Below are 69,778 nucleotides of genomic sequence, written 5' to 3' on the forward strand. Positions count from 1 at the left end.
TGCAGAGTAAATCACAGGGTTTCCTGGGGACAGGGACATGGGCTGCAGAGAGAGAATGAATGAGAATGGGGCAGAGCTGGGCTGGTGTAACTGGGGGAAGGAACCAGCTTTGAGCAGGAGGGGGAGGATGTGGGTGGGGTGGAGCAGAGAGAGTGCAGGTCTGGTTTGCAGGAGTGGAGCAGCTCAGATATGAGTAAATAGGCAGCCCCCACCCCCATGGTTCACAGAGAATAGTGGGAGTGCTTAGGTAATGAGTTCTGAGTCCCACCCCTTAATGCACGACAGGAAGTCAGCCATTCTGTATGATGCCGGAGTATGATTCAGAATGTGATGGCCTCCCTTAGCCCAGAAGCTGCAGGGACAGGCTTGGTGTGCTCCTTGACTCTCACAAACCCTGGATTTTCCTCTCCACAGATACGCTGACCTGTAACAAGGGAATCATGGTGAAATTGGGCAGTAACTTTTCTAAGGCACCAATTGAGTGGAAAACATTTGGGACCATTGAATCTGCACCTAACGAGATATGTCAGGAGACAGTCCTGCTCATAGATGTAGGTGCGTGAGCTCAGCTGGAGGCTACACTTCTACACGGGACCAGGCCCAGCCCTGCACTGGATCCTATGCCCTACAGTTCTGCCCAGCTCCCCACAAGCCTAGGGACTCCTGTCTCTGTGCCTTGTTCAGCTGAGCTGTGATGAGGGTTACAAGGAAGATCTATGCTGATTACAGGGAGACCCTGGACTTGAACCCTTGTACCACATGAACTGGGTGGGTGCTGGGTGCCTGCAGTGCCAGCATGGGGCTGTGGGTGGAGACAGCCAACTTCATCTGCAGCAACACAGGGAGTTCAAGAGCAGCCTGGATCAGAGGAGACTCAGAGCCCAGAGGAGAGAGGGAAAAGGGAGGTGGGGAGGAGAGAGAAGCAGAGCCCAGGGAGCCAAGTGTGGGGTGAAGGGCAGAGTGTAGAGAGAAACCCAGCAGGGGAGAGGAGATGCTGACCAGACTGAGGCTGCAGCATGGTGCAGGGGCTCAGGGGAGACAGTGAGGAGGGGCCTGGTAACAGGATCTGCAAGAGGCAGAGCAGGGCGAGCCAGGTTTGGGCTTCAGTCTGTGGCAGACTCAGATCATGATCTGTCCTGCTGTCATTGAGGATTTTACTGTCCCTATGTGGGAGCATCAAAGGACCCAAATCGGGGCTATGCTATTCTATGCTGTGCTGTTCTGTTCTGTGCTGTGCTGTGCTGTGCTGTGCTGTGCTGCTATGCTGTGCTGTGCTGTGCTGTGCTGTTCTATGCTGTGCTATGCTGTGCTGTGCTGTGCTGTGCTGTGCTGTGCTATGCTATGCTATGCTGTTCTATGCTATGCTTTGCTATGCTGTTCTATGCTATGCTGTGCTATGCTGTTCTATGCTATGCTGTGCTGTGCTGTGTTATGCTATGCTATGCTATGCTGTGCTGTGCTGTGCTATGCTGTTCTATGCTATGCTATGCTATGCTGTTCTATGCTATGCTATGCTATGCTATGCTATGCTGTTCTATGCTATGCTGTGCTGTGCTATGCTATGCTATCCTATGCTATGCTATGCTATGCTATGCTATGCTATGCTATGCTATGCTATGCTATGCTATGCTGTTCTATTCTTTTGCAACTCTCCCCTTTCTAGCCTGGCATTCTCTCTTGTATTCCCTTAGGTGAAAAATCTCTCATATTGGCTAGCAAAAGCCACAGCAACCCTGGGGACATCCAGAGCAAAAATACCCAGGTGTTTTCTTCTGGACCTGGACTAGTGGCTGCTTCTTATGCCCACTTCTGTGACACTGAACTGTGTAACAATGCTGAGAGCACCAGTGTCCTAATTGACTCCCTATCAGTTAAAGGTATGTGACTGTGGGACCCAGCCCTTGAAGCGACAGTCTGTGGCTGCAGCTGAGAGCTTGCTCTACAGCTCCCACTTCTCTCTCCTCAGCCCCCTTTAAGCTGGGAACCACCAAGTGTCCTGTCTGCTTGCAGTTTCAGGGTCCCTGCTCCCAGCACATCACCTTTGTCTTCTGCCCAGTGGACACACACTGCTATATCAGTGATATGACTGTAGAAGGAGGTCAGTTAGGAAAGCTGTATGCCCAGGGCCATGGCTTCAGGGACTCAGGAGAAGGGATGGGTGCTGCTGCCTCCTGGGTCTGAGGGAGGGATTCAGGACTTGGACTGAGATTCCTTGGTCCTCAGGAGGAGGGCGGGAGCCTGAACTCCTGGGCAGGTTGGTTGTTGTTGTTGTTGTTGTTGTTGTTGTTGTTGTCGTCTTTGTGTTGTTTTTCAAGCTGACTGAAGTATCCCTCTCCACCCCCTGCCCCTTACTGGATCTTCATATTGTAGGTGGGCTCAAAGCCACCTTTAGTGTTGATGGATGCCTGGTCACCTCTTCCAAAACACTATTGAGAAACCAAACATCAGTTGGGATCTTCTCCATAGTGGAAGTCTCTGATATAAACAGCACCAATTCACTCTCACATGTACTTGTCCCTGGCACCCTCCTGGCCTGGACTTTAGGGCTCTTGGCTCTCCTCAGCCCTTTGTGTACAGGGATTTGTCCTCTCGGCTGAACCCGTTCCTGGCCAGCCATACTCAGCCCTCCTCTGACTTCGTAACCCAAAGGCTGGGCACTGTCTGTCGGCCTGCACTGTCGGGTGCCCTCATCCCTCACCCACACACCTCTGCCTCCTCATGTTTAGATATGGGAGCCGCTGAACTCACCCTGCTCCAGAGCAGACAACCACACATGTGGAAAAATAAAGTTGCTGTTGTTTCTCCAAATCCTGGGTTTCTCTATGTGAGGAGACGAGGGTGCACAGTGGGGTCCATTAAGAGACTAACTGCCAAGATGTGTGCAGGGGAGCATGGAATTTTCCCTGGCCTAGCGGCCTTAAGAGGCATGTGTCTTTCAGGTTAGTGTCCATGGTTCATGGGGCACAAAATGGCTTCCAGTTCCTGAGAGAACAATGTGCTCCTGGTGGCAGTGAAGCTTCAGGCTAATTTTTGTTTCTCTGGATGTTCCCATAGGCAAGAAAGGATGGAAGCCTGACAGGACAATCTTAGACACTAATCCTTTGTGCCCTGTATGGCTCGCAAGTTTCATTGTATCCTGGTAACTACAACTGTATTGATCCTGGCGATTGCCGTTATATTCTGTTTCTGATGAGGGTGTAACCAATCTGATTGCTCTCAATAAAATTGTCACAGTCTCAGTCTTGCTGCGGACCCTGCACCGGGCCTGGTTTAATCCCTGTAGCCATGTCAGTTGACCTTGGCCCAGTAGGAGAGCACGGGTGCTTATTAGTGCTGCCAGGAGCAGGGACCTGAAATATGGGGATTTTATAACGGAAAAGGGAGAAAGGAGAAATAGGTGAACTGCTAGGAATCCTTCACACACAAGTGTAGTAAGGCAGGAATCTTAAATAATGGGGCAGTCAGGGTCGAAGGAACAACTTTTGTTAGCAGAAGTTCAGCCAACTCTGTTGCTGGGGGAAGGAGCTGAGGCAGGACAGCATCAGCTGATGAAACCCCTGGAGTTAGTGAGTGAACATCAGCCTTCTTTCCCTGAAGAGAGATCTCTGGATCCCACAACTTGGTCCTGGTTAGAAAGAGCAATTCAGGGTGATTGCTGCAAGAGAACCAGAAATAATGCCTTGTGATGCTTTTAGGCGGTGGAAAGAAAGAAAAACAGTGAGAGAGAAAAGGGACACCTTTAAAATTAAAAGTGAAAGTTTTCTGGGAAGAGCAGAGCTAACCCTGAGAACAGAAGCCGGATTAAACCTGAGGATCCGTTATCTCTGTGTGTCTCTGTTCGAGGAGTTGACGGTCCTCCTCCTCCTCCTCCTCCTCCTCCTCCTCCTCCTTGTGGGGATTTTGCCCCTGCACCTCCAGCTCCAATTCCCTCTGCTCCCTGTCGGTCAGTCAGGTCCTGATGAGGCGGGGACTGTCTGTCTGTCTGACGCTGCTTCACAGCATCTCTTGACTGACTGCTCTCGATCAGAAAACATTGTTGCGAAGGTTTCTCTTTTCAGTCACCATACTGGTCTCCCAGGCCAGAGACCCTGTACTGAGCCCAGGCACGGAAGAAGACGTGGAAGGATTTTTTTTTTTCTTTTCCCGGTGAGCGAATGCTGGATCCTGCTAACCTAGGGAAATGAGTTAAAAACTATATTCCAGTTCATTTAAGACTCTTAAGCCTCCCAAGCAGGCTTGTGCTAGCATGGGCCAACCGTACAGCGTCTGCTTGATTCTGTTTGTGGCTATTTTGTTCCCTCTGACTGGAGGATCTCAGCAAAGCTTGTCTGACAGGGGTGACACTAAATAAGTGTAAAAGACCGAGTATTCAACAAGTTGTCAGGACCAAGCTATTAGAAATCCAGAAGATCATGTGCCCATTGAACTGTTAGCAGGAGAAGGCATGCATAGTAACGCTAGTGACCGATGACACATCCTCCTGAGGCTTGGGGACAAACAAACGCTTTGGCACTGCAAGCGTGGCCGCATTCTGGGAAAAGAGCAGAGGAACTTTCCTAAAAGACCCAGGGCTCGATGAGCCACATCTAGAGTTTGTTTCTCATCTTCTGCAGACCGCCAATCGCCTGGCGGGTGATGGAGAGGCGGGATCTCATCTTCTGCAGACCGCCAATCGCCTGGCGGGTGATAGAGAGGCGGGATCTCATCTTCTGCAGACCGCCAATCGCCTGGCGGTTGATGGAGAGGAGGGAAGATTATTGTCAAGCAACTGGCACGCTGAGAATGCTAATGGTCCTTTTAGGAGGGAGATGCTAATGGTTACCTTCTTCTCGGTGGGATCTTGGGCCTCTGTACGCTCAAGGGTCATCTCTGGCTGAAGCCCTCCAGGGCGGACGGTGCCTCAACTGTTGTTAGTCATTCAAAGAGGGGGAAAAATGAGAAATGACAAATAGCCCAGCTTCATATCAAAGTTCGTTGCTATTGCTTTAAGGAGAACTAAAAATTGTCTCCTCTTGCTTTTATTATTCATTACATAGATGATATTCTGCTTTTTACAAATAACCCAGTGCTAAAAGAACTATTTACAAAAAAAAAAAAAACAAAAAACAAAACAAACAAACAAACAAAAAAAACCCAAAAAACCAACTAGGTGAAGCCTTTAAATTTGTATTCTTCATTAAATTATTTTTTTATTAAATACTGCAGATGATGTAGCACTGGCTTTTGCTAATTTATGCCTCTGGAACATAATATAAGCTGGCACTGTTCCTGCCCGCAGCACTCAGCCTTTTCAGGGATTCTGCCAACAGGTTGCTATGACCCTGATCATAGACATTCCTTATAACCATCATGACCAGTCCTCTGTGGAAAGAGCCAACGGACAACTTTCACATTACTTTAAAATAAAGCGTGGGGTGTGGGGGCTACTCCTCAGAATAATTTGTCTTCTGTTTTATATACTTTTTTAAAAAATAATTTGGGCAATGATGGTCTCAGTGCTCCCAGATGTTTGGGAGCAACTTTGGTTCTGTAGAATGGGGCCATTCCCATGCTCCAGCAGCTCATAGGTGGTTAGATGTTAAGATGGGACAACTCAAAGCCCTGGATCTCGAGCCGGGAAGTGGCTGAGTTGGCCAGCCCCTGGCTCTCCTGTGCAGGTAACACCAGCGTGAGCTCGCCAGCACTGTCAAGGCTAGCTCATCCAATGCTGCAGCTGGAAATGGGTAGCCTCAGTTTGCCAGCTCAACTCCTATGTCCTTTCGGCCAGCCACGCCTTTACCTCCAGGGCCACCTCTACTGTGATACCCAGGAGAAGTGCAGAACCTGCTGTCCTGAGTTCCTGAGTTCTGCAACCAGTGAAGGGGGCGCCAGCTATCCCACTCTTATGACCTCAGCTATCTCTTCCTCCTGCCAAAGGCTGGGAGGGACCAGTGGGAGGGTATATCTCCATCAGCATCCCTGACTGAGTAGGGACAGGGCCGTCTCTCCCATACTCATACCCCTTGGGCTGGCTCACCTGCCATCAGGGTCTGCCCTATGGTGCTGCCCAGGCTAGGGACAGGCCCAGCTCTCCTGAGTGTGATGGCTGGCAAGGGGCAGAGCCAGTTCAGCACAGTGACTCAGGGGACATCCAGACCAGAATAATCTGCATGGCCTTTGGTAGTGACATGGGCTTTAGGTATCAACACAGAACCTGGCCACCAGAGGACATGGCCCTGGTGGTGTCATGCGTGACGTGTCCCCGTGGCCTAAGAAGGCAGCACAGGGCACTCAGATCAGCATGCCCCCCCCAAGGAACATGGCCTCCAGATATCCACACAGACCCCAGCTGCAGCAGGAACACAGATGCACTCATGACTTTTGGCACCAGCCCAGGTCAGGACCTCAGATTGGCCTCCTCATAGCTGCCTGCTCCTCACTGCTGTAGGGTCTCCAACCCCACCTTTCTCCACATTGTACAACTCCCTCAGCTTCGCTTTCTCTTCCATCTCTCCGCCACCTGCTCCGTCCTTCCCAGCTCTTCCTCACAGGTTGGTCCATTGTAGTGGTGCCCACAACATAAGCTTGTGTGTCTTCTTTTCAGCCTCTCCAGGAAGACAGGGCCGGGGCAGGCATTTGGGAGTCTTTCTTCTGCCTGCCTCAGGGTGGCATGGCTGTAGCATGTGCTTGGGTGTCTCCAACTAATGAGTTTTAGAGTGGAGTTACTTCCAGGAATATGCATGGGTGAGAAGTGATTTACAGGAGCAGAAGTCACCCAAAGACAGCTGCATCACCAAAGCCTGCCCCAGCATGAGTGACAGTTCACAAACCTGGGAACCTGGAGTACTATGCACGGCATGGAGGCAGCTCATGAAGCTTGAAGGTGCCCTTTCCAGGTGCCCCAGTTGGTGTAAACCTCTATCAGGCAGCTCGCATGGGTTCTGCTTCCAGACATCTGGTCTAGTATCAGAGCCTCCTTTGCAGCTTGCTTTGAAATTTTTACTGCTTACCTTAACTCTGGTTGGTTTCAGGGACTTCCTGAAGCTATTTTGAGTCATTTAGCTTCCTGCCTTTGGAACTCCCTGCAGGGTGGAATGTTTCAATCTTAGAGAAGCTATTATACAACACTCCACCCATTTCTTTTTTCTTTCCCTTCTTCCAGGATGATTCCTGAGCCTTGGAAGGAACAGGCCACCACCCACAGTAACAGACACTTGTCCTTATTGGGACAAGGAAAAGACTATTGTCAAACGGCTGCCATTTTGTTTTCAAAGTCCACTTAATAATAGAGAAAAACTAAGTTCAAGGTTTGAGGCCCTAGGGGAGCTGGGGACTTCCCAATAGCAGAACAGCTTCTATTGTAAGATTACAGTTGTCTCTGTCAAGTTGTCTAAGAGACAATTTCCTCAACTTGCTCATGCTCACAGGGTTAAACTAAGTTCATGTTCCCAGGTCCAGGAACCAACTCCTATTGTGACTGGTGGAAAAATATTACAATAACTTGGCACAAATGTTTATAGTCTACAAGCTTAAATATTCTGTGAAATCCTGACTCCTTGTGGAGATCAGTTTCCGAGGCTGTTGTGTGGCCCCGATTGGCCCGCAGTAGCTTGATGGCAATAAATCCTTGTCAAATGCATCCACCTGGACTTTGAGTTACGTTGAACGTAAGTGGACACCATAACACTATGCACTGGGATTTCAGGCACGCACCACATCCCTGGTTCATCTGGTGCTGCAGATAGAACTCACGCTTTATTCACGGAGATGAGCAATCTATAGCCACAGCCCTGAGCGTTGTTTGTAAATGGTAGTGTGTCCATGTGTTCTGGGGATCTGCTGACCATACCGTGGACATACTCAACACTACTGAACTGGACACTGGAAACGCTTACAACTGCATTTTGTCTTATCTGAATTTTGAGGCAGAATCTCACAGAGCCCAGGCTGGCTCCAAAATGGATAATAGCCAAGGATGTCCTTGGACTTCTGACTGTTCTGTCCTCCACACTGGAGCCCTTTGATCATGTCCTCACATGTGTGGTCAGTGGCATCTTGGAGGCTTGAAATCAACCCTGGTTTGGGTAAGCACACCCCTGAAACGGGGAAATACCAGGAAGTACAGCCTTTTTCTTCCTCCTCCCTGGGGAATCACTTGTTCAGAATTTGCCAGGTTTCAGTCAGTGTTCTGTAGCACTGTAGAGACAACATCCCCCACTGACACGCTTACTCCAACAAGGCCACACCTACTCCAATCCTTCTCAAGTAGTGCCACACACTGAGGACTCAGCCACAGCAACACAGCAAACCTGAGGGTGGCTTCTGTTCGGGGAATGCCCATTAGGAGGGCATTGCCATCTGTCACGTAGAAGCCCCTCATATAAGGTTGCAAACTTCCATAGTTGACAGCATCCTCAGACATGGGGCCTGCCTGAGCCAAGCTCACAGTGGTCCCGAGGCTTTGTTTATTCTTTACGTACTTGAGAAAGGGTCTCACTGAGTAGCCTTGGCCAACGTGGAACCCCATAGGTAGACCACTTGGCGTTGAACTTGTGGTGATCATCTTGCTTCAGCGTCATCTTTCTGCTGGGATAACAGGGGTGAGCTGCTGTGTCATGCCTTCCCCCACACCTCCCTTTGTGATCCTAAATACCTTCTTGTTTATTTCTAGATGGGGTTTCTCTCGTGGCCCTAGCATTCCTTGAACTCTCTCCATAAAGCAGGGTGGCACTGAACTCAGACATCTGCCAGCCTCTGCCTCTCCAGGGTGGGCCATGACACCTAGATCTGTGGTCCTGAACTATCTGTACTAACTGGGTTCCCCTTCCACAGATCTTTGATGTGTAGTCTTGTTTCTCTCAAGCTTTCAACCCCTCTGCCTCTCAAGTTTATTTTTAATTAAGTGTGTCTGTCTGTGTCTGTCTGTGGGCATGGGCATGTGAGTGCAGTGCCCTCAGAGTCCAGGGGAGGGCATTGGAGCCTCTAGAGCTAGGGTTGTGCATGGTCCTGACCATCTAACCTGGGCGCTGGGATATATGAATTTCTGACTGTACAGCTGTCTCCCCAGTCACAACACCATGTTTTAAATACAGGCTCTGTCCGTTGGTTCTGCACCATGCGTTTCCCCTGAATCCTGATGTCATATCTGTAGGAAATTCTGTGTAGTTGGATGTGATGGTGCACACCTGTAAGCCCAGGAAGGGATACCAAGACAGGATGGGGTGGGCGTTAAGATGTCTTGTAAAAGGCAGTTCTGATAGTGTGGGCCCTAACTCTAGTTCTGAGGTGCTGTTCTCTCTAATCTCTGCCCTCTTCTTCTGCTCCTGTGACCTCCTGGTGGACATTTAGATTACTGCATAACATTACAATGATGGACCAATGGCTCATGGGAGAGTAAGTGTGAGGCCAGTCTGGCCAGCTCTACAGTGGAGAATGTGGCTCTGGCAGGCCTGTTCCTCCCTCCTGTTCCCTCTGCTTTGTTAAAAAACCAACCAAACAAACAAACAACCTCTTAGATTACATTCCTAAAGCAAGCTGCTAGGGTCTATTCCCTTGTTTATCTACTTCCTCCTCCTGAGCTCACTTCCAAGATCCAGTATCCAATTATTGAAATCCAGCATTCGAAAGCCCCCATGGCTCACCTAACACGCCCAATTAAAATGAAAATCCCCCTTTTAGCTGAATGAACTGCCCTTTTCCTGTGTGGCACTTCTGTCTCCTCTGTGTCCACAGGCAGCCCTTGGTCCTCTGGGACAAACACCCCTTCCTTTCCTGTAGGCATAAATTTTTCTCAACCTGCTTTGATAAGTGTTCAACCTTCCCTCCAGCTCACCACACACCAGAGGTAATGGGGGGAAAAGTTATTAGGACACGGGGGGGGAGTAGACCCATTTAGAAATAGTTCTCTGGGGGCCAGTCCAATCTTCATTGTCGGGATATCAGCAGTTCACGTCCAGTAGCAAACACCAAATGGGAATGAGCAGCTGCAGTCACCACACTCGACCAGCAAGGGCAGCCCCATAGCAAACTGCAAGGCTCTCCAAATGGCCACGCAAAAGACTGTGAAAAGCTGCAGAAACCTCACAAGAAGTCCTCTGGCCAGTGTCTCTCTATGGCATCACAAACAGAGCTCAGCCACACAGTGTAAGACCGACCAATGCATGCGTACAGTTTGTAAAGACTAGGGAGGTGGAGCAAAGCAAACCAGAGCTTGCGCTCCCACTGTCTGTGGGGTCACATCTCTATCCCTTCCGAACATCACGCGTCCTTCCACGTTTGCTATAACAAAACATCCTTCCGTGCGTCTTCTTCAGGAAGACGTTCTTTTATGCTCTGCTTTAGCAAGACATCCTTTGACCTGTGTGCCCTGTAGGGAGCCATTTGCCTGCTTCGATGAAGCAAACTACAAGTCCACCCGCTAGGCAGGGTCAAAAGCGTTCAGGGATCGCTGGTCTGGCAGGAAGTGGGTAAGCGGATTTCCAGGTCTGCTGGTGCATGGAGCGATAGGAGACACAGCTGAGGCTCAAGGCGAGGGACTGGGCTTCTATTGACCTTGGTGGAAGGAACAGGGAGGCCTCTGGACAGGGACAAATTTCCCATGTAAATGTCAGCAATTGTTTCTGCTAGCCTGTTGGCTATGCCTCCCACAGCACAGTGGGGTATAAAGAAGTTGTGCTTATTAAACTCGAGACTGCAGCCCCAAATCCAGCTCTTGCCTCTGTGTCTTCTTTCTGCCTTTCTTGCTCTAATCGTCACTCTCTCCTCAGAGACTGCCTCATACAAACCGACTCTGGCACAACGCCTCGGCGAAACATCATCTGACAAAACTGACTTCCCAAAGCAGAAAGATGTCTCCACTTCACCTTCCCCATTTGCTTTTCCCCCAGCTCCTGTCTCCACGCCTTATCCCTGCCCTCTGTGCCTCCAGGGCAAAAATCCACGACCTACCTCAGGCTAACACAGACCTCCCTTTTGCTCTCCTTAAAAATTATACCTTGAAACCATTTGTTGCTCTGCTTCCGCCCAAGTCAGAGAGCAGCCATTTTAATTTTTCCTCCCTGCTTAACAAAGGATCTCTGTGCAAGTGAAACTTTGTGTGTGGTTAGGGCCTGATCCTGGGTCTGGGATGGAACACCCACTATGCAGAAGGTCATTGTCTATAGAAGACCCCAATGTTTATCTGGACAAAGAAAAAAAGTGTCTGAAAAACATGGCAGTATTGGTTTTTGGCAATATATAAAAAATGAGAGACACCAGGACATTAATGTAGCACATCTTTGGGGCTGTGCTGAGTGAGTTTTCAGAGAGTATTACCTGAGTGCGGACGACCCACCCTGAATGAGGGCAGGCACATCTCATGCCTGGAACCCACCATTCTAATCTCTCCATTGTGGATCCAATGACAATGTCTTGGCTTCATGCCCCTCCCCACACACACCTGGTGCCACGCCCCCCACCACAATCAGCTTTTACCCCACCAGGAAGTCTTCCCTCCATTAACCTGCTTTCTTCTGGTTTCCATCATGGCAGTGGAAACATTAATTAATCCCCTGAGGAGGATGGTGGATGCACATGGACACCTCTGTGTCTCCAGACGCACTCTTCCTGACACGCCCCATCTCAGCACTGAGCTGTCAGGTCTATGGGGACTGCCTACTGCTTTCTGGGTTCTGACAGGACAGTGAGGTTGGAATATGAACTGCCTGCTCCTTCCCCACAGAGCCACCTGTGGGCAAATTTCAGCCCAGAATGAGAACCCTAAAGCTCTGTGAAGTCAGGTCAGTAAGATGGCCACCATGGGCAATGGGCAATGGCTCCTCCCTCAAGCCTGATGCTCTCAGTCAATCTCCCAGAAGCCACACTGTGGAAGGAGAGAACCAAATCCACACACACAAGAGAAGCTGAGGGACACAGCCTCCTGCCCTCCTAGGGCACAGTGTGTCCTTCATGCTGCAGTACCAAGAGGGCTCTGGGAGGCCCCAGGTTGGGAAGGAGCCTTGGGTGACCCATGTATCATGTAGTCCCATGATCCCGGTGCCTAGGCTGGACCTCCCTAATCTGGAAGTTAGACAATTCAAAACAAAGACTCACACACACCCCACATGCCACCGTCCTGGGTTCACTCTCCTGCCCTCTTCCCATGATCTCCCTGCACCTGGCCCCTCCCTCTCCTCCCTCCACCCATCAACCCCTCCATGGCTGCCAGAAACTTGAGATGGAGGAGGTTCTAAGGAGTCTATGAGGGTAACTCTAGTTGAGATTCCTAACAGTGAGGGATATGGAGTCTGATGTGGCCAACTCCTGTAACCAGACAGGACCTTCCAGTGAAGCGATAAGGACACCAATCCACCCATGAGATCTTCCACCCAAAATTTGTCCTGCCTACAAGAAGTTCAGGGAGAAAGATGTCACAGAAACTAAGGGAATGGCCAACCAATGACTGGCCCAAATTGAAATCCATCCCGTGGGCAAGCACCAACCCCTGACACTATTAATGATGCTGTGTTATGCTTGCAGACAGGAGCCTGGTGTAATTGTCTTCCTAGAGGCTCCACCAAGCAGCTGCCTATGCAGCTGCAGACACCCACAGTCAAATGTTAGACCGAGCTCAGGACGTCTATGGAAGAATTGGGAGAAGGATTGAGGAACCTGGAGGAAATAGGAACTCCACAGGAAGACCAAAAGACTCAACCAACCAGGACTTTTAGGGGCTCACAGAGTCTGAGCCACCAGCCAAAGCCCATACAAGGCCTAGACCTGAGCTGTCCACACATATGTAGCACATGTGCAGCTTGATCTTCATGCAGCTCCCCAACAACGGGAGCAAGGGCTAACCCTGATTCTGCCGCCTGCATTTGGATCTCATTCCCTGATTGGTCTGCCTTGTCTGGCCTCAGTTGGAGAGGATGTGCCTAATTCTGCAATGACTTGAGGTACACACATGGGCTGATACCCGGGGAAATCCTCCCCTTCTCAGAGGTGAGGAACAGGGGAGATTTTAGGAAGGGGCCTTGTGAGGAGAGTGACTGGGAGTAAAGAGGGACTATGATCTGGACATAAAAGTGAATATATAAATCAACTCATAGAAAACAATTCAAAATAGCTTCAGGAAGTCCCTGAAACCAAACAGATTCACCAGGCCCTCTATGCAAGGGAACATAATAAAAGCTGCAAAGAAGACTCCAGGACAGGCCAAGCTGCAAAGGAGACTCTGACACCAGACCAGATGTCTGGAAGCAGAACCCATTCGAGCTGCCTGCAGGAGGTTTACACCAACGGGGGCACCTGGAAGGGGCACCCTCAAACATCAGGAGCTGCTCCCTGCTGTGCAGGGTGCTCCATGTTCCCAGGTTTGCGAGCTGTCCCTCATGCCGGGGCAAGCTTTGGTGAAGCAGCTGTCTTTGGGTGACTTCTGCTTAGTCCTGGAATTAACTCCACTGTAAACCTCATGGTTCACTGAGTTGGACTTTGGTGGTATTCATACATTGCAGTGGCAAGGAATCCCGGTGTGGCTGAGTAGATGTTACTGTTGAGTCCCCAGGAAAAGTTTGGCCACACAGCACCATGGAAACCAGGCCTTGGCAGTTCGACTCGCCATGGACCCCACTGTGCATCCTCATCTCCTTACATAGAGAAACCCAGGATTTGGAGAAACAACAGCAACTTTATTTTTCCACATGTGTGGTCCATGTGTGGTTGTCTGCTCTGGAGCAGGGTGAGTTCAGTGACTCCCATATCTAAACAGGAGGAGGCAGGGGTGTGTGGGTGAGGGATGAGGGCACCCGACAGTGCAGGCCGACAGACAGTGCCCAGTCTCAGGTCTTTGGGTTATGAAGTCAGAGGAGGGCTGGGTATGGCTGGCCAAGAGGGAGTATAATGGCAAGGAAAGGGTTCAGCAGAGAGGACAAATCCCTGCACACAAAAGGCTGAGGAGAGCCCAGAGCCCTAACATCCAGGCCAGGAGTGTGCCAGGGACAAGTACATGTGAGAATGAATCCCCTGTCTCTGACTCGAGGATTTCCATAGCAGAGAAGATCCCAACTGAAGTTTGCTTTTTCAGTAAGTATTTGACAGGTGAGACCAGGCATCCGTCAACGCTTAAAGTGGTATTGAGCTCACCTCGAAGATAAAGATCAAATCAGAAGTAAGTGGGAGGGGAAGATAGTTCAGCAAACTTAGAAAGAAAAAACAAAAAACAAAAAATGAAACCCAGGAGTCTCATCTCTAGCCCTCCTCCTGTGCACCCAGGAGTCTTGGTCCACGGCCAGGAGTTTTCCCTCTTACCCAGGAGTTCTAGTCTCAAAACATACTCCTGATACAGCAATGAATCCAGGCCACCGCCCTCTCCCTGGGGAGCCCTCCTCCTGAACCCCTGGAGTCGGCCACAGTCTGCCTCACCCTGGGCATGAGGCGTTCACCACTTACCTCCCCGGAGTGTCAATTGACTAGTGTAACAATCAGTGCCCTTAGGACAGAAGACAAAGTTGGAGTTGTGGGTGCAAAAACCCTGAAACTGCAAGCAGACAGGACACTGAAGGGTTCCCGGATCAGAGGAGGCTGAGGAGAGAGAAGTGGGAGCTGTAGAGCGAGCTCTCAGCTGCAGCCATAGGCTGTCGCTTCAAGGGCTGGGTCCCACCTTTAAGTGACAGGGAGTCAAGGAGGACTCTGGTGCTGGTAGCGTTGTTGCACAGTTCAGTGTCACAGAAGTGGGCATAAGAGGCAGCCACTATTCCAGGTCCAGCAGAAAACACCTGGACATTTTTGATCTTCTTTTCCCCAGGTTTGCTGCAGCCTTTGCTCCCCAATATGAGAGATTTATTACCTAAGGGGGATCAGAATGAGAACTCTGCATGTAAGGAAAATGGTGAGAAATAGATGCCCAGTCCTTGGGACCCTGGAGGTTCCTAGGTAGGGAGACTAGAGCCCCAGTGACAGCAGGACAGACCATGATCTGAGTCTGCCACAGACTGAAGCCCAAACCTGGCTCGCCCTGCTCTGCCCCTTGCAGATCCTGTTACCAGGCCCCTCCTCACTGTCTCCCCTGAGCCCCTGCACCATGCTGCAGCCTCAGTCTGGTCAGCATCTCCTCTCCCCTGCTGGATTTCTCTCTACACTCTGCCCTTCACCCCACACTTGGCTCCCTGGGCTCTGCTTCTCTCTCCTCCCCACCTCCCTGTGGAGCTGCACAAGGACTCAGGCTTAGCAGAACAGGACTCAGGCACTCAGCATCCTCTCTCCCTCCTTCCCTCCCCCTCCTCCTCTCCCCACCTCCCTTTTCCCTCTCTCTTTTGGGCTCTGAGTCTCCTCTGGTCCAGGCTGCTCTTGAACTCCCTGTGTTGCTGCAGATGAAGTTGGCTGTCTCCACCCACAGCCCCATGCTGGCACTGCAGGCACCCAGCACCCACCCAGTTCATGTGGTACAAGGATTCAAGTCCAGGGTCTCACTCTAATCAGCATAGATCTTCCTTGTAACCCTCATCACAGCTCAGCTGAACAAGGCACAGAGACAGGAGTCCCTAGGCTTGCGGGCAGAAACTACAGGGCATAGATTCCAGGGCAGGGATGTGCCCTGCCTGGTAGAGAACTATGGTCTCCAGCTGAGCCCACGCACCTACATCTATGAGCAGCAGTGTCTCCTGACATATCTCCTTAGGTGCACCTTTGTTGTTCTCAAACGATTTCCATTCAACTGCTGTCTTAGTGAAGCCAATGCCGAATTTCACCATGATTCCCTTGTTACAGGTCAGCGTATCTGTGGAGAGGAAAATCCAGGGTTTGTGAGAGTCAAGGAGCACACCAAGCCTGTCCCTGCAGCTTCTGGGCTAAGGGAGGCCATCACATTCTGAATCATACTCCGGCATCATACAGAATGGCTGACTTCCCTGTCGTGCATTAAGGTGGGACTCAGAACTCATTACCTCTAAGCACTCCCACTATTCTCTGTGAACCATGGGGGTGGGGGCTGCCTATTTACTCATATCTGAGCTGCTCCACTCCTGCAAACCAGACCTGCACTCTCTCTGCTCCACCCCACCCACATCCTCCCCCTCCTGCTCAAAGCTGGTTCCTTCCCCCAGTTACACCAGCCCAGCTCTGCCCCATTCTCATTCATTCTCTCTCTGCAGCCCATGTCTCTGTCCCCAGGAAACCCTGTGACTTACTCTGCAGTCCCTGCAGACCCTGAGCACTGTCCCCACCTCTAATGCCTCCAGCCAGCTGCAGGATGACCCAAGGTCTTCCCTGCCTCTCCTGGGTCTCTCTGATCTCCCTTCACTTCTCTCCCACTGTATTTACCCCCAGAAGCCCATAGGAAACCCTTAAGTGATTACATAATAAAGTCAGGTCCACGAATAACTCTGAGAAGCCCTGAGGAGGCTGAAACTTCAGGTAGGGCCCCATCTCCCCCATAATAAAATTCTCATCTTCAAGAGCTGAAACATTGTCTCAGGGTTAAAACACTCACTGCCTTCCAAGTACTGGATTTGAATCCCAGAACATATGAGCATATAGCCTCCTGCAGGCAGAGACAGACAGACAGACAGACAGACAGACAGACGCAGACCCCTAAATAGAATTTAAAATAACAAAGATACATCTAAAGACGTCTGCGTTCTTAGAATGGCCCCCAGGCTCCTCTGTGACTTCACCTGTCTCTATGCCCCTGATACAGTGCCACAGGCCAGGGGTCATTCACAGGGTCTTGGAAGAAGAGCAGGAGGAGACACATTCTAGTGTGACAGAACGACTCAAGGGAAGCCAAGAAGATGAGGGACACAGGGGACAACAATATGGTGGGCACCCATTATTGATGATGGAACAAGGGACATGTAATCTTTGATTTCCTGACTGAAACTGTGGGCAGGGTACTGGTCCCCTACATTGGGTAGGAGAGCTAGGTGTTGTCAGACACAAGGTCCTTCTCAGGCCTTGCACATGGTTTCCTCCTCCCGTGTCTGCAGTTCTTTTCTCCTCTTCGTAGAGACACTAAGTGATAGGTGGGACATTCCGACATTCAAAGGACGATGTGCTCTTGTTCTATCCTCACCTGAGCAGGGGACGAAGCCCAGCAGAGAGAGGAGCAGGGCGTACTGGATGCGGCAGGCTCCCATGGCTTCTCTGAGACTGGGAAGAGCTGATCAGGACCTGGGAACTGATAAACTACAGGAGTGAATTCAACCAGACAGGGATGGGTTAATCCTTGTTTTCTGGCCAGGACAGTTCTAGGGAACATAAGAATGGGAAGCCAGTCTGTCTTAAGTACTTGGAGGTTCCAGCAGGCTTCCTGTGCCTCAGGTTCTCTCTGGCTGCATATCTCAGTCTCAGCTATGGGTCCCCTGAGTCCAGGATCCTAGCGACTGTGTTCCTTCAGGGTCTAAATGCAGGACAATGGCCCGGGAGTCCTCTGCTTTAACTAAACCTCAGGACTTCAGAGTCCAAGCCGAACCTTTTCAAGGCCTCAGCATCTCAGTCTTCAGAACCCAGCTCCAACAGAACTCGAATTCTGAGGGCCCTGGTTTGGCTGTCCTAGGAATGTGGCATTTAGATTCTGTTTTCCCAGCCCGTACTCCCCTGGACCCAGGATTCTAGTCACCCAGCTTCCTTCTTCACACCTCGGAGTACAATCCTCAGCACCATGCAGGATCATAAAATCCTGAACTGAGCACTCTTCGAAGACTCAGGGAGCAAATCCAATAAGAGTAAAACCCTCCTCCCTCAGATTAGGGTGTCTAGGGCTCGGTTCTCCCTCAGACCCAAGACTTCGGTGCCCGGTTTCCCTTCATCAAACTCAGAAGAAGTCCAGACACAGCCACCATCCTCAGACTGAAGGCTCACGCAGGACCCCTCCTCCTCCTCTTTCATGGTCCTCCTCACTGACTCTTTTTTCGGGGCTCAGGGACGTGGTCCCTTACTGCTCCTTTTCCTCTGGCAAATTCTCTCTGGCTTCAGAATATCCTCACCAGAATCTCAGACTTTGAAGCCGCTTCCAGATGTGCTCTCAAGTAACCTCTGCACATGCGCAACAAAGTGGCAACCTCAGGCAGGCAAGTGTCTTGAAGACCCATTGGTCGATGAGAACTCATTGCAAGGCTTCATTGGGTAAGCCTGGAGAGTTGCTGCATCTCATTGGTCTCCATAGAAGCCAATTACAGCATGCCTTAGAAGGCACGCATGCGCAGAAAATGAGATCTAGGCAATGGTAAGTGGCAGTTGCTGCTGAGATCATCCCCTAATCCCAGGGTCACATGGTATCTAAAAGGGCTTTGTGTGGAATGCCCTTTGCCTTGTCACTGGAGATGCTTCTAAATTGGACATAGGAGCAGGGAACAAGTGACAGCACTGATTGCCATGAAAGATGTTTACCCTCCTTAGGCCCGGGAAGATGACCGTTCAGATTAGACACAGATATGATTTCTTTTAATCTTTTTAAAAAAGATTTATTTATTTATTTATTTATTTATTTATTTATTTTATATATGTGAGTACATTGTTGCTCTTTTCAGACACACCAGAAGAGGGCATCAGGTCCCATTACAGATGGCTGTGAGCCACCATGTGGTTGCTGGGAATTGAACTCAGGACCTCTGGAAGAGCAATCAGTGTTCTTAACCGCTGAGCCATCTCTCCAGACCCATGATTTTTTTTTAAAATCACACTTTATTTTATGTACTTGTGTGTTGATGACATGTGTCAAGGGGCACATGACTGAGAACAATTTGGGGAGTCAGTTTTCTCCTTCCACGTGTCAGTCCCAGGAATCAAACTCAGGGTGTCAGGTTTTGTGACAGATGTCTTCATGTGCTCAGTCATCTCCCTGATTCTCACTTCTTTTGTTTAAAAAAAAAAGTTCATGTAGTAATTAGAGTCCTTGGAAAGTTTTTCTAAGTTCATGTAATATTCTTCATTCCCACATTCTTTTTTCTGAACATTTTTTTTTACTTATCCACTTTACATCCGGGTCACTGCCCCCTTGGTCCTCCCCTCCCACAATCCTTCCCTCATTCCCTTCCCCTTCTCCTCTGAGCGAGTGGGGACCCTCCTGAGTATCCCCTACCTGGAACTTCAAGTCTCGGGGAGGCAAGGCTTTTCCTCTCCTTTTGAGGTCAGACTAGGGAGCCTAGCTAATATCCCACGTTTAGGCGACGGCTTTTGGGACAGCCCCTGCTCCAGTTTTTCGGAACCCACGTGAAGACCAAGGTGCACATCTGCTACGTAGGTGGGGGGAGGCCGCTTAGGACTGCGCTTCACACAGCACGCTGTCTTTATGTGTTGCTGGGCTCGCTGCTGTTGTGAATGGTGCAGTGACTATCGAAGGTGGGTAGGCATCCCCCAGGCACCCAGAGCGTTGATTCTTTGCTCTTTGGCACAGCTGTAACGTGTGGGTTCAGAGGGACTCATGCTGTTTCACATGGCTGCCAGCACCTTGCTGCGAAGGAAGGAGGCATCGACCTTGTGATAATATTTTGTGAGTTATCACATAGGGAAATGCCCATGATGTCGTGGGTTAATATTTATTTTATCTTTATTATGTGTGTGGGTGTTTGCCTGCATGTATGTCTGTGCACCACTTGGGTGCCCAGTACATGCAGAGGCCGGGAGAGGGAATGGGAGACCCTGGAACTGAAGTTACAGAGTTTTGAGCTACTGTGTCGGGGCTGGGAATTGAACCTGGACCCGTATCTTTAGGCTCGGATTTTTATATAGAAACAATGTCACAACGGGAAAGGGGCTCAGTGGTGCTCTTAGTTTTGTGTAGAATATATGTAGAACTAATGACTAAAATGACCCTCCAGTCAGATGCTACAAATACCAAAAATGGTCACTCAGCTATATGACGTAGGAATAATATTATGTCCCTTTAGGATTCCCAGAGAAGTGTGCTTTGTGGAGCCCATGTGTATGTGTGAGACACTTCCATAGTGCACGTGTGAAGGCTAGTCGTCTGTATCGAATGCTTTCTATTCTCACTCTCCACATTAGTCTCTTGAGAAAGGCTCCTTACTGCCTGCTGGATGCCTGCATCCCACATCGCTGGACTTAGTTGCGTGCTGCTGAGCCTGGCTTTTACATGGGTACTAGGGATTGGAGCTTAGGTCCTCCTGCTTGCATGGCGAGCCCTTTACCAACTCGTTCCCATGATATCTGTGCTTTTTTTCAGAAGAAAATAAATCTCCAAATTTTCACTACAGGCTTCATATTGTCTAGGCTGGACTTGAACTCTCAGTGTCACCAGAGAAGACAGCCTTGAGGTTTTGATCCTCCTAATGTAAGACTCGACCTGAGTCCTAATTACAGGAGACTCCTGTGAATGAGACATGAGACTAGAGACTGATGCAATAGCATGAGAATTATGCTTATTCCAGCGAGCTGGGGTCTGCCTACCTCGTGAGAAGAGGCGACCCTGAACAATCCTCATTAGTACAGTTTTATACATTCCGTAAAGGGCGGGTTACAGCGATGGAGATGGGGCATACAGGAGGGGCATTGGTGGGCTCAATCGACCCTTAGGTAGCTACAAACCAGGGCAGGGGTCCTTGAAATGCATTCCATTAGATAAGGTTGAGATAGTCCTACTGTGAGGACAGGGCTCCCTGGCCTCCAGAAACTGCTCCAGAAGAGATTGGTGCACTCCCTCCTGGATGGGAGGGGCTGTCTGAGGCTGGTGGAAAAATATTAGCTCTCTCACTGCCTCCATCTCCCCTGGTTAAGAGATGGCTCAGTGGTTAAGAGCACTGATTGCTCTTCCAGAGGTCCTGAGTTCAAATCCTAGCAACCACATGGTGGCTCACAACCATCTATAATGAGATCTGATGCCCTCTTCTGGTGTGTCTGAAGACAGCTACAGTGTACTCATATACATTAAATAAATAAATTTTTTTTTTAAAAAGAACAAGCAAAAGAAACTTGTTCTAAATAGTACCATTTCACTTTCAGATTCCATTTATTCATAGAGGGAAAGTAAGTTCAAGGCCCCAGGGGAGCCAGCTAGTAGGGTGGGAGTTTCCAAAAATGAAGTCCTTTATGATCTACAGTCAAAGCACATGGCATCTTCAGTAATCGGGTCTTACAGTCTAAGTCCTGAAGCCTCTGGCCTCATAACTACAATAAAACCCTTCTCTTCAACCATACCCTAGACTGATCATGATCTCGTTTCCATTCCTAAAGTCCCGGGGCTTGTTCCCAACCTCTTATTGCTAAGGTTTGATAACACATCCTCTGTAGGAGAGCGACTCCTCTGGGTGTTTCCCAACATTACGCTCTTACTGTACAAAATGAATGGCTTTCTCACCTATACCTGTTGTTGTAGCTGTCGAAGGGGCTCTAGTAGAACAGAGCAGAGCATGACAAACATGACTCTGGCAGACCTTGCCCTTCCCCTATTGCCTGTTGCAAAAAACTGTTAGATTCTATCCCTAAAGCCAGCTACCTATCTATTCTCTTATTGGGCCACTTGTTCCTCTTGAGGCTGATCCGCAGATGTGGCTATCGAAGTGTGAAGTCTAGCAATCAAAAGCTAGACTTTTGATTGTAACATGCTCAATTACAGTTAAGCTCCTCACCCTAATGCAGGGCTTTCCCCTTGTACCTTTATAAACTTCCATTTGCCCATGGGCCACCTCTGGCCTGTCTATCCAGAGGTGGCTTTTTCTTCCACTCTCCCTTCAGGACAAACCCCCCTTTCCCCTTCTCCCTTACTCCTTGCCCCTCCTCCTTCATCCCCTGTATTTGTCCCTTATTCCCTGCCCTTTGTCCCTCTGGGTAAATAAATCTCCTTTGTGCTGACAACTAGGTCTTGGGGTGTCTGGTGCCAATGCCTGTCCTTTCAGGGGCTGACTCTCCATCCATCTTACCTGGCTGTTGGGGTCAGGGCGGGGTTTCCTATCTGGGCAAACCATCTCCACCTAGTATAACCCTTTGCTGGAGGGAAGTGTGCCCTCCTCAGACTGGGAGGATGATTACCCACACCCGCATGCTTGATAAGTGCACTTAAATGCTTTGACCTCCCTTCTAGCCCACCACCCACAAGAGGTAGTGGAAAGGAGAGGTTAATAGGGCAGTGGAGGATGTGGACCCATTTAGAAATAGTTCTTAGGGGCAAATGCAATTCCCACTGTTAGGATATCAGCAGTTCAATTCACAGGAATCAGCAGGGGCAGTGTGATCCACTCCCAAACACCATTCAGGAATTAGCATTTTGATCCAGAAGAGACCAGAAGAGGCTTTGCCAACCAGCCGATTCTGAGTCTGCTGAAGCCGCCAGAACACCACCGGAAGTTCTCTGGTGCAAATTGAGGCTCGGCAAAGCAATCTAATTCAGTGCAATCCACTGTGTGTTGGGTTATATCCATGCCCTTTCCAAACATCACATGTCCTCTCAAACTACTCTTGTGTGTAATTTTAAAAACACTTGGGGTCCTTTGTCCGGGCCGCAGCCTGCACTCCGGACTTAGCTCTGAGATTGGCTGCCCCAGCCTCTCCTCACTCTGGATTTGTCAATCCGGTTGCCCCCAGCTAGCTTTGCCAAGCCACAGGCTATCGCCCCGGCTGCTTTCCTTCTCTGACCACATTTGCTCTGCAGATGGAAAACACCAGACAGTTTTATTTAAAAACTAGCCGGATAGCACCATTGCTGGGCACTCCCACCCTAAAATCTCTTGCCCTAACCTTATCAGCTAGCCTATTTCAGCCATCCCCCGGCGACAGAGGCCACTTTTCCCAGCCACCCAAGATCTTACGTGGTTGTGGCATGCCTACTGTTACAAAGCCTGGCCTAAAGACCTCCTCTTTCCCTGTGTCCCTTCTCTTCTTCCTCGGACCCAGAAGTCCCTTCGCCTAGCAATTGGCTTCTGCCTTCTTTATTGACCAAATCCAGAACCGATTGCAGAAACAGTGCCTCCCCCTAAATGCTATGGCAAAGCATCACATGCCTCTTTTCCAGGATGCCTTCAGAAAAACATCTTCAGTCTGTTCTCAGCAAAATACCCTCTCATAGGACGGTTTTCAGAAAATATCACACGACACAACTGAATCTCCTAAGAAACCAGAAAATTCCACTTCAACACACAACTGGCCAGGCAACGTCTGCTGCTGCTGCTTGCCCACAGTATTGACCCTGTGTGCTCATCCCAAAGACTGCGGAATTACCTCTAAAACTCTGAACTGTTTTCAGGGTGTCTCCATATTTGCATGGTGGACCCCACTCATCAAGCAGGCACACCACTGCATACCGCACAAGGGGATCCTTCCCCAGACACTCCTAATCCCCATGACTCAGCCTTAGTTGTATGTCTCACTACTCATAGCAAGAACCATGCAACCGCCATTTTAGCTCGCAGGTGCACACCTTACAGGGAAGAACAGCCATGTCGGAACTTCCTCTGCAGACATTCCCACTTGGGCTTCTCAGCCTCACCTCAATGCCCAGAAGGCAGAACCATGCACTCACTCTTCCCCTGATCAGGGACCAATCCTGCTGGGACAAAGCTTCTACTTAGGAGACTGAACACACACATGTGCTCAAGCCAGCTTGACTCCCAATGACACAACAAAGTACAGATACGACCAAAGCCCAAATTAGTGTAGCAATGGGTTTTATGCTGGAGTTTCCTACAGGAATGTGCCTGGGTAAGGGGTCACTTCCAGGAGCTTGACCTGGACACTCACCCCTGTTGGACCAACAGAAGCAAGGTAAAGCAGAAGACAGAGGGTCACCATAAGTTCAAGATTGGCCTGGGCTACCTGTGGATTTCCATATCACCCAAAGCTATTGTTATGAGATTCTGTAACAAATCATTCAATCAATCAAGCCACAGGACCTCTTGAAACTGGTAGAATGCCATGAATGCTGTAAATTTGCAAACTTATAGGAAAGCATTCTATATGAGACCCATGTAAAAGCCAGCCGTGCCAGCACGGCATTTTAAATTCAGCACTTTGATGTAGACAGTCAGACCTCACACACTCTCCACCCATCCGGTGTGTACAGAGATAAGTCCTTCTCCTAAGAATAGTGGGGGGAGTGCGAACAGAAAGCACTCAATACAGACAGCTGGCCCTCACACGCGCAAACTGAGCTTCTCAGAGGAAGTGAGTGACAATGAGTTGTTGATCAGTGGTGACCCTGACTTAGGGAGGGTATGTCCGGGTTGAAGACAGCTCCTGTGACAGCTGGACAGCAGGAATAACAAGGTCAGGACTGAGCTGGTCTCTGAAACTCTTCAAGCTCTCACCAAATGCAAGGAAACTAACTTAGCAACTAATCAGAGTTGTACTGATGTCACTGCTTTGCTCCTACCAATCATATTAGGGTTACCTAATCTTTCTGGAAAATTCCCCCAGGCCTGCATAAAAGGGACTTATGAGCACCTACACGTGGCATCATTTTCATGAATGTTTGACCCCTGCAAAATTACTGCAAAATAAACGTTCTTTGCCAGTGCATACTGTTGGAGTGTGGGGTCTTCCTTCAGGGAGCCTTAGACCCTAAAACATAGACCTGACAGTCACAGTGCTGAGACGGGGCGTGTCAGGAAGAGTGAATCTGGAGACCCAGAGGTGTCCATGTGCATCCACACATCCTCCTCAGGGGATTAATTAATGTTTCCACTGCCATGATGGAAACCAGAAGAGAGCAGGTTAATGGAGGGAAGACTTCCTGGTGGGGTAAAAGCTGATTGTGGTGGTGGTGGGGGCGTGGCACCAGGTGTGTGTGGGGAGGGGCATGAAGCCAAGACATTGTCATTAGATCCACCATGGAGAGATTAGAATGGTGGGTCCCAGGCATGAGATGTGCCTGCCCTCATTCAGGGTGGGTCGTCCGCACTCAGTTAATATTCTCTGGAAGCACACTCAGCAGTCACAGCCCCAAAGGTTAATGTCCTGGTGTCTCTCATTTTTATATGTTGCCAAAAGACAATATTGCCCTACTAATCAACCACTCCCTTTGTCCAGAAAATGTTGGAGTCTTCCATAGAGAAGACTTTGAAGGAGACCTTCCACACAGTGGGGGGTCCAACCCAGACCCGGGATTAGGCACAAACCACACCCAAAGATCCATTTGCACGGAATCTTTTATTAAGCAGTGAGGAAAAATTAAAATGGCTGCTAGCTGACTCAGGCGGAGAAACAGCAGCAGATGACATTAAGGTATAATTTTTTTTGTTCTATTGTGTGCATATAAATTAGTGGAATCCTGTGAAACGAATCCGTGAAAATTCAGAGAGGTAGGCATTAAGAACAGACAAGAAGAGGACTGTGTACTATGACACCTGTTAAAGAGAAGCTTTGTACAGACCAAACACAGTTCTCCTAAATATTCACTGGCTCATGAAAGGTGTTTTGAGAAACCTTAAACTGTATGAATACAAAAAGGAGTAGACTTCTGGGGTCTGAGGGATTTGAACTTAAAAACACTCCAGTCAGCAGAGGGTCATGATGAGCACTCTGTAGACACATGTGTTTAGCATCTGCAACTGAGTGGGAAACCTTTACATGGTTGAGCCCAGCTCCAGCTGGAGCTGCTGAACTACCTTCTTCATGGTGATGACACTAGAAGACCCTGACCTGGTGCTGGGGACAGCCACGCTGGCTTGTCAGTCCAAGGGGCAGGGGTATAATTTTTAAGGAGAGAAGAAAAGAGTGGTCTGTGTTAGCATGGGGTAGGACATAGTAGTATATTTGGTTCAGAGGCACAGAGGGTAGGGATAAGGGACAGAGACAGGAGATGAAGGAAGAGGAAAAGGAGGATCTGTCCCAGAGGACCAAGGACTGCTTGTGGACACAGAGGAGACAGAAGTGACACACAGGAAAAAGGCAGTTCATAAGGCTAAAAGGGGAACCCCAGGTTAGGATGACATAGTTCATTTTAATTGGGCATGTTAGTTAGGTGAGCCATGGGGGCTTTTGAGTTCTGGATTTCAATAATTGGATACTGGATCTTGGAAGTGAGCTCAGGAGGAGGAAGTAGATAAATAAGGGAGTAGACCTTAGCATCTTGCTTTAGGAATGTAATCTAAGAGGTTGTTTGTTTGTTTGTTTGTTTGTTTGTTTGTTTTTTAGCAAGGCAGAGGGAACAGGAGGGAGGAACAGGCCTGCCAGAGCCACATTCTCCACTGTAGAGCTGGCCAGACTGGCCTCACACTTACTCTCCCATGAGCCATTGGTCCACTTCCCTTCTCTTCATTGTCTCTTGGCTTCTTCTGATGTCATGTCAATTTAATTTTTTCAAACCTTACTTTTAATGATAGTTCTTAGACTCTTTAACCTCCCTTGTAGCCCATCACCCAGCAAAGAAATGATACAGGGGAAGTGGACCTGTTTAGAAAGTTTCTTTGGAGCAACTCCTGTCGGTGTTGTCTGGAAATTGGCAGTTTAGTTCACAGGTCAGCAGCGGCAGCTCGATCCACTTGAAAACACCTCAGCAGTCCAATTCAGTGGAGTCAGCATAGCAAACACCAATCAATAGCGGTCACCGTACCTAGTAGAGACAGCCAGGCCTTGTCCTTAGCTCAAGTCAGCAGGAGGGACCAGGAGGAACAGCAGGAGAAGGCCATGCCTCTCTCAGGGAAGCAAAGATCAGCGAAGACCCACAAGCGTTGCACAGCTAGCTCTATAAGTAATCCTGGGTCTCACTCTGTCACTATGTGGAGTCCTATTTATGCCCTCCAAACATCATGTATCCTCTACCCGCCTCTCCTCAGTACGTGCCTTGCCTCAGCAAAACATTACCAACACAACAGACTCTCCAAAGAACCCTTAAAGTTTCCACTTCGAGTCACACCAGGTAGCAAATCTCATGAAAAGAGATTTATTGGAGGGTCGCGAATGGAGAGGAGAATATAAGGGTGGCTGCCTCTGCTTCTCTAAGTGGACAGCAAGGACCTGAATAAGGGCAGGGCTTGTATAGGATTTCTTAAGGGGCGGAGCTTCTCAGAGCAGAGACTTCCAGAGTGAGGATAGGTTGGATTTCAAGTCCTGAGGTTAGGGAGCTCAGGGATTGGTAGCTTTTTTTTACCCCTTTACCCTGCATCAGGCACATGGGTTGGGATGCGGAGACCTCAGCCAGAGCCGGCTTTGGCTGAAGCGTCCTCACTGCTGAGGTGCTTGGGTGGGCTGGAGAGGAAGTCTTGTGACCGTGGAGAGTTTTTTTTGGGGGGGGGGCACAGCTCCTGTGATGGTATATCTCGAAGAACATAGGCTGAAACAGAAAAAAAAGCTCCTATTTTTATACATCATGACAGCTGCAGGTACAGGAGGTGGTGCTGTTTTGACAGGCACAGCCATTTTAACAGCTCTAGCTGCTCAGGGACTACATGAGTGAAGTACATTATATGAACTCAGAAACACTTTGCAAGGAAATAACTGCTTTCTATATAATAAATAAATAAATAAATAAATAAATATATTATTTGTTTTTAACAAAAGAACTGAAACACTTTGCAAGGAAATAACTGCTTTCTGTATAATAAATAAATAAATAAATAAATAAATAAATAAATATATTATTTGTTTTTAACAAAAGAACTGAGATCCAGAAAGGTGATTCAGGGTAAAGGCATCTGTTACCATATCTGACATCCTGATTTTGATTCCTGAGACCTAAATGGTAGGAGGACTCAATTCACTTCCCGAATTGTCCTCTGTCATGTGCAACATGACACATGTGAGCCAACCCACAAGCACACTAAATTAAGTGGAATAAAAGAATTGACATCTATATCTAATCTGAACGGTCATGTTCCCGCGACTGAGGAGGGTAAATATCTGTGATGGCAATCTGTGCCGTCACCAGCTCCCTGCTCATATGTACAATTAAGAAGCATCTCCAGTGACAGGGCAAAGGGCGTTCCTCACAGAGCCCTCCTAGATACCATGTGACTCTGGGATTGGAGGATGACCTCCACAGCAACTGCCACGGACTGTTGCCGAACACGCAGCACTTTATACGCATGCGTGCCTTCTGAGGCGGCCAGTTACTGACTTCACTGGGGACCAATGAGATGCAGCGGTTCTCCAGGCTTATCCAATCAAAGACTGAGACGAATATTCATCAACCAATGGGGCTTCGTTGGTCTTGTCTGCCTACGGTTGCCACTATAGGCAGGCCTGAGAGGAGTTGCGCGTGCGCAGACATGTTACTACGTCAGAGCACAACTGTAGTCTTCAAATGCCGACACTCTGGTGAGAACGTGCGGAAGCCAGAAAGAATTTTGCCGCTTACAAGGAAACGGAGCCTTGAGAGACGAGATTTCCCAAGCCCCGAGGAAAAACAGTGAGGAGGAGCAGGGGAAGGAGGGAGAAGGAGCATAAAGGGGGTCCTGAGTTTGAGAGAGGAGGGCTGGGGTATGGACGCCAGAGTTTGATGACGGGAAACCGGATATTGAAGTCTTGGTTTTGAGGGAAGCTCAAATCTGAGGGAGGAGGGCGTTGCTCTTACTGGGGCTGTTCCCTGGGTCTTCAAGGAGTGCTCAGTTGTGGACTTTGTGTCTAAGGAATCATCTGGGTATGCTCACCCATGAATGAAGGAGAGGCCTGGGTTGTACATGGCATGGTGCTGACGATTGTATGCCGAGGTGTGAAGAAGGGTGACAAGAATCCGGGGATCCTGGGGAATTGGGGCTGTGAAAATAGAATCTAAATGCCACATTCCAAGGACAGCCAAACCAGGGCCCTCAGAATTCGAGCTCTGTTGGAGCTGGGTTCTGAGGACTGAGATGCTGAGGCCTTGAAAAGGTTCGGCTTGGGCTCTGAAGTCCTGAGGTTTAGTTAAAGCGAGGGCTCCCGGGCCATTGTCCTGCATCTAGACCCTGAAGGAACACAGTCGCTGGGATCCTGGACTCAGGGGACCCATAGCTGAGACTGAGATATGCAGCCGAGAGAACCTGAGGCACAGGAAGCCTGCTGGAACCTCCAAGTATTTAAGACAGATTGGCTTCCCATTCTTATGTGCCCTAGAACTGTCCTGGCCAGAAAACAAGGATTAACCCATCCCTGTCTGGTTGAATTCACTCCTGTAGTTTATCAGTTCCCAGGTCCTGATCAGCTCTTCCCAGTCTCAGAGAAGCCATGGGAGCCTGCCACATCCAGTACGCCCTGCTCCTCTCTCTGCTGGGCTTCGTCCCCTGCTCAGGTGAGGATAGAACAAGAGCACATCATCCTTTGAATGTCCGAATGTCCCACCTATCACTTAGTGTCTCTACGAAGAGGAGAAAAGAACTGCAGACACGGGAGGAGGAAACCATGTGCAAGGCCTGAGAAGGACTTTGTGTCTGACAACACCTAGCTCTCCTACCCAATGTAGGGGACCAGCATCCTGCCCACAGTTTCAGTCAGGAAATCACAGATTACATGTCCCTTGTTCCATCATCAATAATGGGTGCCCACCATATTGTTGTCCCCTGTGTTCCTCATCTCCTTGGCTTCCCTTGAGTCGTTCTGTCGCCCTAGAATGTGTCTTGTCCTGCTTTTCTTCTCAGACCCTGTGAATGGCCCCTTGTCTCTGGGACTGTATCAGGGACATAGAGGCAAGAAAGGATGTGTGCATGAAGACATAGGAAGGCAGAGTCATAGAGGATCCTGGGGGCCATTCTAAGAACTCGTGTTTTTAGATTTATTTTTAATAATTTTTAATTACCTTCAATTTTGTGGGTCTGCCTGCCTGCATGAAGGTATATGCTAATACATTTTGGGAATCATCTCAGCTCCTGGAAGAACAGTGAGTGCTCTAAGCACTGAGACATCTCTACAGCCCATTAAGGTCAGAATTTTATTCTAGGAAAGATGGGGCCCTACCAGAAGTTTGTGCCTTCTCAGGACTTCTCAGAGTTTCTCATGGGCCTGACCTTACTACCTAACCATTTAAGAAACTCCATGTGCTGCTGGGGGTAAATCCAGTTGGGTAGAAGTGAATGGGGATCAGAGAGACCCAGGACAGGCAGGGGAAAGTCCTTGTGTCATCTTAGAGCTGGCTGGAGGCATTAGAGGTGGGGACTGTGGTCAGGGTCTGCAGAGCCACAGGGCTTCCTGGGGACTGCAACATGGGCTGCAGGGAACGAAGACTGAGAATGGGGGCAGAGAGGCAGGTGGAGCAACTGGGGGAAGGAGTCAGCTTTGAGCAGGAGGGGGGGATGTGGGTGGGGTGGAGCAGAGAGAGTGCAGGTCTGGTGTGTAGGAGGAGGGCAGCTCAGAAGTGAGGAAAAGGTCAGACCCCTACTGGGGCCACTGAGAGGGGTAGGGTGCTTGTGGACACCTGTCCCAGGTACAAGAATTTCTGCATGATGGGGCAAACGTGATGCTCCTGGAAGGTCCCTTAGGGAAGGCCCACGTTCAGGATCCTCAAACTAGATTGTGTGGTGACCGTGAGGCTAAGGTGACAGCCCAGATTCTGAGTCCAGCTCTGCCACTTACTGCCTGGGTGGCATTGGGCATGTTCCTCAACACCTCCTGTCTGTTGCCCTCCCTTGACATTGCTGCCACTTGCTGGGGCCTGCGGTTTGGAGATGACACAGTTGAGCCAACAGTGGAGAGAGCAGCTTGCTCTGCAGACCCTGTGCTCCTGAGGCAGAGGCCAGGCTAGACCACATAGCCAGATCCTGTCTCAGAAACACAAAAAGTGAGGATGCAGGGGGCTCATGTGTGGAGATGCATTTCTGTATCCAGGCATGGAGCAGCACTCAGTGCTCACTAGCTGTTGAGCAGTTTTGTTTGGGAATCCAGGACCTTCCTGTTTGTGTTCGTGTTATGCTGGGGGACGGTTCTGTTGGTAAAGGGTCTGCACCCTAGGACTGGGGAAGACAGCCGATCTTACTGATGCCTGGGTTGGGCCAAAAGAGTGAGTCCACATTTCAGCTAGAGACACTGAAATCTGATAAAGGAAGATCATGGGCATTGTCCTCTGCGAGCATGTTCCCACGCACATGCTCCCCAAGCACCAACACAGATACACAGAGACATATATGTCTCCGGGCCTCCTCCTTTGCTATTGTAATGAGAACATGAAACCAGATGGGGAGTAGAGAATGCCTGAAGAGGAGCCATGAGTGGAGAGGCCAGCCTTCCTTGCAAGGCTCTGAGAGGAGGTCCCTGCAGGGGTTTAGGCAGTAACTGGGTGAGGAGGGCTGCAGGCCTGGAGGCTTTGAGTTCTGAGCACCTCCTTAATGCAAGCCAGTGATGTCTCAGCCAGGGCACTGGGAGTATGCTTCAGAATGTGATGGCCTCCCCTAGCCCAGGAACTGCAGGGACAGACATGGTGGGCCCCCTGACTCTCATACACCTTGGATTTTCCTCTTCACAGATTCTCTGAACTGTCAGTTGGGATCCATGATGCACGTCGGCAGTGGTCTCACTAAGGCAGCAGTTGAATGGACAGAACAAAGCACCATGATGACTATTCGTGAACAGAGTTGTCAGGAGATTCTTGTTCTTATAGATGTAGGTGCGTGGTCTAAGATGGTGGGACATACTTCTACACCCGGCCAAGCCCAACCCTGTCCTGGATTATAAGCCCTGCAGTTCTGCCCAGCTCCCCAAAAGTTGAGATCTCCCATGTCTGACCCTTGTTCTGCTGAGCTGTGATGAGGGTTACAAGGAAGATCTATGCTAATTAGAGTGAGACCCTGGACTTGAACCCTTGTACCACATGAACTGGGTGGGTGCTGGGTGCCTGCAGTGCCAGCATGGGGCTGTGGGTGGAGACAGCCAACTTCATCTGCAGCAACACAGGGAGTTCAAGAGCAGCCTGGACCAGAGGAGACTCAGAGCCCAGAAGAGAGAGGGAAAAGGGAGGTGGGGAGAGGAGGAGGGCGAGGGGGAGGGAAGGAGGGAGAGAGGATGCTGAGTGCCTGAGTCCTGTTCTGGTAAGCCTGAGTCCTTGTGCAGCTCCACAGGGAGGTGGAGCAGGGAGGAGAGAGAAGCAGAGCCCAGGGAGCCAAGTGTGGGGTGAAGGGCAGAGTGTAGAGAGAAACCCAGCAGGGGAGAGGAGATGCTGACCAGACTGAGGCTGCAGCATGGTGCAGGGGCTCAGGGGAGACAGTGAGGGGGGCCTGGTAACAGGATCTGCAAGGGGCAGAGCAGGGCAAGCCAGGTTTGGGCTTCAGTCTGTGGCAGACTCAGATCATGGTCTGTTCTGTTGTCACTGGGGCTCTAGTCTCCCTAATTGGTAGCATCCATGGACCCACAAACTAGGCATCCAGTTCTCAGCACCCTTTCTGTCCATGTCTCCATTCCATGCTTGTATCACGCCCCCCCCTTCAGGCAAAAAATCTGTCTTATTGGGAAGCAAAGGTACCAGCACAGAGAAGCATAGGAATGTAAGAAATATCACGGTGTTCGCCCCTGGACCAGGAATAATGGCCATCACTTTTTACCACGTATGTGACTCTGAACTGTGCAACAGTTCAAATAGCAGCAGAGTCCTACTTGACTCGATCCCTCGTGTAGGTATGTGACCCAGGGACCCAGAACTTGAAGGAGGTGCCCGTGACTGCAGCTGGGAACACGCTCTACAGCCCCTCCTCCTCTCTCCTCAGCCCCTCCTGTGCCAGGAAGGAGCCAGTGTCCTGTCCGCTTGCATTTTAAGGGTTCTGCCAACCGCAAGTCCAACCTTGTCTTCTGCCCTAGAGGCACTCGTTGTTACAGTAGTGAATTGGCCTTCTACGGAGGTAAGGGATGAAGGCTGCCTCCCCAGGATGAGGGAGACAATGGCCATGATTCCAGCGGCTCAGGAGGAGGGATGAGGACTCCGGGCTCTAAGGGAGGTGTGCAGAGGCCTGGACTTTGCAGAGGGAGTGTGGCTGGAGAGTATAATTCTGGGTGTGAGGGAGGAATCCTGCCCCTGGACCAAGACTTCTGGGTTCATAGGAGGAGGGCTGGGGCCTGGACTCCTGGATATGAGGTTTATGATTTTTTTTTTTTTTTTTTTTTTTTTTTTTTTTTTTTTTTTTTGGGGACTGAAAGGTTTCTTTATCCTTTAAATCCCCAAACCCCTTTTAAGGTTTCTTTATCCTTTATCCCTGCTCCTTGCCCCTGACTTGATCTTTATCTTGTAGGTGGCCTCAGTGTAGTCTTTAGCATTTCTGGATGTCTGGTCTATCCTCAAAAACGCTTATTGAAAAATCAAAGTTCAATTGGGACAGTCTCCATCACAGAAACCCGTTTTCCGTCCAAGAGTGGCGATCCATTCTCACATGGACTTGTCCCAAGTATGCTCCTGGCCTGGATGTTAGGGCTCAGGTCTCTTCTCAGCCCTTCATTTACAGCAATCTGATCTTTCTGCTGAACCCATTTCCTGGCCATTCTTAATCCCTCTTGACCACCCATACCCAGCCCGCCTGTGACTTCATAACCCAAAGATCTGAGATGGGGCACTGTCGTTCTGTGTCACGCCCACCTCGGCCGGCAAGGAAGACGCAACACCGTCGGATTCTTCTCAACAGCCTTTATTGCAGGACCACCTCATTGCTGATACAGGGACCTCGAGCGGCAAAAACGCTCGCCTTATATACACAACAGGCTGTGGCTATGCTAATTGTCCTTCAGGGATTGGTGGAGCACGAATCACCCCACTATCACCCCTGCTATTTGTCCTCCAGGGATTGGCGGAGAATGAATCACCTCACTAGCATGGTACGGTCCTGGCCAACTGACGCCAGGTGCAAAACCCATGCATGCGCAGTGCTGTTGTTCACCACAGGAGGGCGCCCTACATCTCCCCCTTTTTTTGTTTAATAAAATGACTGGTCTAGATCTGGGTGTCACGTCAATCTTGTCATTGCTCCTGTCTTAGGTCATTCTCATCCAAACTCGACCTTACCCATCAGAGAGTTACCCTATTGCCACCGAGCCCCATGTCTTAGGTTGGTCCGAGCTTGAAGAAAGTTGCCCGTCTCTGGATACAATGACTCCACATGACAGTGACACAAATGATCTAGGGTGAACTCCTAATCTTTCAAAGAGGCCAGTCATATGTTGGGAGAAGCAACCTTTTTAATGGTGGTCATAGCCTGGTAAACAACCACTTTGTGTCTGGCATGTTCTCTTTTTTAAATGGCCAATAAGCCAGAGACCTACTCCGCATCCCAGGAGGACAGTAGCTCCCCAGGCAAACATGCCCGCCCACTCCTTAAAAAGGGAGAAAGCATTGGTAATCCATGAGGTAAAATCTTCAACTGTGATGGGGTCCAACCTAGTGCTGTTGAGGACAGCAATCTGCATCAGCAATTGCTTGATAGTTGCTCTGCTTTCATGGACCAGTTTCCTTTCAGGTAATTCGAGATTTCTTTGCTCTGTTGAGAATGCTGAGAAAAGTTAGCTCGCAAAGGAATAATGCATAAACCTCTAAAGGAGGAAACGCAGGACAGCTGTGTCATATGATACAGTGCTTCAATTTGTTCTTGAACTAAATCTATCCTTTGATTAGCTAATAGAAAGCCAGATGCCAAATGGGTACATTGCTCACATTAGAGCTTATATTATATTGAATATTGAAATGTGGCTCTACGCAACCAAACACAGGGCAGGGAAGAGTTCTTAACAGTAAAACATAAGGTATGCGACAGAGAAAAGTTAGTGGCGGCATACCGTTGGGGCATTTCTCCATTTGGCACTATACAGGGAACATCACACAAACAGGAGGTAGAGAAAAAGGTTGGCAAAACAGTAGAATTGCTATGAACTGGCATGGGTACTGGCCAGGATCTGGCAATAGCCCACAAGATGAGTGAATCAACCTGGATTACCATTCCCAGTAATAGTAGGGTTCGTAGTCTCATCTTCAGGAAGAGCAGAAGGCAATTTTCGAGTCAAGCGCTCAGGTACCCAAATTGGATTTTCTTGATTCTGTGGAAAAACACAGACAGCTCCCCTAGATCTCAAAATCACGGGATCTGGGCCACGCCATTCACCAGTTAATACATCCTTCCACTTTACTTCTGCATTAGTCATAGGTGTAGTAGCAGCATGGCAATCTGCGGCAGAGCGGCCATGCGCATCCAAAATTAAGAAATTTAGAATAAAAAGAGCTAAAGAAAGTTGTTCTTTTGGTGTTCAGCCGCTGGCAATTCCCTCTTTTTGTTTTTGTATAAGCTCTTTTAAGGTACGATGTGCTCTTTCCACAATTCCTTGACCCTGGGGATTGTATGGTAATCCTGTAGTGTGACCGACCTGCATTGTCTGGCAAAATGCCTGAAAGGACTTTGCTGTGTAGGCAGGCCCGTTGTCTGTCTTGAGACTATCAGGCTTTCCCCAGGTTGCCCATGCCTCTAAGCAATGACTAATGGCATTACGAGCCTTTTCACCAGTCATCAGAGTAGCGTGTATAATACCGGAACAGGTATCAACAGAAACATGAGCATATTTTAAATTTCCAAATTGAGATATGTGTGTGACATCCATCTGCCAAAGTTTTAGCGGGATCAGACCACGAGGGTTAATCCCCACATGAGGAGGGTGGTGAAATTGAACACAATTCTGGCAACGTAACACCACATCATGAGCTGTAGCCCTAGAGATGTTAAATTTTTGTTGAAGAGTAAAGGCAGGAACATGAAACTTTTGATGAAATTCTCTAGCGAGATCAACCGGAGCAGCATGAAAAATAAACTCTCTACGAGTACTAGCATCCACCAGGGTGTTATTACTGGTCATGGGACCAGGCAAATTAGTATGGGCTTGAATATGTTGTATGAAAAAATTATTTTTTCTGGCCCAAATCAATTTTTGTAATTCTAAAAGAATTTGACATATGGTACTACTCGACCGAATTGGCCCTGCAATTTCAAGTGAGCGCACAGCATTAACTACATAAGCAGAGTCAGAAATTAGATTCATGCCACATGTTGTCTAGAATGACTCCATCCAAATTTACCAGCTTTATGTCAACTTTCTGTTACCAATGTAACATTTTTTAACCGTATCCAATAACTTAAAAGCCAATAGTCCATAACCAAGGCATGTAGAGAATATTTATCATTTAAAACCAATCAGAAACAAAATTGAAGTGGCTACACATACCTTTAATATTTAAATCAATCATCATTTTTACTTTTTCTAGCTGTAGTTTTAAGAGAAACACCTTGTCACCTGTTGAGTCCAATAATCACAGTCAAAGATTTTTCTAAGAGAAACAGCCATCAGTTCCATTACCTTAGAAGCTGTGAAGCTCCTGGTGTCTTTAGGATCGGCTAGTGTAAACATTTAGCCAGCCTCCTGGGGAGCTTGCCCAGCCGACTTAGGCTTCTAGCTACAGATGCAGGCTCCAAAAGCCAATTGAAACTTTTTATTTGTTTGTTCCTTTCTTGAAAGGAGTTAAAGCTACATCAATGGGTGAATCAACCAGCATTTAAAATTTTAACCTTTTCTTTTAAACATGAAACACAAAACATTCAAGCAACGAGAAGCAAAACCCAGACATAAATTGACATACATGGACAGCTTGGTGCACCAAGGACAGACAATAGACACAGAGGAAAAGAACTGGATGGTGTTCCACCAAAGGGACCCAGACATCCTACCTATAGAACCCAGAACCAGAAATAAGCACTTCTCCAATAGGATCCAGCAAGGAGGCAAGACGTCTCCCATCTCCTTCTGTCTCCAGGAGAGCTTCAAAGAACTTAAGCTCATTTCCTTCTTTTGCCAAAGCATCTGTGGAGAGTTCGGGAGGACTGTTTTCTCAACCCCATTCTCTCTCTTGTCTAGGGTGTAAACTGTCTCTAGTCAGGGTCCAAAGACTAAAAGCATCTATGAGAATCGACTTTGCCTCTCTAGATTTTAACATAACTCTAAAAGAACATATACACAAAAACATTTTACCATTATTACCTTGTCCCCTTTTGACCACTACCACTACCCTAAATCTTTATCTTTGCACATGCTTCCAATTTCTGTGATCCTTCTGAATTCTGCTTACTGGGGCCTTTAAAATCTGTATCCACCACCTGAGTTCCCATTCAAGGGGTCAATACGAGTCTGGTGGTGGAACTGAGGTCGAGTCCTGCGCTTCCTTTTGTTGCAGGGCGGCCCCGGACCCGATGGTTCTACCTTTAGTTTCACTTTCTCTAAGCTGTCGGCGATGCTTTCTAGATTGTCTGACATTTCTAAGGTCAAGGCTTTTAAAGAAGAATATATCTTATTTGTTTCCTGGTCCTGATTAGCCTCTATTTTTTATCTCTGCCTTCTCTCTGTTCCTTTTATCTCCTTTTCTTTTCTTTTTTTCTTTCGAGACCTTTTCTCCCTCCGACATACTTTCTTGTTGCTCCGCAAGTACCCTCTGACCTGTCCTAACAGCTCTAACAGCTTCCTCACATAGTTTATCCTCTAAGCAGGCACAGACCATTCGCCAAAGAGGTTTTGGTCTGGGCTTAAGCTTGCCCACTGTGGCTTCTCTATCCCACACAAAGAAAAAAAGAAACAAAATTACAAGCCCTACCCACAAAGGATTCATTGGAAACAACATTGCCGTAGTTCACAAACCTTTCGGCCTCTATACCAAGGCTTTCATCTTCTCTGCTTACCTCCAGTGAACCTTATCGTCCCTTATCCAGGAATTTACCGACTTCGCTGTCCTAAAACTGAAGAGTTCTGAATCCACGAGAATGTCTTCGGGTCTCCATACGGGCCACCAGTTGTCACGCCCACCTCGGCTGGCAAGGAAGACGCAACACCGTCGGATTCTTCTCAACAGCCTTTATTGCAGGACCACCTCATTGCTGATACAGGGACCTCAAGCGGCAAAAACGCTTGCCTTATATACACAACAGGCTGTGGCTATGCTAATTGTCCTCCAGGGATTGTCGGAGAATGAATCACCTCACTAGCATGGTACCGTCCTGGCTAACTGACGCCAGGTGCAAAACCCGCGCATGCGCAGTACAGTTTTTCACCACAAGAGGGCGCCCTACGGTTCTGCGATGCCTGGAGCCCTCATCCCTCACCCACACACCCCTTCCTCCTCATGTTTAGGTATAGGAGCCGCTGAACTCACCCTGCTCCAGAGCAGACGATCACACATGGACTACACATGTGGAAAAATAAAGTTGCTGTTGTTTCTCCAAATCCTGGGTTTCTCTATGTGAGGAGATGAGGGCACATAGTGGGATCCATGGCGAGTTGAGCTGCCAAGGCCTGGTTTTCATGGTACTTTGTGACCAAACTTTTCCTGGGGACTCAACAGTAACATCTACTCAGCCACATCCAGATTCCTTGACAGTGCAATGTATGAATACCACCAAAGTCCAACTTGGTGAACCATGAGGTTTACAGTGGAGTTAATTCCAGGACTATGCAGAAGTCACCCAAAGACAGCTGCTTCACCAAAGCCTGCCCCAGCCTGAGGGACAGCTCGCAAACCTGGGAATATGGAGCACCCTGCACAGCAGGGAGCAGCTCCTGATGTTTGAGGGCGCCCCTTCCAGGTGCCCCCGTTGGTGTAAACCTCCTGCAGGCAGCTCGAATGGGTTCTGCTTCCAGACATCTGGTCTGGTGTCAGAGCCTCCTTTGCAGCTTGGCTTATCCTTGAGTCTTCTTTGCAGCTTTTATTATGTTCCCTTGCATAGAGGGCCTGGTGAATCTGTTTGGTTTCAGGGACTTCCTGAAGCTATTTTGAATTGTTCTCTATGAGTTTATTTATAGTCACTTTATGTCCAGATCATAGTCTCTCTTTCCTCCCAGTCACTTTCCTCACAAGGCCCCTTCCCAAATTCTCCCCTGTTCCTCACCTCTGAGAAGGAAGAGGTTTTCCCTGGGTACCAGTCCATGTTTGCACCTCAAGTCATTGCAGGACTGGGCGCATCCTCTCCATCTGTGGCCAGACAAGGCAGTCAGTTAGTGAACAGGATTCACAGGCAGGCAACACAGTCAGGGTTAGCATCTGCTCCAATTGTTGAGGGACCAACATGAAGACCAAGCTGCACATGCGCTGCACAAGTGTGTTTATGGGGGGCTACGTCCAGCCCTTGTAAGCTCTTTTGTTGGTGGTTCAGCCTCTGGGAGCCCCCAAGGGTCCATGCCAGTTGACTGTGTTGGTCTTCTTGTGGAATCTGTATCCTGTTCAGGTTCCTCAATCTTTCCCTGAATTCTTCCAAAAGACTTTCAGAGCTCAGCATAATGGTTGGCTGTCTAAGACCCTCAAGTCGACGTCATTTTCATGAATGTTTGATCCCTACATGCTAGTAAGTTTTGCAAAATAAGCAGTCTTCATCATTGCATAGTGTTTAAACCTGGAGCCTTGCTTCAGCAATTCTGAACCTTAACCTTTGGGGGCTTGTGCTGGATGCTGGGCAACCCCTCCACTTCATGGTCAAGCATTTCTAGGGGAGCAATTGGCTCTCCACAGATCCATGAGCTGAGGCATGCCCCCGTGTCATGTGTCTTTGTGGTTTTGTCTCTTGTCCTGAGTTGCTCAGAGTTGTCTCCTGATCTGCTCAATGGGGGGGGTATTTTGTTGTTGTTCTGTTTTGTTTTGTTTTTTCTCCTTTTGTATTTCTTTGGCTGGCACAATCAGGAGGCCCCTGGAGGAAGGGAAGAAACACCAGAGGCTTCCTCCTGGCCTGGACTTTTCAAGGACACTCCAGAACCCCTTATGTTGAGAAATGTAAAGTAGTCTATGCCAGGTTTTGGTAGAAGGTGACAGGACCAAAATGAACCTAGTAGGCAGATCCTGAGGGCAGGGAAGGCAACCATCTCTGAACACTAACCCCGTGTCAGTGGGAGCTGGAGAACTCCAACCAAACACAGCGTTTGGTGGAGGCTGGTGGGTCATTCCTGAAAGGTGGGGTCTGACAACAGGAGAGGCCGCCTTCAGCTTAATTTGGGTTTCTTCTTCCAACTTCTGGAGGCTTATTGTGTGCTTGTGGTTTGTTTGCTCTCCCCTATTACCTTGAGAGATACCAAGGGACAGACAGTCAGCTCCACTCTGCTGGGCCTAGTCCAGTTATGGTCAGGGACCTCAAATACCTGGCAGAGAGTCTAAATGCAACTGTATGGTCCGGACAACTCACTCTGGGTTGCAGGAGCTCTCCTCTGTCTTTAACTCTTGCAGCATGGAACGTCTGGGTCCCTTTGATGGGACGTCTGGGTCTGGGGGAAAACGGTTAAAACTTTATTCGCTGGTCACTCACCCCTTGACTTAGTTGTAACAACAATGGCAATGACAACAACAACAAAGTGGCTAAATTGGGACAAAAACTGATAAACTGGAGCCGCCCTCGGAGCCCTACTTCCTGCCTGTCCAAGCTAAGCCAGGCTCGGCTTGTGAGGCTGCCGAGCCTCTCAGTCTGTCTGGATCCAACAGGAAGCAAGGAGCCTCCCTTGAAATCACAGCAAACAAAATAAAGTCCCGTCCTCTGTTTTAAATATGTAAATGTATGCAGCCATTGCATGTCTGTGTCTGACCGGTCTTAAATGTAAGTTTACTATGATTTGTGTGTCCCTGTCCTACAATATCAATTTATAATATATCTATCATCTATCATCACTGCAACAGAAAGTTGGTTTAAAACAACTCAGGGTTAAAGCCATTCTTGGCAACAACACACGCAATGAGCTAACCAAGGCCTCGGGAGGTACTTTTGAATTGGGATATTATTTTTATGCAATTTCTATCCTACCCTAAAAACTCAGACTTACAAAAGATAGGATTTCAAAATGATTCTTTGGGGAGGTATTGAAGGCACCTTCGAGTGTTGGTCGCGGTGGTTTTTTGGTTTTGTTTTGTTTTTGTGTTTTTTTGTTTTTTTGTTTTTTGTTTTGTTTGTTTGTTTGCTTTTTGTTTTGTTTTTTGTTTTGTTTTGTTTTTTTGCTGGCAGCCAAACTTGGTAGCGTGAAGGTAATACACTTGGTGTTGATTTTACAGACACTGAACTGTTTAAACAGTTGAGAGTGTTTTTTGTCTTCCAGAGTTTATGGTTAAATACATAAAGCTATGGAACATTCTGAAAAGCCTTGAATGTTTCATTGGGATATCTGTGTTGGTATATGATGGCTACCCTGAAGGAGGAAATTTTACTGGACAACAGCAATCAGGTTATCCAGTCATGGAGGGGGAGTCAATCATGGTGAGAAGAGCTCAGACGGTACCTATTATGATAGGCATGGATCGGACGATGAAAATGATGACTATGATAACGGAAGGTTTTCTTTTAAAAACACAGCTATTGATCAATGCAACATGTTACCGGTTAGAAATTCATTTCTGAGGTCTCTTTATCCATTGCAGCTTTGTCTGCTTCATTTCCCTCTTATAATGCCAAATATATTGCCCTATAAATTAAGACATTATAATAATTTATATAAATATATATATATGTAATAATGAAAATTAAGAAATTTGTGCATTTAAAAACCGTATCGAAGGGTTAAAACCTTTAAGAGGTTAGGAATCATTGACCTGTGGAATCCATGCTCCCTTCCAGTTTGCCTGAGCTCCCGGGCTCTAGGAGGTCTCTCAGTCCAAGAGCTGAACAGGTAAGAGCTCTCTCAGCCAAGGTCAGAACAAACCTAGTCTCCTTACAAAATACGTTTATGGGTTAAAAACTTTTTATTTTGACACTAGAAGAGCTTCAATTGAAAACCATAAGTTTTAAGGGTGCTATAAAAGTTCTAGTCTCATACAAGCTACTATAATTAAGAAATACCAGTTAATAGTCAATAAATAAACTTATGAACCATCATATCCTTTAATTCAGAAACCTATTTAAAGTCACGCCAAGTACTGATGCCGTTAATTTCAAGATAAAGCTTTATTCAGTCTCTTGTTTTATGTTTATAAGGTACTACTTGAAACAGGTAGCTAAGAACAAAATTGTCTAACTCAGATATCCTAGTAGGTGACAGCCCCCAAGCCAGACAGAGATCTGCTGAGTATGGCATTTGATGTTTAAACTTACTATGACAGAGACGCCCAAATCCTAACAATGATCCCCAAGGTCTCCAAGAAGAAAAGGGCACAACAGCAGAGGACACTGCCTGGACTGTGGTACCCTAACCACTTGGTGAAACTGTCCTAAAGCTTCATCTGCTGCCAGGGCCTAATCTAACCATGAACCAAAAGGACACCGGGAAAATTGATTGCTATATGTTTCTTAAGACAAGAAGAACCCAGCTTTCTCCTCCACAGGAAAGTCTCTAGGATTTGCCAAGCCTGGCAGCTGAAGGTTGATCCAGTCCTGGGACCTGTGCCCCCAACCAAGCCATCAACATCACGGGAACCTAATGGGATGGCCATCTGGGCAATGGGTAAATCTGTCACATTAATTGATACATAAGACATTTATTTAGGTTACAATGTATCCTCCTCAGATCTCTGATCACATTGACATCTAAGCTAACTGTAGCTTAACAACCAGACAATAGGCAACTAGCCCCTTACCTCAAGGTAATTCACCACCGTCTTAGTTCATTGCTCAATTCATTAGTTAGATAAAACTACCAGGGCTCTTATTAAAAGGGCAAGCATGTTTGCCTTGTTCATAAGCTTCATATTAGATGACTGCTCTCAAGAATTAGCTGCCCACATCTCAGGGTAAAAAAGGTTAGATTAAAAGTTTATGTAAGGTCTGAGGATATAAGAGCTTCTAAAAATATTTAAAGGTCTAGGAAATGATTGAGGTTAGTGATACAAACAGTAAGGATTAGAGGATGTGGAGGGGTAAGGAGAAAACTTAGAGGATAGAAAAATTACTTCAAATGGAGGATGTTTTAATGTTGGCAAGTTATAAAAATTAGAGGGTCTAAGAAGGCATCTTAAGTTATATTAATGCAAGTTATAAAATATAAGGAATGATGCATAAAAAGGAATCTTTCGTATTTACCCCCATGCTGTTATTATACTAAGATTTCAAAAGGTCAGAATTTAAACATTAACCAGTGGAATTTTAATAAGCTAATGGAGCACTGGCTGTTTAGAATTTAATCACTAGCTGAAGGTTTTAAATTCCCTTTGACTGTCTTCTGGATGGAGACTTAGAGGTGCTTCTCGTCATGTTACAAACACCTCTGCTCAGTCTGTGTATCTAACCCTCTGACCTGAAGAAAGGTTTTCTGCTTTTTAACCCAAACCTATAGATTTACCAGGTCTCAAAAGCATGAGTCTAGGGGCTGGGGTTTTAGCTCAGTGGTAGAGTGCTTGCCTAGGAAGCGCAAGGCCATGGGTTCGATCCCCAAATCCGAAAAAAAGAACCAAAAAAAAAGCATGAGTCTACTCCTGTCTCACAGACACCTGTCAACTACCATCCATCCATCTATCTATCTATCTATTTATTTATTTTAATCCAAATATGGATTTCGTTGTGATGGCTTAGCACTAATACAACTGTTTGTAAACTAAAGTTCAAACAAGCTTCAGGGAATCAAAAAAATGGTAAGAATTGGGACCCACCTGCCACAGATCTGATGAACTCCAGATGAGTAATCCTGCTGTTCTTGAAAATGAGAAATTTTTTCCTGTTCTTGAGATTGCTCACCTTCCCCAACCACTAGACAATTTTCACTTTTGTCCCTGGTCTGCATCTGCCTCACCAGTGTCTCGCCTGGCTGACGGACTCCACCCAAGGAAGCTATGAAGTTCCGAGCTGGCTCCAACACTGATGTAAATCAGTCCAGTGGACATAAAGTCCCCTGCCTTTCCACGGGGTCACCTAATCCAGTGCTTCTGATGAACGCCCCATTGCCTAGCACCTAAGCCTCCCTGGGCCCCTTGGGCAATGGCCTAATGTCAGCAGGAAGCAGTTACAGAAGAAACTTAAGGCATCCATTGTCCCACCTTACAGCTGAGATGCTAAGACAGAGAGGCCCACATTTCGACACTAAAGCTGACGTGGTCCTTAGGTCTCAGTATAACCCTGCACCAGCGGTTCAGACCTTGGGAAAGGGGGACGGAGAGGTCCAATGAGAAGTGCAAAACTCTTGGGAATAAAAACTTCCTATTCCCCGGGAAGCAAACTGAGCTTCTCAGAGGAAGTGAGTGACAATAAGTTGTTGATCAGTGGTGACCCTGACTTAGGGAGGGTATGTCTGGGTTGAAGACAGCTCCTGTGACAGCTGGACAGCAGGAATAACAAGGTCAGGACTGAGCTGGTCTCTGAAACTCTTAAAGCTCTCACCAAATGCAAGGAAACTGACTTAGCAACTAATCAGAGTTGTACTGATGTCACTGCTGTGCTCCTACCAATCATATTAGGGTTACCTAATCTTTCTGGAAAATTCCCCCAGGCCTGCATAAAAGGGACTTATGAGCACCTACACGTGGCATCATTTTCATGAATGTTTGACCCCTGCAAAATTTCTGCAAAATAAACGTTCTTTGCCAGTGCATACTGTTGGAGTGTGGGGTCTTCCTTCAGGGAGCCTTAGACCCTAAAACATAGACCTGACAGTCACAGTGCTGAGATGGGGCGTGTCAGGAAGAGTGAGTCTGGAGACCCAGAGGTGTCCATGTGCATCCACACATCCTCCTCAGGGGATTAATTAATGTTTCCACTGCCATGATGGAAACCAGAAGAAAGCAGGTTAATGGAGGGAAGACTTCCTGGTGGGGTAAAAGCTGATTGTGGTAGGGGGCGTGGCACCAGGTGTGTGTGGGGAGGGGCATGAAGCCAAGACATTGTCATTGGATCCACCATGGAGAGATTAGAATGGTGGGTCCCAGGCATGAGATGTGCCTGCCCTCATTCAGGGTGGGTCGTCTGCACTCAGTTAATATTCTCTGGAAGCACACTCAGCAGTCACAGCCCCAAAGGTGTGGTACGTTAATGTCCTGGTGTCTCTCATTTTTATATGTTGCCAAAAGACAATATTGCCCTAGTAATCAACCACTCCCTTTGTCCAGAAAATGTTGGAGTCTTCCATAGAGAAGACTTTGAAGGAGACCTTCCACACAGTGGGGGGTCCAACCCAGACCCAGGATTAGGCACAAACCACACCCAAAGATCCATTTGCACGGAATCTTTTATTAAGCAGTGAGGAAAAATTAAAATGGCTGCTAGCTGACTCAGGCGGAGAAACAGCAGCAGATGACATTAAGGTATAATTTTTTTTGTTCTATTGTGTGCATATAAATTAGTGGAATCCTGTGAAACGAATCCGTGAAAATTCAGAGAGGTAGGCGTTAAGAACAGACAAGAAGAGGACTGTGTACTATGACACCTGTTAAAGAGAAGCTTTGTACAGACCAAACACAGTTCTCCTAAATATTCACTGGCTCATGAAAGGTGTTTTGAGAAACCTTAAGCTGTATGAATACAAAAAGGAGTAGACTTCTGGGGTCTGAGGGATTTGCACTTAAAAACACTCCAGTCAGCAGAGGGTCATGATGAGCACTCTGTAGACAGATGTGTTTAGCATCTGCAACTGAGTGGGAAACCTTTACATGGTTGAGCCCAGCTCCAGCTGGAGCTGCTGAACTACCTTCTTCATGATAGTGACACTAGAAGACCCTGACCTGGTGCTGGGGACAGCCACGCTGGCTTGTCAGTCCAAGGGGCAGGGGTATAATTTTTAAGGAGAGAAGAAAAAGAGTGGTCTGTGTTAGCATGGGGTAGGACATAGTAGTATATTTGGTCCAGAGGCACAGAGGATAGGGATAAGGGACAGAGACAGGAGATGGAGGAAGAGGAAAAGGAGGATCTGTCCCAGAGGACCAAGGACTGCCTGTGGACAGAGAGGAGACAGAAGTGACACACAGGAAAAAGGCAGTTCATAAGGCTAAAAGGGGAACCCCAGGTTAGGATGACATAGTTAATTTTAATTGGGCATGTTAGTTAGGTGAGCCATGGGGCTTTTGAGTGCTGGATTTCAATAATTGGATACTGGGTCTTGGAAGTGAGCTCAGGAGGAGGAAGTAGATAAATAAGGGAGTAGACCTTAGCAGCTTGCTTTAGGAATGTAACCTAAGAGGTTGTTTGTTTGTTTGTTTGTTTGTTTAGCAAGGCAGAGGGAACAGGAGGGAGGAACAAGACTGCCAGAGGTACATTCTCCACTCCAGAGCTGGCCAGACTGGCCTCACACTTACTCTCCCATGAGCCACTGGTCCACTTCCCTTCTCTTCATTGTCTCTTGGCTTCTTCTGATGTCATGTCAATTTAATTTTTTCAAACCTTACTTTTAATGATAGTTCTTAGACTCTTTAACCTCCCTTGTAGCCCATCACCCAGCAAAGAAATGATACAGGGGAAGTGGACCTGTTTAGAAAGTTTCTTTGGAGCAACTCCTGTCGGTGTTGTCTGGAAATTGGCAGTTTAGTTCACAGGTCAGCAGCGGCAGCTCGATCCACTTGAAAACACCTCAGCAGTCCAGTTCAGTGGAGGCAGCATAGCAAACACCAATCAACAGCGGTGACCCGACCTAGCAGAGACAGCCAGGCCTTGTCCTTAGCTCAAGTCAGCAGGAGGGACCAGGAGGAACAGCAGGAGAAGGCCATGCCTCTCTCAGGGAAGCAAAGATCAGTGAAGACCCACAAGCGTTGCACAGCTAACTCTATAAGTAATCCTGGGTCTCACTCTGTCACTATGTGGAGTCCTATTTATGCCCTACAAACATCGTGTGTCCTCTACCCGCCTCTCCTCAGTACGTGCCTTGCCTCAGCAAAACATTACCAACACAACAGACTCTCCAAAGAACCCTTAAAGTTTCCACTTCGAGTCACACCAGGTAGCAAATCTCATGAAAAGAGATTTATTGGAGGGTCGCGAATGGAGAGGAGAATATAAGGGTGGCTGCCTCTGCTTCTCTAAGTGGACAGCAAGGACCTGAATAAGGGCAGGGCTTGTATAGGATTTCTTAAGGGCGGAGCTTCTCAGAGCAGAGACTTCCAGAGTGAGGATAGGTTGGATTTCAAGTCCTGAGGTTAGGGAGCTCAGGGATTGGTAGCTTTTTTTTACCCCTTTACCCTGCATCAGGCACATGGGTTGGGATGCGGAGACCTCAGCCAGAGCCGGCTTTGGCTGAAGCGTCCTCACTGCTGAGGTGCTTGGGTGGGCTGGAGAGGAAGTCTTGTGACCGTGGAGAATTTTTGGGGGGCACAGCTCCTGTGATGGTATATCTCAAAGAACATAGGCTGAAACAGAAAAAAAAAGCTCCTATTTTTATACATCATGACAGCTGCAGGTACAGGAGGTGGTGCTGTTTTGACAGGCGCAGCCATTTTAACAGCTCTAGCTGCTCAGGGACTACATGAGTGATGTACATTATATGAACTCAGAAACACTTTGCAAGGAAATAACTGCTTTCTATATAATAAATAAATAAATAAATAAATAAATAAATAAATATATTATTTGTTTTTAACAAAAGAACTGAGATCCAGAAAGGTGATTCAGGGTAAAGGCATCTGTTACCATATCTGACATCCTGATTTTGATTCCTGAGACCTAAATGGTAGGAGGACTCAATTCACTTCCCGAATTGTCCTCTGTCATGTGCAACATGACACATGTGAGCCAACCCACAAGCACACTAAATTAAGTGGAATAAAAGAATTGACATCTATATCTAATCTGAATACTCATGTTCCCGCGACTGAGGAGGGTAAATATCTGTGATGGCAGTCTGTGCCGTCACCAGCTCCCTGCTCATATGTACAATTTAGAAGGATCTCTAGTGACAGGGCAAAGGGCGTTCCTCACAGAGCCCTCCTAGATACCATGTGACTCTGGGATTGGAGGATGACCTCCACAGCAACTGCCACGGACTGTTGCCAAACACGCAGCACTTTCTACGCATGCGTTCGTTCTGAGGCAGCCAGTTACTGACTTCACTGGGGACCAATGAGATGCAGCGGTTCTCCAGACTTATCCAATCAAAGACTGAGACGAATATTTATCAACCAATGGGGCTTCGTTGGTCTTGTCTGCCTGCCGTTGCCACTATGGGCAGGCCTGAGAGGAGGTGCGCGTGCGCAGACAAGTTACTACGTCAGAGCACAACTGTAGTCCTCAAATGCCGACACTCTGGTGAGAACGTGCGGAAGCCAGAAAGAATTTTGCCGCTTACAAGGAAACGGAGCCTTGAGACACGAGATTTCCCAAGCCCTGAGGAAAAACAGTGAGGAGGAGCAGGGGAAGGAGGGAGAAGGAGCATAAAGGGGGTCCTGAGTTTGAGAGAGGAGGGCTGGGGTATGGACGCCAGAGTTTGATGACGGGAAACCGGATATTGAAGTCTTGGTTTTGAGGGAGGCTCAAATCTGAGGGAGGAGGGCTTTGCTCTTACTGGGGCTGTTCCCTGGGTCTTCAAGGAGTGCTCAGTTGTGGACTTTGTGTCTAAGGAATCATCTGGGTATGCTCACCCATGAATGAAGGAGAGGCCTGGGTTGTACATGGCATGGTGCTGACGATTGTATGCGAGGTGTAAAAGAAGGGTGACAAGAATCCAGGGATCCTGGGGAGTTGGGGCTGTGAAAATAGAATCTAGATGCCACATTCCAAGGACAGCCAAACCAGGGCCCTCAGAATTCGAGTTCTGTTGGAGCTGGGTTCTGAGGACTGAGATGCTGAGGCCTTGAAAAGGTTCGGCTTGGGCTCTGAAGTCCTGAGGATTGTCCTGTATCTAGACCCTGAAGGAACACAGTCGCTGGGATCCTGGACTCAGGGGACCCATAGCTGAGATATGCAGCCAGAGAGAACCTGAGGCACAGGAAGCCTGCTGGAACCTCCAAGTACTTAAGACAGACTGGCTTCCCATTCTTATGTTCCCTAGAACTGTCCTGGTCAGAAAACAAGGATTAACCCATCCCTGTCTGGTGAATTCACTCCTGTAGTTTATCAGTTCCCAGGTCCTGATCAGCTCTTCCCAGTCTCAGAAGCCATGGGAGCCTGCGCATCCAATGCGCCCTGCTCCTCTCTCTGCTGGGCTTCGTCCCCCTGCTCAGGTGAGGATAGAACAAGAGCACATCGTCCTTTGAATGTCGGAATGTCCCACCTATCACTTAGTGTCTCTACGAAGAGGAGAAAAGAACTGCAGACACGGGAGGAGGAAACCATGTGCAAGGCCTGAGAAGGACTTTGTGTCTGACAACACCTAGCTCTCCTACCCAATGTAGGGGACCAGCATCCTGCCCACAGTTTCAGTCAGGAAATCACAGATTACACTTCCATTGTTCCATCATCAATAATGGGTGCCCACCATATTGTTGTCCCCTGTGTTCCTCATCTCCTCAGCATCCCTTGAGTCGTTCTGTCGCCCTAGAATGTGTCTTGTCCTGCTTTTCTTCTCAGACCCTGTGAATGGCCCCTTGTCTCTGGGACTGTATCAGGGACATAGAGGCAAGAAAGGATGTGTGCATGAAGACATAGGAAGGCAGAGTCATAGAGGATCCTGGGGACCATTCTAAGAACTCGTGTTTTTAGATTTATTTTTAATAATTTTTAATTACCTTCAATTTTGTGGGTCTGCCTGCCTGCATGAAGGTATATGCTAATACATTTTGGGAATCATCTCAGCTCCTGGAAGAACAGTGAGTGCTCTAAGCACTGAGACACCTCTACAGCCCTTTAAGGTCAGAATTTTATTCTAGGAAAGATGGGGCCCTACCAGAAGTTTGTGCCTTCTCAGGACTTCTCATGGGCCTGACCTTATTACCTAACCATTTAAGAAACTCCATGTGCTGCTGGGGGTAAATCCAGTTGGGTAGAAGTGAATGGGGATCAGAGAGACCCAGGACAGGCAGGGGAAAGTCCTTGTGTCATCTTAGAGCTGGCTGGAGGCATTAGAGGTGGGGACTGTGGTCAGGGTCTGCAGAGCCACAGGGCTTCCTGGGGACTGCAACATGGGCTGCAGGGAACGAAGACTGAGAATGGGGGCAGAGAGGCAGGTGGAGCAACTGGGGGAAGGGGTCAGCTTTGGGCAGGAGGGGGGGATGTGGGTGGGGTGGAGCAGAGAGAGTGCAGGTCTGGTGTGTAGGAGGAGGGCAGCTCAGAAGTGAGGAAAAGGTCAGACCCCTACTGGGGCCACTGAGAGGGGTAGGGTGCTTATGGACACCTGTCCCAGGTACAAGAATTTCTGCATGATGGGGCAAACGTGATGCTCCTGCGAGGTCCCTTAGGGAAGGCCCACGTTCAGGATCCTCAAACTAGATTGTTTGGTGACATTGAGCCTTAGGTGACAGCCCAGATTCTGAGCCCAGCTCTGCCACTTACTGCCTGGGTGGCATTGGGCATGTTCCTCAACACCTCCTGTCTGTTGCCCTCCCTTGATATTGCTGCCACTTGCTGGGGCCTGCGGTTTGGAGATGACACAGTTGAGCCAACAGTGGAAAGAGCAGCTTGCTCTGCAGACCCTGTGCTCCTGAGGCAGAGGCCAGGCTAGACCACATAGCCAGATCCTGTCTCAGAAACACAAAAAGTGAGGATGCAGGGGGCTCATGTGTGGAGATGCATTTCTGTATCCAGGCATGGAGCAGCACTCAGTGCTCACTAGCTGTTGAGCAGTTTTGTTTGGGATCCAGGACCTTCCTGTTTGTGTTCGTGTTATGCTGGGGGACGGTTCTGTTGGTAAAGGGTCTGCACCCTAGGACTGGGGAAGACAGCCGATCTTACTGATGCCTGGGTTGGGCCAAAAGAGTGAGTCCACATTTCGGCTAGAGACACTGAAATCTGATAAAGGAAGATCATGGGCATTGTCCTCTGTGAGCATGTTCCCACGCGCACGCTCCCCAAGCACCAACAGATACACAGAGACATATATGTCTCCGGGCCTCCTCCTTTGCTATTGTAATGAGAACATGAAACCAGATGGGGAGTAGAGAATGCCTGAAGAGGAGCCATGAGTGGAGAGGCCAGCCTTCCTTGCAAGGCTCTGAGAGGAGGTCCCTGCAGGGGTTTAGGCAGTAACTGGGTGAGGAGGGCTGCAGGCCTGGAGGCTTTGAGTTCTGAGCACCTCCTTAATGCAAGCCAGTGATGTCTCAGCCAGGGCACTGGGAGTATGCTTCAGAATGTGATGGCCTCCCCTAGCCCAGGAACTGCAGGGACAGACATGGTGGGCCCCCTGACTCTCATACACCCTGGATTTTCCTCTTCACAGATTCTCTGACCTGTCTTGATGGATCCATGGTGAAGTTCGGCAGTAACTTGACTAAGGAAGCAGTTGACTGGGTCGAAAAGCTGACTGTGTCATCAGATGCTTTTATGGTGATGTGTCAGGAGACAATGATGCTCATAGATGTAGGTGCGTGCTCTGAGATGGAGGGACACTCCTGCACCTGTCCAGGTCCTACCCTGTCCTGGATTATAAGCCCTACAGTTCTGCCCAGCTCCCCACAAGCCTAGGGACTCCTGTCTCTGAGCCTTGTTCTGCTGAGCTGTGATGAGGGTTATAAGGAAGATCTGTGCTAATTAGAGGGAGACCCTGGACTTGAACCCTTGTACCACATGAACTGGGTGGGTGCTGGGTGCCTGCAGTGTCAGCCTGGGGCTGTGGGTGGAGACAGCCAACTTCATCTGCAGCAACACAGGGAGTTCAAGAGCAGCCTGGATCAGAGGAGACTCAGAGCCCAGAGGAGAGAGGGAAAAGGGAGGTGGGGAGAGGAGGAGGGCGAGGGGGAGGGAAGGAGGGAGAGAGGATGCTGAGTGCCTGAGTCCTGTTCTGCTAAGCCTGAGTCCTTGTACAGCTCCACAGGGAGGTGGAGCAGGGAGGAGAGAGAAGCAGAGCCCAGGGAGCCAAGTGTGGGGTGAAGGGCAGAGGGTAGAGAGAAACCCAGCAGGGGAGAGGAGATGCTGACCAGACTGAGGCTGCAGCATGGTGCAGGGGCTCAGGGGAGACAGTGAGGAGGGGCCTGGTAACAGGATCTGCAAGGGGCAGAGCAGGGCAAGCCAGGTTTGGGCTTCAGTCTGTGGCAGACTCAGATCATGGTCTGTCCTGCTGTCATTGAGGATTGTACTGTCCCTATGTGGGAGCAGCAAAGGACCCAAGAACTGGACAGCCACTTCTTACCATCTTCCTCTTCTATGCCTTGATTTCACCCCTTTATGCCTCTAGGTGAACAATCTGTCTTACTGTGGAGCAAAAGCCTCACCAAGCTTTCCAGTGAGATCAAAAAAGCCCAAGTGTTTTCTTCTGGACCTGGAATAGTGGCTGCCTCTTATGCCCACTTCTGTAGCACTGAAAACTGCAACAAAGCTACCAGCACCAAAGTGCTACTTGACTCCCTGTCACTTGCAGGTGTGTGACCCTGGCTCCCAGCCCTTGAAGCGACAGCCTATGGCTGCAGCTGAGAGCACGCTCTACAGCTCCCACTTCTCTCTCCTCAGCCTCCTCTAAGCTGGGAACCACCAAGTGTCCTGTCTGCTTGCATTTTAAGGGTTCGTGCGACCCGAAGTCCAACCTTGCTCTATGCCCTGTGAACACTAAATGCTATGCCAGTTCCATGGGAATCTCGGGAGGTAAGGGATGAGGGCTGCATTAGGCAGACAATGAGCGTGACACCAGGGTTTCAAGACTCCAGGCTCTGAAGGAGGTGTGCAGAGTCCTGCACTGCTTTGCAGAGGGAGTGTGGCTGGAGAGTATAACTCTGGGTGTTAGGGAGGAATCCTGCCCCTGGACCAAGATTCCTGGGTCCACAGGAGGAGGGCTAGGGCCTGGACTCCTGGGTATAATTTTTTTAATGCTTTCCTGAACTGTGCCTCCTGACCCTTGTTCCTGACTTCATCCTTACCTTACAGGTAGCCTCAGTATCTTTTTAAACATTTTTGGATGCCTGGACTCATCTCGCAATGTCTTATTTAACAACCAAACTTCAATCGGGGTCATGAATGTAAGAGAAATCCTCGAGGTACAGAGCAGCAATTCACTCTCACATGTACTTGTCCCTGGCACTCTCCTGACCTGGACTTTAGGGCTCTCAGCTCTTCTCAGCCCTTTGTATGCAGGGATTTCTCCTCTCTGCTGAACCCTTTCCTGGCCAGCCATACCCAGCCCTCCTCTGACTTCATAACCCGAAACCTGAGGCTGGGAACTGTCGGCCTGCACTGTCGGGTGCCCTCATCCCTCACCCACACACCCCGGCCTCCTCATGTTTAGATATGGGAGCCGCTGAACTCACCCTGCTCCAGAGCAGAACTCACCCTGCTCCAGAGCAACCACACACACATGTGGAAAAATAAAGTTGCTGTTGTTTCTCCAAATCCTGGGTTTCTCTATGTAAGGAGATGAGGACGCACAGTGGGGTCCATGGCGAGTCGAGCTGCCAAGGCCTGGTTTCCATGGTGCTGTGTGGCCAAACTTTTCCTGGGGACTCAACAGTAACATCTACTCAGCCACACCGGGATTCCTTGCCAGTGCAATGTATGAATACCACCGAAGTCCAACTCGGTGAACCATGAGGTTTACAGTGGAGTTAATTCCAGGACTATGCAGAAGTCACCCAAAGACAGCTGCTTCACCAAAGCTTGCCCCAGCATGAGGGACAGCTCACAAACCTGGGAATATGGAGCACCCTGCACAGCAGGGAGCAGCTCCTGATGTTTGAGGGCGCCCCTTCCAGGTGCCCCCGTTGGTGTAAACCTCCTGCAGGCAGCTCGAATGGGTTCTGCTTCCAGACATCTGGTCTGGTGTCAGAGCCTCCTTTGCAGCTTGGCCTGTCCTGGAGTCTTCTTTGCAGCTTTTATTATGTTCCCTTGCATAGAGGGCCTGGTGAATCTGTTTGGTTTCAGGGACTTCCTGAAGCTATTTTGAATTGTTTTCTATGAGTTTATTTATATATTCACTTTTATGTCCAGATCATAGTCCCTCTTTACTCCCAGTCACTCTCCTCACAAGGCCCCTTCCTAAAATCTCCCCTGTTCCTCACCTCTGAGAAGGGGAGGTTTTCCCTGGGTATCAGCCCACGTGTGTACCTCAAGTCATTGCAGAATTAGGCACATCCTCTCCAACTGAGGCCAGACAAGGCAGACCAGTCAGGGAATGAGATCCAAATGCAGGCGGCAGAATCAGGGTTAGCCCTTGCTCCCGTTGTTGGGGAGCTGCATGAAGATCAAGCTGCACATGTGCTACATATGTGTGGACAGCTCAGGTCTAGGCCTTGTATGGGCTTTGGTTGGTGGCTCAGACTCTGTGAGCCCCTAAAAGTCCTGGTTGGTTGAGTCCTTTGGTCTTCCTGTGGAGTTCCTATTTCCTCCAGGTTCCTCAATCCTTCTCCCAATTCTTCCATAGACGTCCTGAGCTCGGTCTAACATTTGACTGTGGGTGTCTGCAGCTGCGTAGGCAGCTGCTTGGTGGAGCCTCTAGGAAGACAATTACACCAGGCTCCTGTCTGCAAGCATAACACAGCATCATTAATAGTGTCAGGGGTTGGTGCTTGCCCACGGGATGGATTTCAATTTGGGCCAGTCATTGGTTGGCCATTCCCTTAGTTTCTGTGACATCTTTCTCCCTGAACTTCTTGTAGGCAGGACAAATTTTGGGTGGAAGATCTCATGGGTGGATTGGTGTCCTTATCGCTTCACTCGGAAGGTCCTGTCTGGTTACAGGAGTTGGCCACATCAGACTCCATATCCCTCACTGTTAGGAATCTCAACTAGAGTCACCCTCATAGACTCCTTAGAACCTCCTCCATCTCAAGTTTCTGGCAGCCATGGAGGGGTTGATGGGTGGAGGGAGGAGAGTGGAGGGGCCAGGTGCAGGGAGATCATGGGAAGAGGGCAGGGAGAGTGAACCCAGGACGGTGGCATGTGGGGTGTGTGTGAGTCTTTGTTTTGAATTGTCTAACTTCCAGATTAGGAGGTCCAGCCTAGGCACCGGGATCATGGGACTACATGATACATGGGTCACTCCAAGGCTCCTTCCCAACCTGGGGCCTCCCAGAGCCCTCTTGGTACTGCAGCATGAAGGACACACTGTGCCCTAGGAGGGCAGGAGGCTGTGTCCCTCAGCTTCTCTTGTGTGTGTGGATTTGGTTCTCTCCTTCCACAGTGTGGCTTCTGGGAGATTGACTGAGAGCATCAGGCTTGAGGGAGGAGCCATTGCCCATTGCCCACAGTGGCCATCTTACTGACCTGACTTCACAGAGCTTTAGGGTTCTCATTCTGGGCTGAAATTTGCCCACAGGTGGCTCTGTGGGGAAGGAGCAGGCAGTTCATATTCCAACCTCACTGTCCTGTCAGAACCCAGAAAGCAGTAGGCAGTCCCCATAGACCTGACAGCTCAGTGCTGAGATGGGGCGTGTCAGGAAGAGTGAGTCTGGAGACACAGAGGTGTCCATGTGCATCCACCATCCTCCTCAGGGGATTAATTAATGTTTCCACTGCCATGATGGAAACCAGAAGAAAGCAGGTTAATGGAGGGAAGACTTCCTGGTGGGGTAAAAGCTGATTGTGGTGGGGGGTGTGGCACCAGGTGTGTGTGGGGAGGGGCATGAAGCCAAGACATTGTCATTGGATCCACCATGGAGAGATTAGAATGGTGGGTCCGGGGTTGGGATTTGGCTCAGTGGTAGAGCGCTTACCTAGGAAGCACAAGGTCCTGGGTTTGGTCCCCAGCTCTGAAAAAAAAAAAAAAAAAAAAAAAAAAAAAGAATGGTGGGTCCCAGGCATGAGATGTGCCTGTCCACATTCAGGGTGGGTCGTCCGCACTCAGGTAATACTCTCTGAAAATTCACTCAGCAGTCACAGCCCCAAAGATGTGCTACGTTAATGCTCTGGTGTCTCCTTTTTTTTTTTTTTTAAAGATTTATTTACTTTATATGATTACATTGTAACTGTCTTCAGACACACCAGAAGAGGGCATCAGATCCCAGTACAGATGGTCGTGAACCACCATGTGGTTGTTGGGAATTGAGACCACTGGAAGAGCAGTGAGTGTTCTTAACCCCTGAGCGGTCTCTCCAGCCCTGCTGTCTCCTTTTCATATCACCTTTCTAAATACATTAATCACCAAACATATCATACAGTCTTTTTATTTGTCGAGATGGATGTTGGAGTTTTCCATAGAGAGGAGTTACTATCCCGTGAGGTATTGCTTTATCATTGTAATGTTATGTCCACCAGGAATTTGCATCATGGGCATAAGAGGGCAGAGATTACAGAAAACAGCACCTCAGAATGGGTGTTAGCGCCTGCACTATCAGAACTGCCTTTTACAAGACATCTTAACGCCCACCCCATCCTGTCTTGGCATCCCTTCCTGGGCTTACAGGTGTGCACCATCACATCCAACTACACAGAATTTCCTACAGATATGACACCAGGATTCAGGGGAAACGCATGATGCAGAACCAACAGACAGAGCCTGTATTTAAAACATGTTGTCGTGTCTGGGGAGACAGCTGTACAGTCAGAAATTCATATATCCCAGCGCCCAGGTTAGATGGTCAGGACCATGCACAACCCTAGCTCTAGAGGCTCCAATGCCCTCCCCTGGACTCTGAGGGCACTGCACTCACATGCCCATGCCCACAGACAGACACACTTAATTAAAAATAAACTTGAGAGGCAGAGGGGTTGAAAGCTTGAGAGAAACAAGACTACACATCAAAGATCTGTGGAAGGGGAACCCAGTTAGTACAGCTAGTTCAGGACCACAGATCTAGGTGTCATGGCCCACCCTGGAGAGGCAGAGGCTGGCAGATGTCTGAGTTCAGTGCCACCCTGCTTTATGGAGAGAGTTCAAGGAATGCTAGGGCCACGCAGAGAAACCCCATCTAGAAATAAACAAGAAGGTATTTAGGATCACAAAGGGAGGTGTGGGGGAAGGCATGACACAGCAGCTCACCCCTGTTATCCCAGCAGAAAGATGACGCTGAAGCAAGATGATCACCACAAGTTCAACGCCAAGTGGTCTACCTATGGGGTTCCACGTTGGCCAAGGCTACTCAGTGAGATCTTTCTCAAGTATGTAAAGAATAAATAAAGCCTCGGGACCACTGTGAGCTTGGCTCAGGCAGGCCCCATGTCTGAGGATGCTGTCAACTATGGAAGTTTGCAACCTTATATGAGGGGCTTCTACGTGACAGACGGCAATGCCCTCCTAATGGGCATTCCCCGAACAGAAGCCACCCTCAGTTTGCTGTGTTGCTGTGGCTGAGTCCTCAGTGTGTGGCACTACTTGAGAAGGATTGGAGTAGGTGTGGCCTTGTTGGAGTAAGCGTGTCAGTGGGGGATGTTGTCTCTACAGTACTACAGAACACTGACTGAAACCTGGCAAATTCTGAACAAGTGATTCCCCAGGGAGGAGGAAGAAAAAGGCTGTACTTCCTGGTATTTCCCCGTTTCAGGGGCGTGCTTACCCAAACCAGGGTTGATTTCAAGCCTCCAAGATGCCACTGACCACACATGTGAGGACATGATCAAAGGGCTCCAGTGTGGAGGACAGAACAGTCAGAAGTCCAAGGACATCCTTGGCTATTATCCATTTTGGAGCCAGCCTGGGCTCTGTGAGATTCTGCCTCAAAATTCAGATAAGACAAAATGCAGTTGTAAGCGTTTCCAGTGTCCAGTTCAGTAGTGTTGAGTATGTCCACGGTGTGGTCAGCAGATCCCCAGAACACATGGACACACTACCATTTACAAACTGTGGCTATAGACTGCTCATCTCCGTGAATAAGGTACACGTTCTGTCTGCAACACTGTATGAACCATATATGGGATGCATGCCTGAAATCCCAGTGCATAGAAGATGGAGGTAGGAGGATCAAGTGCTCAAGGCTGTCTTCTCTGGTTACTCTGTGAGTTCAAGACCAGCCTAGGCTATGTAAGGCCTGGTTTGAAAACCATGCTATGGGTGGTACAAACCTATAATCTTAGCACATGAGAGATAGAAGCAGGGGGACTTCCAAGAAGTTTAAGGCCAGACTTTCTATATAGCAAACTTCAGCTCTACTTACCTGGGGACACTCTGTCATACATAATAAACAGGAATTGTCACAAGAAATCATATAATATTCCCACTGTACAGCTGGGACAGAGATAAATTACACCGAAAATCATGGGAAATATGGCAAGTGGTGGCTGTCCAAGAATTAGTTTAAAAGTTCAACTGAAAAACCCTGTGGAAGAGAGAGCTGATTACCCAGACATGTGGGCAATGCTAAGACTACAGGGCAGGAGAGACTGCCACTCCTGCCCACCTATGTCCACATCCCTGGCCCAAGAGGAAACTGTATAGGGCCTCTGGGCACAGGAAGATAGCGGCAGTCAAGCTGCAGGAGCTCTGCAGTCCAGACTGCACCCAGATCTGAATGGACCCGGTCAAACAGCTCTTTGCTCCCAAATCCCGTGTGAGGGAGAGCTAGACCTTCAGAGGGGCAGACACGCCTGGGAAGCCAGAGGAGACTACTCTCTGCCCACATTTCTGACTCTAGAGAAAAACGCCTAGTGCCATCTGGGGCCCCTGTACACAGGGACCTAGGAGAAGTAGGGGCAGGCCCTTCTGGTTCCCACCCACAGGCACAGCTGAGAGCCAGTGGACAGGAATGACTACACACCTGAAAACAGAAAACTCTGTTCCCATAACTGGCTGTAAGAAAACAGGTCTACAGCACTCCTGACACAAAGGCCTATAGGACGGTCAAGCCACTGTCAGAAATAGCAGAACAAGTAAAACCAGAGACAACCTGATGGAGAGAGGCAAGCATAGGAACCCAAGCAACAGAAACCAAGACTACATGGCATCATCGGAGCCCAATTCTCCCACCAAAGCAAACACTGAAACACCAGAAAAGCAAGACCTAGATTTAAAATCACATTTTATAATGATGATGGAGGACTTTAAGAAGGTCATAAATAACTCCCTTAAGGAAATACAGGACAGCACAAGTAAACAACTAGAAGACTCTAAAGATGAAACACAAAAATTCCTTAAAGAACTACCGAAAAAAAACAACAAAACAGGAGAGGAAATGAACAAAACCATACAGGAGTTAAAAATTGAAATAGAAACAATAAAGAAAGCACAAAGGGAGACAACCCTGGAGATAGAAAACCTAGGAAAGAGATCAGGAGTAACAGATGTGAGCATCACCAACAGAATACAAGAGATAGAAGAGAGAATCTCAGGAGCAGAAGATTCCATAGAAATTAACAACACAACTGTCAAAGATAATGTAAAACGGAAAAAGCTACTAGCCCAAACATCCAGGAAATCCAGGACACAATGAGAACAAACCTAAGGATAATAGGTATAGAAGAGAGTGAAGACTCCCAGCTCAAAGGACCAGTAAACATCGTCAACAAAATCATAGAAGAAAACTTCCCTAACCTAAAGAAAGATATACCCATAAACATACAAGAAACCTACAGAACTCCAAATAGATTGGACCAGAAAAGAAACTCCTCCCGTCACATAATAGTCAAAACACCAAATGCACAAAATGAAGAAAGAATATTAAAAGTAGTAAGGGAAAAAGGTCAAGTAACATATAAAGGCAGACCTATCAGAATTACACCAGATTTCTCACCAGAGACTATGAAAGCCAGAAGATCCTGGACAGATGTCATACAGACCCTAAAAGAACACAAATGCCAGCCCAGGTTATTGTATCCAGCAAAACTCTCAATTAACATAGATGAAGAAACCAAGATATCCCATGACAAAACCAAATTTACACAATATCTTTCTACAAATCCAGTGTGACAAAGGATAATAAATGGTAAAGCCCAACACAAGGAGGCAAGTTACACCCTAGAAAAAGCAAGAAACTAGTCATTTTGCAACAAAACAAAGAGAAGACAAGCACACAAACATAATCTCACCTCCAAATATGAAGATAACAGGAAGCAATAATCACTATTCCTTAATATCTCTCAATATCGATGAACTCAATTCCCCAATAAAAAGACACAGATTAACAAACTGGATACGTAATGAGGACCCAGCGTTTTGCTGCCTACAGGAAACACACCTCAGAGACAAAGACAGACACCACCTCAGAGTAAAAGGCTGGAAAACAACTTTCCAAGCTAATGGTCCAAAGAAGCAAGCTAGAGTAGCCATTCTAATATCGAATAAAATAGATTTCAACCAAAAGCCATCAAAAAAGATAAGGAAGGACACTTCATATTCATCAAAGGAAAAACCCATCAAGATGAACTCTCAATACCAAATGTCTATGCTCCAAATACAAGGGCACCTATATTCATAAAAGAAACTTTACTAAAGCTCAAAGTACACATGCACCTCACACAATAATAGTAGGAGATTTCAACACCCCACTCTCATCAATGGACAGATCATAGAAACAGAAATTAAACAGAGACATAGACAGACTAACAGAAGTCATGAACCAAATGGATTTAACAGATATTTATAGAACATTCTATCCTAAAACAAAAGGATATACCTTCTTCTCACCACCTCATGGTACTTTCTCCAAAATTGACCATATAATTGGTCATAAAACAGGCCTCAACAGATACAGAAAGATAGAAATAATCCCATGCATCCTATCAGACCACCACAGGCTAAAGCTGGTCTTCAATAACAATAAGGGAAGAACGCCCACATATACATGGAAGTTGAACAATGCTCTACTCAGTGATAACCTGGTCAAGGAAAAAATAAAGAAAGAAATTAAAGACTTCTTAGAATTTAATGAAAATGAAGGTACAACATACCCAAACTTATGGGACACAATGAAAGCTGTGCTAAGAGGAAAACTCATAGCTCTGAGTGCCTGCAGAAAGAAACAGTAGAAAGCATATATCAGCAGCTTGACAGCACACCTAAAAGCTCTAGAACAAAAAGAAGCAAATACACCCAGGAGGAGTAGAAGGCAGAAAATAATCAAACTCACAGCTGAAATCAACCAAGTAGAAACAAAAAGGACTATACAGAGAATCAACAGAACCAAAAGCTGGTTCTTTGAGAAAATCAACAAGATAGATAAACCCTTAGCCAGACTAACGAGAGGACACAGAGAGTGTGTCCAAATTACCAAAATCAGAAATGAAAAGGGAGACATAACTACAGAATCAGAGGAAATTCAAAAAATCATCAGATCCTACTACAAAAGCCAATATTCAACAAAACTTCAAAATTTGGAAGAAATGGACAATTTCGTAGACAAATACCAGGTACCAAAGTTAAATCAGGAACAGATAAACCATTTAAACAACCTTATAACTCCTAAAGAAATAGAAGCAGTCATTAAGTCTCCCAACCAAAAAGAGCCCAGGTCCAGATGGGTTCAGTGCAGAATTCTATCAGACCTTCATAGAAGATCTCATACCAATACTATCCAAACTATTCCACAAAATAGAAACAGACAGAGTACTACCGAATTCCTTCTATGAAGCCACAATTACTCTTATACCTAAACCACACAAAAACCCAACAAAGAAAGAGAACTTCAGACCAATTTCCCTTATGAATATTATGCAAAAATACTCAATAAAATTTTTGCAAACCGAATCCAAGAGCACATCAAAACAATCATCCACCATGATCAAGTAGGCTTCATCCCAGGCATGCAGGGATGGTTTAATATACGGAAAACCATCAACACAATCCACTATATTAACAAACTGAAAGATAAAAACCACATGATCAATTCATTAGATGCTGAGAAAGCATTTGACAAAATTCCATACAGCTTCATGATAAAAGTCCTGGAAAGAACAGGAATTCAAGGCCCATACCTAAACATAGTAAAAGCCATATACAGCAAACCAGTAGCTAACATTAAACTAAATGGAGAGAAACTTGAAGCAATCCCACTAAAATCAGGGACTAGACAAGGCTGTCCACTCTCTCCCTACTTATTCAATATACTTCTCAAAGTCCTAGCCAGAGCAATCAGACAACAAAAAAAGGAGATCAAATAAATACAGATTGGAAAGGAAGAAGTCAAAATATCACTATTTGCAGATGATATGATAGTATATTTAAGTGACCCCAAAAGTTCCACCAGAGAACTGATAAATACCTTCAGCAAAGTGGCTGGGTATAAAATTAACTCAAATAAATCAGTAGCCTTCCTCTACACAAAAGAAAAACAAGCCGAGAAAGACATAAGGGAAATGACACCCTTCATAAAAGTAAATCCCAAATAATATAAAATACCTCGGTGTGATTTTAACCAAGCAAGTGAAAGATCTGTATGATAAGAACTTCAGGGTTGGGGATTTAGCTCAGTGGTAGAGCGCTTGCCTAGCAAGCACAAGGCCCTGGTTTCAGTCCTCAGCTCCAAAAAAAAAAAAAAAAACTTCAATTCTCTGAAGAAAGAAATTGAAGAAGAAAGACCTCAGAAGATGGAAAAAGATGGAAAGATCTTCCATGCTTATGGATTGGCAGGATTAATATAGTAAAAATGGCCATTTTACCAAAAGCGATCTACAGATTCAATGCAATCCATATCAAAATTCCAACCCAATTCTTCATAGAGTTAGACAGCACAATTTGCAAATTCATCTGGAATAACAAAAAACCCAGAATAGCTAAAACTATCCTCAACAATAAAAGGACTTCCAGGGGAATCACTATTCCAGAACTCAAGCAGTATTACAGAGCAATAGTGATAAAAACAAAAGCAAAAACAAAACTGTATGGTATTGGTACAGAGACAGGCAGATAGACCAGTGGAATAGAATTGAAAACCGAGAAATGAACCCACACACCTATGGTCACTTGATCTTTGACGAAGAAGCCAAAACCATCCAATGGAAAAAAGAGAGCATTTTCAACAAATGGTGCTGGTTCAACTGGAGGTCAACATGTAGAAGAATGCAGATCGATCCATTCTTATCACCCTGTACAAAGCTTAAGTCCAAGTGGATCAAGGACCTCCACATCAAACCAGATACACTCAAACTAATAGAAGAAAAAGTGGGGAAGCATCTCGAACACATGGGCACTGGAGAAAATTTCCTGAACAAAACACCAATGGCTTATGCTCTAAGATCAAGAATCGACAAATGGGATCTCATAAAACTACAAAGCTTCTGTAAGGCAAAGGGCACTGTGGTTAGGACAAAACGGCAACCAACAGATTGGGAAAAGATCTTTACCAATCCTACAACAGATAGAGGGCTCATATCCAAAATATACAAAGAACTCACGAAGTTAGACTGCAGGGAGACAAATAACCCTATTAAAAAAATGGGGTTCAGAACTAAACAAAGAATTCACAGCTGAGGAATGCCAAATGGCTGAGAAACACCTAAAGAAATGTTCAACATCTTTAGTCATAAGGGAAATGCAGATCAAAACAACCCTGAGATTCCACCTCACACCAGTCGGAATGGCTAAGATCAAAAACTCCAGCAACAGCAGATGCTGGTGAGGATGTGGAGAAAGAGGAACACTCCTTCGTTGTTGGTGGGATTGCAGACTGGTACAACCATTCTGTAAATCAGTCTGGAGGTTCCTCAGAAAATTAGACATTGCACTACCTGAGGACCCAGCTATACCTCTCTTGGGCATATACCCAAAAATGCCTCAACAAGTAACAAAGACACGTGCTCCACTATGTTCATAGCAGCCTTATTTATAATAGCCAGAAGCTGGAAAGAACCCAGATGCCCTTCAACAGAGGAATAGATACAGAAAATGTGGTACATCTACACAATGGAATACTACTCCGCTATCAAAAACAATGACTTTATGAAATTCATAGGCAAATGGATGGAACTGGAAAATATTATCCTGAATGAGGTAACCCTAGCACAGAAAAACACACATGGTATGCACTCATTGATAAGTGGATATTAGCCCAAATGCTCGAATTACCCTAGATGCACAGAACACATGAAACTCAAGAAGGATGACCAAAATGCGAATGCTTCACTCCTTCTTTAAAAGGGGAACAAGAATACCCTTGGGAGGGAATAGGGAGGCAAAGTTTAGAACAGAGACTGAAGGAACGCCCATTCAGAGCCTGCCCCACATGTGGCCCATACATATACAACCACCCAATTAGATAAGATGGATGAAGCAAAGAAGTGCAGGCCGACAGGAACTGGATGTAGATCTCTCCTGAGAGACACAGCCAGAATACAGCAAATACATAGGCGAATGCCAGCAGCAAACCACTGAACTGAGAACAGGACCCCCGTTGAAGGAATCAGAGAAAGGACTGAAAGAGCTGAAGGGGCTTGAGACCCCATATGAACAACAATGCCAACCAACCAGAGCTTCCAGGGACTAAGCCACTACCCAAAGACTATACATGGACTGACCCTGGGCTCCAACCTCATAGGTAGCAATGAATAGCCTAGTAAGAGCACCAATGGAAAGGGAAGCCCTTGGTCCTGCCAAGGCTGGATCCAGTGAAGGGGATTGTTGGGGGGAGGGTGGTAATGGGGGAGGATGGGGAGGGGAACACCCATATAGAAGGGGAGGGGGATATTGGCCTGGAAACCGGGAAAGGGAATAACATTTGAAATGTAAATAAGAAATACCCAATTTAATAAAGATGGGGAAAAAAACGTCCAACTGAATTGTAAATCCTTAATTTATAATAATGTCTATTTGTAGAAACTAGCTTGGCTGTTTTTTTCTGAAAATTTAAACATTCACCTCCTGAGTTAGCTAGCTCCAATAAACCACGGCCCGCATTCCAAAGAGAGTTACAGCTATACAGAATAGAAAATCATTTCCCTGATTCCCAGTGTCCCCAACACATAATGCTCTATAATCCTGGGACTTAAGTCTATCTGGTCATAATTCTTCCCCCTTCCCTCTACAAATCACATACCTGTCTGGAGAGTATTGGATCCTAGGAAGCCAAATTCTTACTATTAAACTAATGGGTGGGCTGGAGAGATGGCTCAGCGGTTAAGAACACTGACTGCTCTTCCAGAGGTCCTGAGTTCAATTCCCAGCAACCACATGGTGGCTCACAACTGTCTGTAACAGGATCTGGTGTGCCTGAAGAAAGTGACAGTGTACTCATATAAATAAATAAATCTTTTTTTTTTAAAAATGACCAATGAACAATACAAATGAAATATTTTGTTTCTTACATTGTTAAGATTCAAAAAAAACATTTGGGGCTGGGCTCTCATGGTACATACCTTGAATCCCAGAAGTCATGAAGCAGAGGCAGGTGGATCTCTGAGTTCAAGGCACACCTGGTTATACAGAGCAAGTTCCAGGACAACTAGGGATACACAGGGAATTCCTGTGTCAGAAAAAAAATGACATTTCTGGGAGTCTGGAGAGATGACACAAATGGGCAAAGAGCTTGCCGTGCCAGCTTGAGTACCTGGGCTATAATCCCTGGTACCCATTGCTGCACAAATGGTGGCACCCACCATTAAATCCAGGACTTGGGAAGAGGGTTTGGTCAAGGTCATTTTCAGCTACACAGAGGGCTCAAGGACATCCTGGGCTAGAAGATTCTGCCTGAACAAAACAATAGTTGAACAAAGTAAAAAGTATTTAAAGATCAAAGCAACACTCATTGTTTGTTTTAATTACTGCAGGAGGAAGAAAGGAGGAGGAGGAGGAGGAGGAGGAGGAGGAGGAGGAGGAGGAGGAGGAGGAGGAGGAGGAGGAGGAGGAGGAGAATTGAGAAGCAGCAAGATAACTCAGGAGATAATAGTTCCTGCTAACAAACCTAACAATTCTGAGTTTGATTACCCCGGACCCACTGGAAGTTGGGAATTGACAACCTCTAAGCTCCAGACATGTGCCTTGGCACACAAATGAAACACACACACACACACACACACACACACACACACACACACACACACTCTCTCTCTCTCTCTCTCTCTCTCTCTCTCTCTCTCTAAAATGTAATGCAAGAACTTAAATCCATGTGTAACTATTCCAAATGTTTGTCTCTGTCACAGTTTTGACAAACACAAATGGTTTCATTTGATGTTCAGGCAACCTGAACTGACAATCCAATTGCTACTCATACCTACAGTACTTAGAGTCATCTTAAGTAACAGGAAAGAGGGCTATCCTCTACTCAGCCCTCTAGGTCAGGATTAGAGGGTGAAAGTCTTCATTGTCGAATGCAGAGGGAGGAAGATCAGTTGACACATGGTGGTTAGGGCCTCTGTGTGGGTGCTGGAACAGGGCATGGCGAGGATATGAATGACCCTTCGGGTATTTAGTTCCATGGGCAAAGGCCAAATTTACTACCTAGAGCGGCTGGAGGAGCTGAGACAGTGTCCAGCAAACTAGGGAAACATGTATCCCGGAGCCACCCCTTCTACTTACTCCAGGGGTAGCAACAGCCAGGGGAGGGCGCATGTGCGCAACCAGTGATTGGCTTCTCTGGGGACCAATGAGGTGCAGTGATTCTCCAAGCTCAACCAATAAGACCATGCAGTCATCTTCAACCAATGGGACCTCGAGTATCCTGGCCAGGCTGGCCCCGCCCTCCGTGCCTCCTGAAGCAGCACCAGGAACACCGCACACCGTACCGGTCGCCATCAAAGCTGGGTGCACAGAGGACACACTGTGGCCTGAAAAATTTTGCCGGCTTAAAAATAAATAGACAGGTATTTCCCAAGCCCAAGGAGAGAAGCTAAATGGAATGAGGAAGGAGGGGTCATGGGCGGGACTCCTGAGGGAAAAAAGCAGACTGAGGGACCCCTCGGTCTGAGGAAGGAGCGCTAGAGGACCAGACTCCTGGCTCTGAGGAAGGAAGGCTGGGGTCTGAGAGAGGGAAGTTGGGGATCTGGAAAGCTGAGTCAGAAGTGGGAAGGCTGGTGCCATGACCCCGAGGTCTGAGGGAGGAGGTCTGGGACCCAGTCTCCTGAGTCTGAGGGAGGAGGGATAAGCCTGACCTCCTGGGTCTGAGAGAGGAGTCTGGCTACTGGGTCTGAGGGAGGAGACTAGAGTCTGGCTACTGGGTCTGAGGAAGGAGAGTAACAAGCCTGAGTCTGAAGGACCAGACACCGTCTGGCTACTGGGTCTGAGGGCGGAGGCTAATGTCTGGTCTGGCTACTAGGTCTGGGAGAGCAGGACTAGGGGTCTAGAATTCTGTGTCTGAGGGAGGAAGGTTGGGAGTCTCTAGAACGCTAAGTAAGACGGGTGAGGGGCAGAAGGGGAGTGGTACCCAGATTCCTGGGTCTGAGGGAGGAGGCCTAGGGGGTTTGGAATTCTGAGTCTGAAAGAGGAAAGCTGGAGCCCGAGATTCCAGGCTCTGAGGAAGTCAGACTGGGATCTGAATTCATGGGTCTGAGGGAGGAGACTGGCTAACTGTGTCTGAGGGAAGAGGCTATGGTCTAATCTGGCCAACAGTGGCTGTGTCTAAGGGAAGAGGCTAAAGTCTGGTCTGGCTACTAGGTCTGAGAGAGGAGGCAAGGGTCTGTCTATTGAGTCTGAGGGAAGAAGCTAGGGATCTGGAACCCTGGGTCAAGGTGAAGGACTGAGTTTGAGGCCCTCAGCCTGTATTCTAGGCAGGGGAGGCTGGTGTGGGACCCCTATGTGTGAGGAAGAAGAACTAGATTCTCTTCCTCTTTTAGGAGTGCTGGGTTCTGGACTTTTGCTCTGAAGGAGAAGACTGGAGTCTATGTTTCAGTATCAAGGAGTGGAATTCCCTAGACTTCTGAGTTTGAGGAAATAGGCTGGCTGCCCAGAATCATGTGTCCTTTGGGAGGAAAGTATCTGGAACTCAAACTCCTGAATCCTAGGATGAAGAGGACAGTGCCCTCAGAATTGGAGTTCTGCTGGAGCTGGGTCCTAAGGGCTGAGAGGCTGAGGCCTTGAGAGGTTTCTGCTGTTAAGTTTAAGCCCCTGAGGTTTAAAGCAGAAGACTCTCTTACCCCATTCTCCTGTGTGTAGAAGTTGAAGAAAGACAGTTGCCAAATTCCTATTGTTTAACGATAGGTGGCTTGGGTCTTAGAGCTGTGGAAACTTAGGTACAATCAACCTGTGACCTTGCTATTAACACACAAGCTACTTCAAGACAGACTTCATGGTCTCGCACACCATAAACCTACCACAAAGTGGACACTTGGAGAAAAGTAAGATTTAATCCCTGTCTGCCTGGCTGAATTGTGTGCTGTTCTCCATCAGTTCCCAGGTCCTGATCAGCTCTTCCCAAACTCAGAGAAGCCATGGGAGCCTGCCGCATCCAGTACATCCTGCTCGTCTTTCTTCTGATAGCCTCTCGTTGGACTCGTACGTATGGAGGATCAGAGGATAGTGGGGAAGGGTCACCCCACAGAGAAGGGCAATTTTATTTTTTTCTCATCTTCCCAGTGGTCCAAAATATCTACTGTGAGGTGAGTCGAACCCTGAGTTTGGAAGACAATCCAAGTGGTACCTTTAACTGGACTTCAAAGGCTGAGAAGTGCAATCCTGGAGAATTTTGCCAAGAAACGGTACTGTTGATTAAAGCAGGTAAGGTGAGAAGAGAATGGTGGGCCTCCACAGTTCCTCATTGCTGCCTCATTGCTGCAGTCCTGTGGTCCGGTTTGGCCTCCAGGCCTAATGCCTTGCCTGTCTTCTCAGCTTCCTTTCCCTCTTCTCCCTCTCCCTCCCACTGACTTGTGTTTATCGCTAATCTCGAGACCCTGTGGCAATAAAATGGCAGCTGGGAAGCCAGCCCAGTCAGTAAGGTGCGCGTCTTGGATGCATACGGATCACAGTTGAATCCCAGAACCCACATAAAATGGCCAGGCATGGTGACATGAGCTTGCAGTCCCAGCGCCGGGGGAGGCAGAGACGGGGATCCCTTGGCCTTGAGGGGGAGAATAGCTGCATCATCTACTTTCTCCCTGCTGAGCATGGGGCCCACCATTCACCTTCTCTACTTCCTGTGTCACAGAAGGAACCAAGACCGCCATTTTGGCCAGTAAGAGCTGTGTCCCTCAAGGAACAGAGACGATGACATTCGTTCAGTACACGGCCCCTCCTGGGCTGGTGGCCATCTCCTACAGTAACTACTGCAATGACTCCCTCTGCAACAACAGGAACAACTTAGCTTCAATCTTGCAAGCACCAGAGCCCACAGGTACCTGGGACATGGGGGTGAGCACTAAGGTGTTGGTCTGTCTTCTCTGTGCTTCTGCTCAGCCTAAGCTCTCTGTGGGCTAAACACGGGTCCTTTTCCCAGTTGTTGTTACTGAAGCCCCTCCCAGACTCACATTAGAATTGTAACACCATAGATGGGAGCCAGCAGTAGATAAGGTGCTTGCCCCACAAGCCAGAGGACCTGAGTTGGATTTCCCATAACTCATATAAAAAAAAAAGAAAAGAAAAGAAAATGCCAGGTACGGTGCCTGAGCTTGTTATCCCAGCTCTTGGAGGTAGAGGGAGACAGGAGCATCATCCTTTTGGTTTACTTGCCAACCAGTCTTGGCCTAATTGGTGGGCACCAGGGCAGTGAGAGACCCTGGATCAAAGGACAGAATTCCTGAGGATGACACCTGAGGCTGCCCTCGGGCCTCCACACATTATGCACCCACATTTACCCCACACAGACGCTCATGCACCATACACACACACATTTAAAGGTGATTTTTTTTTTAATGCAGATGGTACAAGTGTTGGTTTGTGAAAAATAAAAATAAAATAAAACATTTCACCCCTGCCTGCGCCTACCACCCCAACAGCAGCCCTGTCCCCACCTCAGTCTCAGCCCACGCTCACATACAGCCTCCTTCTCCGCTAGGATGTCAGCTCCTTGAAGATGTCCGCTCAGCCCTGAGAGTTAGGCATCCCTCCGTTTCTTGACTTGGAATGTAGTGCCTGATTCGTAACACCGCTGCTTGCCCACAAATCTTTCTGCTAGAACTGTCCCTTCTCCTCAGTCACCACGTCTAAGCAGAGTGTGGAAGTCATGTGGTCCCTGGGGTTGCTTTTTTAGTGTGCGTGTGTGCGTGCACGCGTGTGGAAGTGGGAAGACAGCTTTAGAGAGTTGATTCCCTCCTTCCACCTTTGCGTGGGTACTGAGACTTGGACTTGGGTGTTCAGGCTTGCACCACGA

The 69,778-nt window shown here is 47.9% G+C and overlaps 5 protein-coding genes and 1 pseudogene across 5 annotated transcripts in view; 4 read left to right on the forward strand and 2 right to left on the reverse strand.

The window, feature by feature from the left end:
* The window catches only part of LOC116894485 (CD177 antigen-like), a 4,541-nt gene extending 1,733 nt beyond the window's left edge, over positions 1 to 2,808 (forward strand). Inside the window, exons 3-5 of the mRNA XM_032896195.1 lie at positions 415 to 555; positions 1,692 to 1,877; positions 1,967 to 2,808. Coding sequence (XP_032752086.1) covers positions 415 to 555; positions 1,692 to 1,877; positions 1,967 to 2,181 — 542 coding nt within the window. The 3' untranslated portion in view covers positions 2,182 to 2,808. The remainder of the gene's footprint in view (positions 1 to 414; positions 556 to 1,691; positions 1,878 to 1,966) is intronic.
* Positions 2,809 to 10,406: 7,598 nt separating this feature from the next.
* Positions 10,407 to 17,087, reverse strand: LOC116893393 (CD177 antigen-like). The gene is made up of 6 exons (XM_032895184.1): positions 17,024 to 17,087; positions 15,590 to 15,730; positions 14,615 to 14,800; positions 14,404 to 14,535; positions 13,989 to 14,097; positions 10,407 to 10,530 (listed from the first exon to the last, which is right to left on the reverse strand). The coding sequence occupies exons 1-6, from the start codon at positions 17,085 to 17,087 to the stop codon at positions 10,407 to 10,409; spliced, it is 756 nt and encodes a 251-aa protein (XP_032751075.1).
* Positions 17,088 to 21,261: 4,174 nt separating this feature from the next.
* Positions 21,262 to 26,158, reverse strand: LOC116893394 (annotated as a pseudogene).
* A 1,991-nt stretch (positions 26,159 to 28,149) lies between these two features.
* On the forward strand, positions 28,150 to 33,238 carry LOC116894486 (CD177 antigen-like). The gene is made up of 6 exons (XM_032896196.1): positions 28,150 to 28,246; positions 29,000 to 29,104; positions 31,268 to 31,408; positions 32,227 to 32,412; positions 32,502 to 32,633; positions 33,021 to 33,238. Exons 2-6 carry the CDS (start codon positions 29,041 to 29,043, stop codon positions 33,236 to 33,238), a joined length of 741 nt encoding a protein of 246 aa, XP_032752087.1. The 5' UTR covers positions 28,150 to 28,246; positions 29,000 to 29,040.
* A 14,592-nt stretch (positions 33,239 to 47,830) lies between these two features.
* LOC116893395 (CD177 antigen-like) lies at positions 47,831 to 53,078 on the forward strand. The gene is made up of 7 exons (XM_032895186.1): positions 47,831 to 47,850; positions 48,755 to 48,823; positions 49,848 to 49,852; positions 50,980 to 51,123; positions 51,934 to 52,116; positions 52,206 to 52,337; positions 52,617 to 53,078. The coding sequence occupies exons 1-7, from the start codon at positions 47,831 to 47,833 to the stop codon at positions 52,841 to 52,843; spliced, it is 780 nt and encodes a 259-aa protein (XP_032751077.1). The 3' UTR covers positions 52,844 to 53,078.
* A 14,826-nt stretch (positions 53,079 to 67,904) lies between these two features.
* Positions 67,905 to 69,778, forward strand: part of LOC116894487 (testis-expressed protein 101) — a 2,756-nt gene continuing 882 nt past the window's right edge. Inside the window, exons 1-3 of the mRNA XM_032896197.1 lie at positions 67,905 to 67,968; positions 68,050 to 68,190; positions 68,618 to 68,803. Of these exons, the coding sequence (XP_032752088.1) occupies positions 67,905 to 67,968; positions 68,050 to 68,190; positions 68,618 to 68,803 (391 nt within the window). The remainder of the gene's footprint in view (positions 67,969 to 68,049; positions 68,191 to 68,617; positions 68,804 to 69,778) is intronic.

Source organism: Rattus rattus, chromosome 2 (genome assembly GCF_011064425.1).
Source record: "Rattus rattus isolate New Zealand chromosome 2, Rrattus_CSIRO_v1, whole genome shotgun sequence".
NCBI classification, from domain to species: domain Eukaryota; kingdom Metazoa; phylum Chordata; class Mammalia; order Rodentia; family Muridae; genus Rattus; species Rattus rattus.

Bases quoted from the DNA above. Each gene is read 5' to 3' on its own strand.
- LOC116893393 (XM_032895184.1), bottom strand. From the start codon at position 17,087: ATGGGAGCCTGCCGCATCCAGTACGCCCTGCTCCTCTCTCTGCTGGGC. The intron at 14,536-14,614 runs GTGGGACCCAGC...CTCTCTCCTCAG, and splicing joins TGACTCCCTGTCACTTAAAG to CCTCCTCTGATCCGGGAACC. The intron at 14,098-14,403 runs GTAAGTGGTGAA...TTTATCTTCGAG, and splicing joins TCAATTGACACTCCGGGGAG to GTGAGCTCAATACCACTTTA.
- LOC116894486 (XM_032896196.1), top strand. From the start codon at position 29,041: ATGGGAGCCTGCCACATCCAGTACGCCCTGCTCCTCTCTCTGCTGGGC. The intron at 29,105-31,267 runs GTGAGGATAGAA...TCCTCTTCACAG, and splicing joins GGGCTTCGTCCCCTGCTCAG to ATTCTCTGAACTGTCAGTTG. The intron at 32,634-33,020 runs GTAAGGGATGAA...TTTATCTTGTAG, and splicing joins TGAATTGGCCTTCTACGGAG to GTGGCCTCAGTGTAGTCTTT.
- LOC116893395 (XM_032895186.1), top strand. From the start codon at position 47,831: ATGGGCAGGCCTGAGAGGAG. The intron at 47,851-48,754 runs GTGCGCGTGCGC...AGCTCTTCCCAG, and splicing joins ATGGGCAGGCCTGAGAGGAG to TCTCAGAAGCCATGGGAGCC. The intron at 52,338-52,616 runs GTAAGGGATGAG...CTTACCTTACAG, and splicing joins TTCCATGGGAATCTCGGGAG to GTAGCCTCAGTATCTTTTTA.